This window comes from Rutidosis leptorrhynchoides, chromosome 6 (genome assembly GCF_046630445.1).
Source record: "Rutidosis leptorrhynchoides isolate AG116_Rl617_1_P2 chromosome 6, CSIRO_AGI_Rlap_v1, whole genome shotgun sequence".
NCBI lineage: Eukaryota > Viridiplantae > Streptophyta > Magnoliopsida > Asterales > Asteraceae > Rutidosis > Rutidosis leptorrhynchoides.
The window spans coordinates 174,408,978-174,481,066 of record NC_092338.1 but is presented as its reverse complement, the minus strand read 5'-3'; the positions used below and the strand labels follow the sequence as shown (position 1 = coordinate 174,481,066).

At 33.1% G+C, this 72,089-nt stretch overlaps 2 protein-coding genes, 1 long non-coding RNA gene and 1 other non-coding gene across 5 annotated transcripts in view; 2 read left to right on the top strand and 2 right to left on the bottom strand.

Moving 5' to 3' along the window:
• The window catches only part of LOC139855979 (uncharacterized), a 1,955-nt gene extending 962 nt beyond the window's left edge, over positions 1-993 (top strand). The window contains exons 2-4 of one of the 2 annotated variants that reach the window (XR_011761629.1): positions 225-483; positions 575-660; positions 856-993. This is a non-coding gene — a long non-coding RNA (uncharacterized lncRNA). Of the gene's footprint in view, positions 1-224; positions 484-574 lie in introns of both variants that reach the window. The other variant, XR_011761628.1, reaches the window with a different exon arrangement.
• Positions 994-40,406: 39,413 nt separating this feature from the next.
• Positions 40,407-45,257, bottom strand: LOC139851590 (exportin-2-like). Its single transcript, XM_071840668.1, has 3 exons — positions 45,217-45,257; positions 42,140-45,078; positions 40,407-40,832 (listed from the first exon to the last, which is right to left on the bottom strand). The coding sequence occupies exon 2, from the start codon at positions 45,056-45,058 to the stop codon at positions 42,158-42,160; it is 2,901 nt and encodes a 966-aa protein (XP_071696769.1). The 5' UTR covers positions 45,059-45,078; positions 45,217-45,257; the 3' UTR covers positions 40,407-40,832; positions 42,140-42,157.
• Positions 45,258-51,398: 6,141 nt separating this feature from the next.
• Positions 51,399-51,470, bottom strand: TRNAQ-CUG (transfer RNA glutamine (anticodon CUG)). Its single transcript has one exon. It is a non-coding gene; the product is annotated as a tRNA-Gln (tRNA).
• A 773-nt stretch (positions 51,471-52,243) lies between these two features.
• Positions 52,244-53,885, top strand: LOC139854264 (cytochrome P450 703A2). Its single transcript, XM_071843579.1, has 2 exons — positions 52,244-53,158; positions 53,247-53,885. Exons 1-2 carry the CDS (start codon positions 52,244-52,246, stop codon positions 53,883-53,885), a joined length of 1,554 nt encoding a protein of 517 aa, XP_071699680.1.
• The last annotated feature ends 18,204 nt before the right edge of the window (positions 53,886-72,089 follow it).

Genomic DNA, 72,089 nt, shown 5'->3' with positions numbered 1-72,089 from the left:
GGTGAAAACTAGTAAGTGAATTAGGAAGTAGGCCCAATGATCTTCAAAATAATTTAAGATATGTATGATTTTGTCGAGTCTAAACACGTTTAAATGGATGCCAAAAACTGTGTCTGGAGGCTGTAGTTGCTGTTAAAAAACAGCAGGTAGTAGCAACAGCAGTTCAGCAGCAGCAGTCTGGGAGTCTTTTTGTAATTGTATAACTTTACATCTCCAAATGGCAGGTAGTAGCAACAGCAGAATGCTCCCCTAAAGTTTTCGCATTGGCGTATGTTAATGTGTTGTTAAAGAGGCTAGCTGCAATGAAAATCTACTTCAGTTGAACTCACTTAAACATTTTTTGTATAACCCTGCTGAGTTTATTTACATACCTAATCTTGAATATGTATCCCCTTGAGAATTATTATTCCATCTTCATCACCTTTTACGGGATACACAAAAGTTGGTTGTAACATAAGGCAAACATGCATATATCAATCTCAGGTATGTCTTTCTGTTCTTTTATTAATCTTGATAATGCAGCTTATGTGAAATTGCTGAGTTTACTAAAAGTTATATTGTGTTCATAATGCAGAAATTGAATGGGGAGCATTCTTTAAGAGGGTTCCACTGACCAAGTATGATAGAGAGATGGTTTAACGTATGAATGTGTTAATCGAGGTTACGTTTTCATCTTTTTCGTGTTGCCTATCAAGTAACATTTTAATTTTATTATCTTTATGATAGGTTTAACAACTATAGTTGATAGGTTTAACAACTTTTTCATAATAGATAATTACGCCAAATGAATATTTAGATCAATTAAGATTAATATTTATAACGTGCACCTCTAAGCTTTGTATGATTTATTTGTAGGTGGTATGTGGGTATTGATAAAGATAGATGCTGACTCAAGACTTTATGCGTTCCTTGACCTTGATTTTACATTCTTGTCAAATGTTATTAGAAGTCGTTGGATTATTTATCAATTTTTATGTTTAGTTTTGTTTATGTATTGAGATTACTTTATTGAAATTATGTTTTATTTTGTATTTGTTTTGTAATATATTTTAAATTGTAATGAACAATTAAAATATGCTAATGATGCAAATAAAATTGGATTAAAAAAAACTGTCAAACCCCAAAATCCGGATCCGAATATATTCAATCTGGATCCGATTATCCAAATCGAACCCGAAAGCCTCAACCGAACTCCAATATCCGAACTGGATCCGAATATTCGAACCGAAACTGAATATCCGAACCGGATCCGAGTATTTGAACGGGATCTGGAACTACTATGGCTTGATAGGACTCATTTTGTGGTTTTAAAGACTTTTTTAGTGGTACTAACTTTTAATATCATTATATTATGACCTTTTTATGTGGTACTAAAGTAACATTTGTGTACATTGGGACCTTTTTTTCTTGGTACTAAACAAGAATATCTATACATTAAGACATTTTTTATTGGTACTAATGTAGTATTTTTTGTATAATAGGACTCTTATTTGGGTACTAACATAATAATGGAACTATTTTTGTTAGTCCTTAAGAAATATAAAATTTAAATAGGACCCCTTTGTTGGTACTAACGTATTTTTTTTTTACTATTGGGACCCTTTTGTATGTCTCAATCTAAACAATAGTCACTCGATATGTATTTGTAAGGACTTTTCTGTGTGGTCGTTAATTATATTATAGGACCCGATAATTGGTTTCATAATCTTATTACCTTTTAGGACACTTTTTTGCGTCTATACTTTATACGACCGCCTTAGTTGGTACACACCTCCTGTTGGTCCTATCAGGCCAAAAGGTCCTATAAAGTGACATTATAGGACCAATTTGGGTGTCCTATATGTACACTTTTGTTGTAGTGTATAGAGGTCAAGTACCTCGCGATGTAACCAAATGTAATGTATTCGTCCAGATGGATTTGGACGGGTCGTTAGATAAAAGACTTAAGCAAAATAAAATACCAATTGTTAAGGTTCGATGGAATGCTCGTAGAGGACCCGAGTTCACCTGGGAACATGAAGATCAGATGAAGAAGAAATACCCGCACCTATTTTCAGAAGATGCGTCAACACCTCCAACAGCTTAAAATTTCGGGACGAAATTTATTTAACGGGTAGGTACTGTAGTGACCCGAACTTTTCCATATTTATATATATTAAATGAAATTGATATTTACATGATTAAATGTTTCCAACATGTTAAGCAATCAAACTTGTTAAGACTTGATTAATTAAAATGAGTTTCATGTAGACAATTGACCACCCGAGTTGACCGGCGATTCACGAACGTTAAAACTTGTAAAAACTATATGATGATATATATATGGATATATATATATATATATATATATATATATATATATATATATATATATATATATATATATATATATATATATATATATATATATAGTTAACATGATATTATGATAAGTAAGTATCTCACTAGGTATATTAACAATGAATTATATACATAAAAATGAGATTACTAAGTTAAGAAACTCGAAACGATATATATAACGATTATCGTTATAACAACGCCTTACTAAATACATATGTATCATATTAAGGCATTGTTACACTATATTTAACATGAAAAAATGATAATTATATATATCATTATGTATGTTAACAATGAACTACATATGTAAAGCAAGACTACTAACTTAAGAATTTCGAAACGAGGCATATATGTAACGATTATCGTTGTAACGACATTTTAATGTATATATATCATATTAAGATATATTCATACATCATAATATCATGATAATGTAATAATTTAACATCTCATTAGATATAATAAACAATGAGTTAACTACATTAAATGAGATCGTTAACTTAAAGGTTTCAAAACAATACTTACATGTAACGACTAACGATGACTTAACGACTCGGTTAAAATGTATATACATGTAGTATTTTAAGATGTATTCATACACTTTTGAAATACTTCAAGACACATATCAAAGTACTTCTACTTATCAAAAATGATTACAATTGCATTCTCATTCATTTTCATCAACAATTCTACTCGTATACACCCGTATTCGTACTCGTACAATACACAGCTTCTAAATGTATTTACTATTGGTATATACACTCCAATGATCAGCTCTTAGCAGCCCTTGTGAGTCACCAAGACATGTGGGAACCATCATTTGACAACTAGCATGACTTATGAGCATGAAAACAAAAACTAGTAACCTTATATTGACTAAGCATTAGGCATTTTTTTCAAACAACACACACATCACATTTCTTTGATTTTCTAATTCAAATTCTCTCCATCTTAACTCTCTCTAAGCTTAAGAACGTCTATACTTCAGTAATATTGATCATCTAGGTCAATCTAGCTTCAATTACAATCAAGAAACATCATCATTCAAGAACACATCAAGAACACTTCACAAATACTTTCAAGCTTACTACCTTACTTCTAATCTTGCAAATCCATTTCAAGTGATCATCCAATCTCAAGAAATCTTTGTTATTTACAGTAGGTTATCTTTCTAAATCAAGGTAATACTCATATTCAAACTTTGATTCAATTTCTATAACTATAACAATCTTAATTCGAGTGATAATCTTACTTGAACTTGTTTTCATGTCATGATTCTACTTCAAGAACTTTCAAGCCATCCAAGATCCTTTGAAGCTAGATCAATTTTTGTCACTTCCAGTAGGTTTACCTACTAAACTTGAGGTAGTAATTATGTTCATAACATCATTCGATTCATATATATAAAACTATCTTATTCGAAGATTTGAACTTGTAATCACTAGAACATAGTTTAGTTAATTCTAAACTTGTTCGCAAACAAAGTTAATCCTTCTAAATTAACTTTTAAAATCAACTAAACACATGTTCTATATCTATATGATATGCTAACTTTATGATTTAAAACCTGGAAACACGAAAAACACCGTAAAACCGGACATACGCCGTCGTAGTGAAACCGGGGGCTGTTTTGGGTTAGAAAAATAAAAACTATCTTAATCTTTGAATTGGAAGTTTGTTTTCTGGAAAAATAATATTTCATATAAACATGATACTATATCCAAAATCATGGTTAAACACAAAGTTGAAGTATGTTTTTCAAAATGGTCATCAAGATGTCGTTCTTTCGACGAAAATGACTACCTCTTTAAAAAGTGACTTGTAACCTGTATTTTTGACTATAAACTTATAATTTTTCTATTTAGTTTCATAAATTTCAGTTCATTATGAAACCATAGCAACTTGAATCACTCAAAACGGATTTAAAACGAAGAAGTTATGGGTAAAACAAGATTGGATAATTTTGCTTGTTGTAGCTACGTGAAATTTGTAACAAATCTATACAAATCATAACTTAACTAACTTATATTGTATTATACATGTATTCTAACATATATTATGTAATCTTGGGATACCATAGACACGTATACAATGTTTTGACATATCATATCGACCCATCTATATATATTATTTGGGAACAACCATAGACACTCTATATGCAGTAATGCTCGAGTTAGCTATACAGGGTTGAGGTTGATTCCAAAATAATATATATACTTTGAGTTGTGATCTAGCCTGAGACTTGTATACACTGGGTCATGGATTGATTCGAGATAATATATATTGATTTATTTCTGTACATCTAAATGTGGACAACTAGTTGTAGATTACTAACGTTGGACTGCTAATTTAACAAACTTAAATCGTTAAAACGTAATAAAAAAATGTTGTGAATATATTTCGATCATACTTTGATATATATGTATACATTTTTTATAGGTTCGTGAATCAACCCGTGGCCAAGTCTTACTTCCCGACGAAGTAAAAATCTGTGAAAGTGAGTTATAGTCCCACTTTTAAAATCTAATATCTTTTGGGATGAGAATACATGAAGTTTTATAAATGTTTTACAAAATAGACATAAGTATGTGAAACTACATTCTATGGTTGAATTTATTAAACCGAATATGCCCCTTTTAAGTCTGGTAATCTAAGAATTAGGGAACAAACACCCTAATTGACACGAATCCTAAAGATAGATCTATGGGCACTAACAAGCCTCAGTCAGAGAATTTAAACAGCTTTAGTACTTCGATTTTATCATGTCCGAAGGGAGTCCCAGAATGATGGAGATATTCTATATGCATCTTGTTAATGTCGGTTACCAGGTGTTCACCATATGAATGATTTTTATCTCTATGTATGGGATGATGTTTATGAAAAATGGAAATATGAAATCTTGTGGTCTATTATTATGATTTGATAAATATATAGGTTAAACCTATAACTCACCAACATTTTTTGTTGACGTTTAAAGCATGTTTATTCTCAGGTGATTATTAAGGCTTCCGCTGTTGCATGCTAATTTATGGACATGAGTTGGAGTCAGCATGCTTGTATGATATTGTTTAAAAACTGCATTCGAAGATTTAAATTGATGTGTAATATTATTGTAAACCATTATGTAATAATCGTGTGAAAATGCTATATTTTATATTATAATTATTTGATAATCGTCGTAATATTTTTAAACCTTTATCGATAAAATAAAGGTTATGGTTTGTTTTAAAATCGAATGCAGTCTTTGAAAAACGTCTCATATAGAGGTCAAAACCTCGCAACGAAATCAATTAATATGTAACGTTTATAATCGATATGAACGGGACATTTCATGGATGTAGTGATCTTTTAGAAAGATAACACCTGCTAAAGCTTTACATAGATTCTGATATGTCAAAATCAGAATATGTAATTGAATTTGTATGAAAATGGTTGTTCTTTAGTGAACGGATACATATATCTTGTGAATGTAAGTAGTATAGTTAATGACTGTTGAATCAGAATTGAAGAATGTACAATGTAATATATTAATGTGAGATATAAATATTTCTTGGGTATTACCTACCCGTTAAAATATTTTCACCATTAACAGTTTGTACAAAAGAATTTTATTACAATCATATATATATTTTCTTCAGATGTAATTATGGATTTAATGAGTTAATATCATATTAAACTCATTTGATTTACGGTTGAAACGAGAATAAATAATCTCTAAAACTTTGGGGATTACATAATCGTCACAAATATTTCTCCAATAAAGTTATGAATCAATACTTCATCGTTTATTGTTACTGGTATTCCTTAGTGTTTATGGTGCGTATGAAGTTGATGCTCGTGGTACAAATTGTGATGTTGAGGCTTGTGATGCGGATGTTGTTGTTGGTGGTGGTAATGGTACTGTTGGTGTTGATGCTGGTGATACTGCTGGTGCTCGTAGGTTTTGCACCATATTCTCCAGAGCCACTATTCGAGCGCGAAGCTCATTGACTTCTTCTATTACACCGGGATGATTGGCAGTTCGGACAAGAGGATGAATAAGATCTAGAATTCTAGATAATATATAATCGTTGCGAGCTGTTCTGGAAATGAGGGTGAAAATGGTGTTCCGAACTGGTTCGTCGATAAGTACTTCAGGTTCTTCGCCAATAGGGCAATTTGGTTGGTGGAAGGGATCTCCTTCTTCTCGCCTCCATTGACTAAGTCGGCTACGAACCCATCCCCAATCCATCCATAATTGATGATGACTGATTGGTTCATTCGTTCCGGTTACGCTGTGTGTGGAGCTCGAGGAACTCGAGGAATCAAGTGAGAAATCCATATTATGTGATCGGAATAAGGGTTTCGATATGAGATGAGTTGAACACTGAATGATATATTTGTCTCCTCGAATACGTATATATAGCAAAAAATTTCCGTAATTTACGGAGGAAATTTAGGAAAAGTGTCAGACAAAGTCTACTGGGATTAATATGATAAGATATTACTTGTCTATACTCCATTTATGCAATAATTGCAGTATGACGTGTCGATAAAAAAAAATGATAAGTATGTAATCAGATAATCTTTTGATTAAAGACTTTCAATTCGTAATGGCCTATTCATGTCTAGGGGCTTGAGCTATAGGATCTTTTAAATTGGTAATCCAAACCCTTCCATTCTAGAGTTTCGTAGACGCCACCCATCAAGAAAGTTCAATGATCAAAAATAACGAGAAAACAAAATTTTTAAAAGTAATGAATATGAATAGTGATGACATTATAATGTCTTTGAGTTATCAAAAATCTTTATGACATATTCTGATTCACAAACCAATGCATAAAGGTATAAGGCACATAGGTACGTGATATAACAAGGAGATTATATATGTATGAGTATGAGTAGTAACAAATATAGAAATTTCAAAAATCATGGATGAAATTTCATGTAATACATACGTAATACACAAAACCAGGATAGATGACATAGGAATGTCAAGAATTTCAGAAATCATGAGTTACATCCCTTAGTTTCACCAACCGATGTAATCTTATAAAGATAATGCACATGAGTTATAGAATATTGTGAATCACAATGGGAGTTCCTCCCGGAGTTACAGAGTAAGAGATATGTATATATATGATGTAAGTAATAATATTCTAAAGCTATAAGTCATGCTATAGACTAGACTTTAATGCACCCTATTAATCTAGGTTATCCACATTAAGACTGCCTAGTTCCCTACAACCACCGCTCTGATACCAACTGAAGCAACCCGTCCTAATCCATCTGGACGAAGTCTTCAACTGTTGGTCCCATTGCGAGGTACTGACCTAAATATGCCATGAACGACTCCATGTAATATCTTTAAAATGAGCAAATGCACAGCGGAAGATTTCTTTAATACCTGAGAATAAACATGCTAAAAAGTGTCAACCAAAAGGTTGGTGAGTTCATAGGTTTATCATAAACAATGATTTCAGTAATAGTAATAGACCACAAAATTTCAGTTTCCATAAATATCCTTACACCGCAGTGTAATAAAAAAACATTCTACAACCATGGGCACTCGGTAACAAGCCTTAACAACAATAATAATGAATACCCTGATGTATATAGTGCACCGAATCAAGTGCGATAATAACCTCGAAGTACTAAACATCCGTTGACTGCTAGCGCGACTAGCCCGGATGGGGTTGTCAAACCCGATAGATCTATCAATAGGATTCGCGCCTACCAGTTCATAAACCATTAGATTACGTTACCAAGCTAGGGGAATATTTGTGATTTTAACCCACGTAGAATTAAGTTTAGTACTTGTGTCTATTTTGTAAAACAGTTATAAAACATTGCATGTATTCTCAGCTCAAAAATATAGATTGCAAAAGCAATTAAAAAGGGAGCTATGAAAACTCACGATACGATATTTCATAGTAATTATGAAATGTCCCGTTCTTATTGATTAAAAACGTTCCATATTAATTGATTTCGTTGCGAGGTTTTGACCTCTATATGAGACGTTTTTCAAAGACTGCATTCATTTTTAAACAAACCATAACCTTTATTTCATCAATAAAGGTTTAAAAAGCTTTACGTAGATTATCAAATAATGATAATCTAAAATATCCTGTTTACACACGACCATTACATAATGGTTTACAATACAAATATGTTACAACAAAATAAGTTTCTTGAATGCAGTTTTTACACAATATCATACAAGCATGGACTCCAAATCTTGTCCTTATTTAAGTATGCGACAGCGGAAGCTCTTAATAATCACCTGAGAATAAACATGCTTAAAACGTCAACGAAAATGTTGGTGAGTTATAGGTTTAACCTATATATATCAAATCGTAACAATAGACCACAAGATTTCATATTTCAATACACATCCCATACATAGAGATAAAAATCATTCATATGGTGAACACCTGGTAACCGACATTAACAAGATGCATATATAAGAATATCCCCATCATTCCGGGACACCCTTCGGATATGATATAAATTTCGAAGTACTAAAGCATCCGGTACTTTGGATGGGGTTTGTTAAGCCCAATAGATCTATCTTTAGGATTCGCGTCAATTAGGGTGTCTGTTCCCTAATTCTTAGATTACCAGACTTAATAAAAAGGGGCATATTCGATTTCGATAATTCAACCATAGAATGTAGTTTCACGTACTTGTGTCTATTTTGTAAATCATTTATAAAACCTGCATGTATTCTCATCCCAAAAATATTAGATTTTAAAAGTGGGACTATAACTCACTTTCACAGATTTTTACTTCGTCGGGAAGTAAGACTTGGCCACTGGTTGATTCACGAACCTATAACAATATATACATATATATCAAAGTATGTTCAAAATATATTTACAACACTTTTAATATATTTTGATGTTTTAAGTTTATTAAGTCAGTTGTCCTCGTTAGTAACCTATAACTAGTTGTCCACAGTTAGATATACAGAAATAAATCGATAAATATTATCTTGAATCAATCCACGACCCAGTGTATACGTATCTCAGTATTGATCACAACTCAAACTATACATATTTTGGAATCAACCTCAACCCTGTATAGCTAACTCCAACATTCACATATAGAGTGTCTATGGTTGTTCCGAAATATATATAGATGTGTCGACATGATAGGTCGAAACATTGTATACGTGTCTATGGTATCTCAAGATTACATAATATACAATACAAGTTGATTAAGTTATGGTTGGAATAGATTTGTTACCAATTTTCACGTAGCTAAAATGAGAAAAATTATCCAATCTTGTTTTACCCATAACTTCTTCATTTTAAATCCGTTTTGAGTGAATCAAATTGCTATGGTTTCATATTGAACTCTATTTTATGAATCTTAACAGAAAAGTATAGGTTTATAGTCGGAAAAATAAGTTACAAGTCGTTTTTGTAAAGGTAGTCATTTCAGTCGAAAGAACGACGTCTAGATGACTATTTTAGAAAACATACTTCCACTTTGAGTTTAACCATAATTTTTGGATATAGTTTCATGTTCATAATAAAAATCATTTTCCCAGAATAACAACTTTTAAATCAAAGTTTATCATAGTTTTTAATTAACTAACCCAAAACAGCCCGCGGTGTTACTACGACGGCGTAAATCCGGTTTTGCGGTGTTTTTCGTGTTTCCAGGTTTTAAATCATTAAGTTAGCATATCATATAGATATAGAACATGTGTTTAGTTGATTTTAAAAGTCAAGTTAGAAGGATTAACTTTTATTTGCGAACAAGTTTAGAATTAACTAAACTATGTTCTAGTGATTACAAGTTTAAACCTTCGAATAAGATAGCTTTATATGTATGAATCGAATGATGTTATGAACATCATTACTACCTTAAGTTCCTTGGATAAACCTACTGGAAAATAGAAAAGTGGATCAAGCTTCAATGGATCCTTGGATGGCTCGAAGTTCTTGAAGCAGAATCATGACACGAAAACAAGTTCAAGTAAGATCATCACTTGAAATAAGATTGTTATAGTTATAGAAATTGAACCAAAGTTTGAATATGATTATTACCTTGTATTAGAATGATAACCTACTGTAAGAAACAAAGATTTCTTGAGGTTGGATGATCACCTTACAAGATTGGAAGTGAGCTAGCAAACTTGAAAGTATTCTTGATTTTATGAAACTAGAACTTTTGGAATTTATGAAGAACACTTAGAACTTGAAGATAGAACTTGAGAGAGATCAATTAGATGAAGAAAATTGAAGAATGAAAGTGTTTGTAGGTGTTTTTGGTCGTTGGTGTATGGATTAGATATAAAGGATATGTAATTTTGTTTTCATGTAAATAAGTCATGAATGATTACTCATATTTTTGTAATTTTATGAGATATTTCATGCTAGTTGCCAAATGATGGTTCCCACATGTGTTAGGTGACTCACATGGGCTGCTAAGAGCTGATCATTGGAGTGTATATACCAATAGTACATACATCTAAAAGCTGTGTATTGTACGAGTACGAATACGGGTGCATACGAGTAGAATTGTTGATGAAACTGAACGAGGATGTAATTGTAAGCATTTTTGTTAAGTAGAAGTATTTTGATAAGTGTATTGAAGTCTTTAAAAAGTGTATAAATACATATTAAAACACTTCATGTATATACATTTTAACTGAGTCGTTAAGTCATCGTTAGTCGTTACATGTAAGTGTTGTTTTGAAACTTTTAGGTTAACGATCTTGTTAAATGTTGTTAACCCAATGTTTATAATATCAAATGAGATTTTAAATTATTATATTATCATGATATTATCATGTATGAATATCTCTTAATATGATATATATACATTAAATGTCTTTACAACGATAATCGTTACATATATGTCTCGTTTAAAAATCATTAAGTTAGTAGTCTTGTTTTTACATATGTAGTTCATTGTTAATATACTTAATGATATGTTTACTTATCATAGTATCATGTTAACTATATATATATCCATATATATGTCATCATATAGTTTTTACAAGTTTTAACGTTTGTGAATCACCGGTCAACTTGGGTGGTCAATTGTCTATATGAAACATATTTCAATTAATCAAGTCTTAACAAGTTTGATTGCTTAACATGTTGGAAAAATTTAATCATGTAAATATCAATCTCAATTAATATATATAAACATGGAAAAGTTCGGGTCACTACAGTACCTACCCGTTAAATAAATTTCGTCCCGAAATTTTAAGCTGTTGAAGGTGTTGATGAATCTTCTGGAAATAGATGCGGGTATTTCTTCTTCATCTGATCTTCACGCTCCCAGGTGAACTCGGGTCCTCTACGAGCATTCCATCGAACCTTAACAATTGGTATCTTGTTTTGCTTAAGTCTTTTAACCTCACGATCCATTATTTCGACGGGTTCTTCGATGAATTGAAGTTTTTCGTTGATTTGGATTTCATCTAACGGAATAGTGAGATCTTCTTTAGCAAAACATTTCTTCAAATTCGAGACGTGGAAAGTGTTATGTACAGCCGCGAGTTGTTGAGGTAACTCTAGTCGGTAAGCTACTGGTCCGACATGATCAATAATCTTGAATGGTCCAATATACCTTGGATTTAATTTCCCTCGTTTACCAAATCGAACAACGCCTTTCCAAGGTGCAACTTTAAGCATGACCATCTCTCCAATTTCAAATTCTATATCTTTTCTTTTAATGTCAGCGTAGCTCTTTTGTCGACTTTGGGCGGTTTTCAACCGTTGTTGAATTTGGATGATCTTCTCGGTAGTTTCTTGTATAATCTCCGGACCCGTAATCTGTCTATCCCCCACTTCACTCCAACAAATCGGAGACCTGCACTTTCTACCATAAAGTGCTTCAAACGGAGCCATCTCAATGCTTGAATGGTAGCTGTTGTTGTAGGAAAATTCTGCTAACGGTAGATGTCGATCCCAACTATTTCCGAAATCAATAACACATGCTCGTAGCATGTCTTCAAGCGTTTGTATCGTCCTTTCGCTCTGCCCATCAGTTTGTGGATGATAGGCAGTACTCATGTCTAGACGAGTTCCTAATGCTTGCTGTAATGTCTGCCAGAATCTTGAAATAAATCTACCATCCCTATCAGAGATAATAGAGATTGGTATTCCATGTCTGGAGACGACTTCCTTCAAATACAGTCGTGCTAACTTCTCCATCTTGTCATCTTCTCTTATTGGCAGGAAGTGTGCTGATTTGGTGAGACGATCAACTATTACCCAAATAGTATCAAAACCACTTGCAGTCCTTGGCAATTTAGTGATGAAATCCATGGTAATGTTTTCCCATTTCCATTCCGGGATTTCGGGTTGTTGAAGTAGACCTGATGGTTTCTGATGCTCAGCTTTGACCTTAGAACACGTCAAACATTCTCCTACGTATTTAGCAACATCGGCTTTCATACCCGGCCACCAAAAATGTTTCTTGAGATCCTTGTACATCTTCCCCGTTCCAGGATGTATTGAGTATCTGGTTTTATGAGCTTCTCTAAGTACCATTTCTCTCATATCTCCAAATTTTGGTACCCAAATCCTTTCAGCCCTATACCGGGTTCCGTCTTCCCGAATATTAAGATGCTTCTCCGATCCTTTGGGTATTTCATCCTTTAAATTTCCCTCTTTTAAAACTCCTTGTTGCGCCTCCTTTATTTGAGTAGTAAGGTTATTATGAATCATTATATTCATAGATTTTACTCGAATGGGTTCTCTGTCCTTCCTGCTCAAGGCATCGGCTACCACATTTGCCTTCCCCGGGTGGTAACGAATCTCAAATTCGTAATCATTCAACAATTCAATCCACCTACGCTGCCTCATATTCAGTTGTTTCTGATTAAATATGTGTTGAAGACTTTTGTGGTCGGTATATATAATACTTTTGACCCCATATAAGTAGTGCCTCCAAGTCTTTAATGCAAAAACAACTGCGCCTAATTCCAAATCATGCGTCGTATAATTTTGTTCGTGAATCTTCAATTGTCTAGACGCATAAGCAATCACCTTCGTTCGTTGCATTAATACACAACCGAGACCTTGCTTTGATGCATCACAATAAATCACAAAATCATTATTCCCTTCAGGCAATGACAATATAGGTGCCGTAGTTAGCTTTTTCTTCAATAACTGAAACGCTTTCTCTTGTTCATCATTCCATTCAAATTTCTTCCCTTTATGCATTAATGCAGTCAAGGGTTTTGCTATTCTGGAAAAGTCTTGGATGAACCTTCTGTAGTAACCAGCTAGTCCTAAAAACTGGCTTATGTGTTTCGGAGTTTTCGGGGTTTCCCACTTTTCAACAGTTTCTATCTTTGCCGGATCCACCTTAATACCTTCTTTGTTCACTATGTGACCGAGGAATTGAACTTCTTCCAACCAAAATGCACACTTTGAAAACTTAGCGTACAATTCTTCCTTTCTCAATACTTCTAACACCTTTCTCAAATGTTCACCGTGTTCTTGGTCATTCTTTGAGTAAATAAGTATGTCATCAATGAAAACAATGACAAACTTGTCAAGGTATGGTCCACACACTCGGTTCATAAGGTCCATGAACACAGCTGGTGCATTAGTTAAACCAAACGGCATGACCATAAACTCGTAATGACCATAACGTGTTCTGAAAGCAGTCTTTGGAATATCATCTTCTTTCACCCGCATTTGATGATACCCGGAACGTAAGTCAATCTTTGAATAAACAGACGAGCCTTGTAGTTGATCAAATAAGTCGTCGATTCTCGGTAGTGGGTAGCGGTTCTTGATGGTAAGTTTGTTCAACTCTCGGTAGTCGATACACAACCTGAATGTACCATCTTTCTTCTTGACAAACAAAACAGGAGCTCCCCACGGTGATGTGCTTGGTCGAATGAAACCACGCTCTAAAAGTTCTTGTAATTGGCTTTGCAGTTCTTTCATCTCGCTGGGTGCGAGTCTGTAAGGAGCACGAGCTATTGGTGCAGCTCCTGGTACAAGATCTATTTGAAATTCAACGGATCGATGTGGGGGTAATCCCGGTAATTCTTTCGGAAATACATCGGGAAATTCTTTTGCAATGGGAACATCATTGATGCTCTTTTCTTCAGTTTGTACTTTCTCGACGTGTGCTAGAACAGCATAGCAACCTTTTCTTATTAGTTTTTGTGCCTTCAAATTACTAATAAGATGTAGCTTCGTGTTGCCCTTTTCTCCGTACACCATTAAGGGTTTTCCTTTTTCTCGTATAATGCGAATTGCATTTTTGTAACAAACGATCTCCGCTTTCACTTCTTTCAACCAGTCCATACCGATTATCACATCAAAACTCCCTAACTCTACTGGTATCAAATCAATCTTAAATGTTTCGCTAACCAGTTTAATTTCTCGATTCCGACATATATTATCTGCTGAAATTAATTTACCATTTGCTAATTCGAGTAAAAATTTACTATCCAAAGGCGTCAATGGACAACTTAATTTAGCACAAAAATCTCTACTCATATAGCTTCTATCCGCACCCGAATCAAATAAAACGTAAGCAGATTTATTGTCAATAAGAAACGTACCCGTAACAAGCTCCGGGTCTTCCTGTGCCTCTGCCGCATTAATATTGAAAACTCTTCCACGGCCTTGTCCATTCGTGTTCTCCTGGTTCGGGAAATTTCTAATAATGTGGCCCGGTTTTCCACATTTATAACAAACTACATTGGCATAACTTGCTCCGACACTACTTGCTCCGCCATTACTCGTTCCGACACCATTTGTTCCTTTCGTTCTATTAACCCCTGGTCCGTAGACCTCACACTTCGCCGCGCTATGACCATTTCTTTTACACTTGTTGCAAAATTTGGTGCAGAACCCCGAGTGATTCTTTTCACACCTTTGGCATAGCTGCTTCTGATTGTTGTTGTTGTTGCGGTTATTATTGTTGTTGGGATGATTGTTGTAGTTGCTGTTGTTGTTGTTGTTGGGCCGTTGGTTGTAGTTGCGATTGATGTTGCGATTGTTGGGATAATTGTTGCGATTATTGTTGTAATTGCTGTTGTTGTTGTATTGGTGATTCTTATCACCGTTTTCCTCCCACTTTCTTTTGACTTGCTTCACATTGGCCTCTTCAGCAGTCTGTTCTTTAATTCTTTCTTCAATTTGGTTCACGAGTTTGTGAGCCATTCTACATGCCTGTTGTATGGAGGCGGGCTCGTGTGAACTTATATCTTCTTGGATTCTTTCCGGTAATCCTTTCACAAATGCGTCGATCTTCTCTTCCTCATCTTCGAATGCTCCCGGACACAATAGGCACAATTCTGTGAATCGTCTTTCGTACGTGGTAATATCAAATCCTTGGGTTCGTAACCCTCTAAGTTCTGTCTTGAGCTTATTGACCTCGGTTCTCGGACGGTACTTCTCGTTCATCAAGTGCTTGAATGCTGACCACGGTAGTGCGTACGCATCGTCTTGTCCCACTTGCTCTAGATAGGTATTCCACCATGTTAACGCAGAACCTGTGAAGGTATGCGTAGCGTACTTTACTTTGTCCTCTTCAGTACACTTACTTATGGCAAACACCGATTCGACCTTCTCGGTCCACCGTTTCAATCCGATCGGTCCTTCGGTTCCATCAAATTCCAAAGGTTTACAGGCAGTGAATTCTTTGTAGGTGCATCCTACACGATTTCCTGTACTGCTAGATCCAAGGTTATTGTTGGTATGTAGCGCAGCCTGTACTGCGGCTATGTTTGAAGCTAGAAAAGTACGGAATTCCTCTTCATTCATATTCACGGTATGTCGAGTAGTCGGTGCCATTTCCTTCAAAATAGTCAAATGAAACAAGTTAATCATACAGAATATTAAGAGTAGTTAATAGTATTTCGTAGCATAATATGAACTCATTTATAAAAGCTTTTTCTTCATATTAGCATTTTATAAGTTTAAATTCGGGTAGTACTTACCCGTTAAGTTCATACTTAGTAGCTAATATACAATTCAACTACTACAATTCTATATGAAAAACTGATTATAATAATATTTCGCGTTCAAACTTTTATACAATATTTTACAAACTTACAATACCGCTTATTTTACATAAAGCATGAAATATAGCACACAATAACTTTGATACAAGATAGTTGTGAAGATAATTCTAGCTAGTACACAAGTCGTTCAGCAAAGGCAATAAAGACACGTAATTCATACGTCCAGAAACAAGTCATGCATTCTGGTTTTACTAGGACCACTTCCCATCCTTGGTCTTGTGCAACATAACCGTTATGGCCGTTGATAAGACAGCGTGTTGTAACGTCGTCAAAGGGACGAGGGTTACGTAATGTCCAACAGTCCCGTAATAATCTAAAAACCTCATTTCTTACCCCAATTACCGACTCCGTCACTTGTGGAAACGTTTTGTTTAATAGTTGTTGCCCGATGTTCTTGTTCTCACTTTGGTGAGAAGCGAACATAACTAATCCGTAAGCATAACATGCTTCTTTATGTTGCATGTTAGCTGCTTTTTCTAAATCACGAAGTCCAATATTCGGATATATTGAGTCAAAGTAATTTCTTAACCCGTTGCGTAAAATAGCATTTGGGTTCCCCGCAATATATGCGTCAAAGTAAACACATCGTAACTTATGGGTTTCCCAATGTGATATCCCCCATCTTTCAAACGAAAGTCTCTTATAAACCAAGACATTCTTGGAACGTTCTTCGAATGTCTTACAAACTGATCTCGCCTTAAATAGTTGTGCCGAGGAATTCTGGCCGACTCTAGACAAGATTTCATCAATCATGTCTCCGGGTAGGTCTCTTAAAATATTGGGTTGTCTATCCATTTTGTGTTTTTAAACTGTAAAATAGACAAGAGTTAGATTCATAAAAAAATACTTATTAATACAAGCAATTTTTACATATATCATAAAGCATACGAACACTATATTACATATATTACACCACACGAATACAACTATCTTATTCCGACTCGCTCGTTTCTTCTTCTTCAGTTTTGGTTCGTTTTTCCAAGTTTCTAGGGATATATGATGTTCCCCTAATACGAGCCGTCGTGATCCACATTGGTTTAAAAAAACCTGGTGGTTTAGAGGTTCCCGGGTCATTGTTACAACTTAAGGACTTCGGGGGTTGACGATACATATAAAGTTCATCGGGGTTGGAATTAGATTTCTCTATTTTTATGCCCTTTCCCTTATTATTTTCTTTTGCCTTTTTAAATTCAGTTGGGGTAATTTCTATAACATCATCGGAATTCTCGTCGGAATCCGATTCATCGGAGAATTGGTAATCCTCCCAATATTTTGCTTCCTTGGCGGAAACACCATTGACCATAATTAACCTTGGTCGGTTGGTTGAGGATTTTCTTTTACTTAACCATTTTATTATTTCCCCCACTGGTTCTATTTCTTCATCCGGTTCCGATTCTTCTTCCGGTTCCGATTCTTCTTCCGGTTCCGACTCTTCTTCCTGTTCCTCTTCGGGAACTTGTGAATCAGTCCACGAATCATTCCAATTTACATTTGACTCTTCATTATTATTAGGTGAGTCAATGGGACTTGTTCTAGAGGTAGACATCTATCACATAATATCAAACGCGTTAAGAGATTAATATATCACATAATATTCACATGTTAAAAATATATAGTTTCCAACAAAATTTGTTAAGCAATCATTTTTCAAGTAAACACGGTCGAAGTCCAGACTCACTAATGCATCCTAACAAACTCGATAAGACACACTAATGCAAAATTCTGGTTCTCTAAGACCAACGCTCTGATACCAACTGAAATGTCCCGTTCTTATTGATTAAAAACGTTCCATATTAATTGATTTCGTTGCGAGGTTTTGACCTCTATATGAGACGTTTTTCAAAGACTGCATTCATTTTTAAACAAACCATAACCTTTATTTCATCAATAAAGGTTTAAAAAGCTTTACGTAGATTATCAAATAATGATAATCTAAAATATCCTGTTTACACACGACCATTACATAATGGTTTACAATACAAATATGTTACAACAAAATAAGTTTCTTGAATGCAGTTTTTACATAATATCATACAAGCATGGACTCCAAATCTTGTCCTTATTTAAGTATGCGACAGCGGAAGCTCTTAATAATCACCTGAGAATAAACATGCTTAAAACGTCAACAAAAATGTTGGTGAGTTATAGGTTTAACCTATATATATCAAATCGTAACAATAGACCACAAGATTTCATATTTCAATACACATCCCATACATAGAGATAAAAATCATTCATATGGTGAACACCTGGTAACCGACATTAACAAGATGCATATATAAGAATATCCCCATCATTCCGGGACACCCTTCGGATATGATATAAATTTCGAAGTACTAAAGCATCCGGTACTTTGGATGGGGTTTGTTAAGCCCAATAGATCTATCTTTAGGATTCGCGTCAATTAGGGTGTCTGTTCCCTAATTCTTAGATTACCAGACTTAATAAAAAGGGGCATATTCGATTTCGATAATTCAACCATAGAATGTAGTTTTACGTACTTGTGTCTATTTTGTAAATCATTTATAAAACCTGCATGTATTCTCATCCCAAAAATATTAGATTTTAAAAGTGGGACTATAACTCACTTTCACAGATTTTTACTTCGTCGGGAAGTAAGACTTGGCCACTGGTTGATTCACGAACCTATAACAATATATACATATATATCAAAGTATGTTCAAAATATATTTACAACACTTTTAATATATTTTGATGTTTTAAGTTTATTAAGTCAGTTGTCCTCGTTAGTAACCTATAACTAGTTGTCCACAGTTAGATATACAGAAATAAATCGATAAATATTATCTTGAATCAATCCACGACCCAGTGTATACGTATCTCAGTATTGATCACAACTCAAACTATACATATTTTGGAATCAACCTCAACCCTGTATAGCTAACTCCAACATTCACATATAGAGTGTCTATGGTTGTTCCGAAATATATATAGATGTGTCGACATGATAGGTCGAAACATTGTATACGTGTCTATGGTATCTCAAGATTACATAATATACAATACAAGTTGATTAAGTTATGGTTGGAATAGATTTGTTACCAATTTTCACGTAGCTAAAATGAGAAAAATTATCCAATCTTGTTTTACCCATAACTTCTTCATTTTAAATCCGTTTTGAGTGAATCAAATTGCTATGGTTTCATATTGAACTCTATTTTATGAATCTTAACAGAAAAGTATAGGTTTATAGTCGGAAAAATAAGTTACAAGTCGTTTTTGTAAAGGTAGTCATTTCAGTCGAAAGAACGACGTCTAGATGACTATTTTAGAAAACATACTTCCACTTTGAGTTTAACCATAATTTTTGGATATAGTTTCATGTTCATAATAAAAATTATTTTCCCAGAATAACAACTTTTAAATCAAAGTTTATCATAGTTTTTAATTAACTAACCCAAAACAGCCCGCGGTGTTACTACGACGGCGTAAATCCGGTTTTACGGTGTTTTTCGTGTTTCCAGGTTTTAAATCATTAAGTTAGCATATCATATAGATATAGAACATGAGTTTAGTTGATTTTAAAAGTCAAGTTAGAAGGATTAACTTTTATTTGCGAACAAGTTTAGAATTAACTAAACTATGTTCTAGTGATTACAAGTTTAAACCTTCGAATAAGATAGCTTTATATGTATGAATCGAATGATGTTATGAACATCATTACTACCTTAATTTCCTTGGATAAACCTACTGGAAAAGAGAAAAGTGGATCAAGCTTCAATGGATCCTTGGATGGCTCGAAGTTCTTGAAGCAGAATCATGACACGAAAACAAGTTCAAGTAAGATCATCACTTGAAATAAGATTGTTATAGTTATAGAAATTGAACCAAAGTTTGAATATGATTATTACCTTGTATTAGAATGATAACCTACTATAAGAAACAAAGATTTCTTGAGGTTGGATGATCACCTTACAAGATTGGAAGTGAGCTAGCAAACTTGAAAGTATTCTTGATTTTATGAAACTAGAACTTTTGGAATTTATGAAGAACACTTAGAACTTGAAGATAGAACTTGAGAGAGATCAATTAGATGAATAAAATTGAAGAATGAAAGTGTTTGTAGGTGTTTTTGGTCGTTGGTGTATGGATTAGATATAAAGGATATGTAATTTTGTTTTCATGTAAATAAGTCATGAATGATTACTCATATTTTTGTAATTTTATGAGATATTTCATGCTAGTTGCCAAATGATGGTTCCCACATGTGTTAGATGACTCACATGGTCTGCTAAGAGCTGATCATTGGAGTGTATATACCAATAGTACATACATCTAAAAGCTGTGTATTGTACGAGTACGAATACGGGTGCATACGAGTAGAATTGTTGATGAAACTGAACGAGGATGTAATTGTAAGCATTTTTGTTAAGTAGAAGTATTTTGATAAGTGTATTGAAGTCTTTAAAAAGTGTATAAATACATATTAAAACACTTCATGTATATACATTTTAACTGAGTCGTTAAGTCATCGTTAGTCGTTACATGTAAGTGTTGTTTTGAAACTTTTAGGTTAACGATCTTGTTAAATGTTGTTAACCCAATGTTTATAATATCAAATGAGATTTTAAATTATTATATTATCATGATATTATCATGTATGAATATCTCTTAATATGATATATATACATTAAATGTCTTTACAACGATAATCGTTACATATATGTCTCGTTTAAAAATCATTAAGTTAGTAGTCTTGTTTTTACATATGTAGTTCATTGTTAATATACTTAATGATATGTTTACTTATCATAGTATCATGTTAACTATATATATATCCATATATTTGTCATCATATAGTTTTTACAAGTTTTAACGTTCGTGAATCACCGGTCAACTTGGGTGGTCAATTGTCTATATGAAACATATTTCAATTAATCAAGTCTTAACAAGTTTGATTGCTTAACATGTTGGAAACATTTAATCATGTAAATATCAATCTCAATTAATATATATAAACATGGAAAAGTTCGGGTCACTACAAATTATGCGTATGACGGCACTGAACAAGTACAGAGTTGACCTCGGATTCACGAACCTATATAAATTTCATATATATTAAAAAATATAATAGTAATCGAACAATTTATATATTTATTAGTGATATAATTATTATATTAATAAATTATATTTATATATATATTTTAAATAATTACATTTGTTAATTCATTTTCATCCTTAGTTTATTAATGTAGTAAATCTTTCATTAATATATTTATATGTATAATATTATGTAAATATAATTAATATTATTTAATATATTAAAATATAATAGTAGGTAATATTATGGTATTTGCAATAAATATATTCTTATATAATTAATAGTTTTTGTCATAAATAATAATAATATTAACAATAATATTAACAATGGTAGCAATGATAATAGTGATATAGTTATTATAATACTAATAATGATAATAATAATAATAATAATAAATATGATAATAATAATGTTAAAAATAATGATAATAAAAATAATTTCAATAATAATGATAATACTAATAATAATCTAAATGGTAATACTAATAGAGTTATTAATGATAATATTAGTAATAATATTATTGATAGTAATAATAATTAATAATAATAAAAATAATAGTAATAATGATAATAATAATAATAACAATAATAATAATAAAAATGATACTTTTAGTAATAAAAATGATAATTTTATTAGTAATGATGATACTAATAACTTTAATGATAATACTAACAATATTATTAGTAATAATAGTAGTAATAATAATGGTAATGATAATAATAATCATATTAATGATAATGATAATTATAATATTAAGTTTAGTATTAGCATAATAATAATAATAATAATAATAATAATAATAATAATAATAATAATAATAAGAAATCTACCTTCAAGCTTTTCCTAAAAAAAATGCTTCAAACCGAGCTCGAACCCGAGACCTCTCGCTAACCCGAAACCCTCCTTAACCATTCTGATGTTTCTGTTTATCTGATTTAAATCGTTTCATAATATATAACCCATTTTTTTTTCTTTTCTGTTCTTTCTTCTTCTTCTTCATTCACTCAGTCGACCAGGGCCCAAAAAATCATAACAATGAATTCGTGGTTTCGTTTAAGACTTGTAAACAACAGAAAAACTAGAAATTGGTGTTCGGAAATCGAAAATTTAAAAAAAAATATAGCAGCAGCAGGTATGAAGAACACGATGAACTCAAACTGCAATCTCGATTTTTAGGAAGTTTTAGACAAAGATTACAACACGAATTATGTTTCAAATTACTCCTAGAAACTTTCCAAATGATCAATTTAATTAGAAACATCAAAACAAACTCGAATTTATTGATGAACAATTCAGTTGACTTTTGAAATTTAAACTTTAACTCAAAAATTCGAATTCAATTTGAGAAATTAAAAGTTGAGATTTTGCAGATAGCTTCACTAGAGGATTCCTAACACAAATGCATTTTTAGATTTTTAAGATTGATACGAAATTTGAGATTTTGATTATCACATAATGCGAACAGGGTACAAGGCTGTTTTCTATTTTTCTGTTTTATTTTTCATTTAGCAGCAACTAATAGCAGTATATAAACGATAATGATGATGTTAATAGAACATGTAAAACAGGAAATGTGATTGTTTCTTTAATGATAGTGGTCACAGAATTCTAATCAAGGAGGTGAAAAATATATAAAAAAAATTTAAAAAACAGATTTATATATAACTGATTCCATTACATTGTTTTTGACTTTTTTAATTTAATTTTAATTGATATTATTATTAAATATATTAATAAATATATTAATAACTAATTAATAAATATATTAATAATAATAATTTGATAATATTATTAATAATAATAAAAGTAATAATAATGATAATAATAATAGAAATAATAATAATATTAAATAATTATAATGATAATGATAAATATAAAAATTATAATAATATTATTTATGATAATAATAATAAATTGTATTTTTTATATTAATAGTCATAACTATATTAATTTTTAATGATAATGGTAATTATAATTATAAAAATATAAATAATAATAATATTTGTAATACTGATATTAATGTTAATATTAATTTTTATAATAATAATGAAGGTAATAATAATATGAGTATAACAACTATAATTTAACTTGTAATTAAATATTTTAATATTACAAGCTATTAACTATGTAATATATAATATGTATATATATATATATATATATATATATATATATATATATATATATATATATATATATATATATATATATATATATATATATATATATATATTACATATTTATTTACATCAATTGTTCGTAAATCGTCGGGAATAGTCAAAGGGTAATTGAATTCATGAAAATAGTTCAAAAATTTTGATAGTCGGGATAACAGGCTTTGCTTATCGTCTCAGAATTATTAAATCAGATATAGATTTGGTTCAAAATAGGTCAAAATTTTCCGGGTCATGACATGAAGTCCATTGCAATGCGTCCCCATTTTCACTGGGGAATCTCTGGCTGTGTCAGCAGTCCTGACGGTCTCTGTTGTTCTGCCTTGACTTTAGCACATGTCAAGCATTTACCAACATAGGTAGCAACATCGGCTTTCATATTGGGCCACCAATATAGTGCCTTAAGATCTTGATACATTTTTTTGGATCGAGGGTGAATAGAGTATTTTGACTTTTGTACCTCATCTAGTACTAGTTCCCTTAGTCCGCCAAATTTCGGTACCCAGATTCTATTAGCAAAGTAATAAGTTCCATCATCTCTAATGGCAAACTGCTTATCTAGGCCCTTGAGTGATTCAGTAGCAATATTCTCTTGTGTTAACGCCTCAAGTTGTGCATCGCGTATATTAGAAGTAAGGTTCGTTCGGACAATCATATTCAACGCTCTAACTCGGAGAGGTTTAGCCTTCTCTTTCCTACTCAAGGCATCTGCAACAACATTAGCCTTGCCAGGATGATAGTGGATCTCACAGTCGTAGTCGTTCAGCAGTTCTACCCAACATCTCTGCCTCATGTTGAGCTATTTCTGATCGAAGATATGTTGCAAGCTCTTGTGATCAGTGAAAATCGTAAACTTAGTACCATACAAGTAGTGTCTCCACATCTTCAGTGCAACCAAGTTCCAAATCATGTGTCGTATAATTCTGCTCATGAATCTCCAACTGTCATGATCCATAGGCAATCACTTTCTTCTGTTGCATCAACACGCAACCAAAACCCTATCGTGAAGCATCACAGTAAATCACGAAATCTTCATTCCCTTCGGTTAAAGACAAAATCGGGGCAGTAGTCAATTTCAGTTTTAACAACTGAAATGCAGACTCATGTTGCTCAGTCCATTCATACTTTTTACCCTTGTAAGTCAATGTTGTCAACGGTCGAGCTATAGTAGAAAATCCCTCAATGAATATCCTATAATAACCGGCAAGACCTGAGAATTTCCGAATCTGTGTTGGCGACTTAGGAGTCTCCCATTTCTTGACTGTTTCTATCTTTGCATGATCAACTTGAATACCATTAATACCCACGATATGACCCAAAAATTGAACTTCTTGCAGCCAAAAGTCACATTTCTAAAACTTAGCATACAGCTGCTCTTTCCTGAGCATCTCAAGTATCAAACAGAGATGTTGTTCATGTTCCTTCTCATTCTTAGAATATACCAAAATATCATCAATGAACACAATAAAAAACTTGTCTAGGTATGGCTTACACACACGGTTCATGAGATCCATAAACACTGCCGGTGCGTTTGTCAACCCAAATAGCATTACCGTAAATTCATGATGTCCGTAGCGTGTTCTGAACGCTGTCTTCGATATATCTGTCTCTTTTACTCTCATCTGATGGTAACCTGACCTCAGATTAATCTTAGAGTAACATCCTGATCCTTACAACTGATCAAACAGATCATCGATCCTCGGTAATGGATATCTATTCTTGATAGTCAGCTTATTCAGTTCTCTGTAATCAATACAAAGTCTCATAGATCCATCATTCTTCTTAACATAAACAACTGGAGCTCTATCTCTAAAGTCCTTGGCCATGTAGCCCGCCTTCTTGCACCTTTCACAAAGCAGAGCATTGCGACCCTGATGTTCTTCACTATAGGGAGCACTTCGATGCAGAATAGCATAACATGCTAGTTCCAATAATAAACAAGGCTATAATCAAATATACTAGCAACGAGTAGTGATGCATAGTAAGTAGTAGTAAATCGTAGAGATTTAGTAGTGACAGCAGTGGATAGTAGTGAGTATTGTTAGCTAGTAGTAGTAGTAAACACTAGTATAAGTATCACACCCCCAGTTAGGGCCTGGGTGAAATGTGACTTAATATCAAAATATACCAACATATTATAATAACGAGAACAATACTAAATGAGAAAGTTAAAATTTATGGAGTACGCAGCGGAAAATGAAATGTCGTTACAAAGGAGTAAAGTAAATGTTTAAATGCAATAGTAATAAATGCGATAATCTCTTGATCCTATGTCCAAGTAGCATCACATAAGCAGTAGATAAGTAAGCTTGAATCAAACAGCACCTGAGACAAAACATGCTAAAGTGTCAACCAAAAGGTTGAGTGAAGTTCATAGGTTTAACAAAAGTTTGACCGTTGTTTTAGACCACAAGATTTAGTTTGTAAATTGATCTCCTGCAGGATCAAAAAAACATTATGCCAGTTCGTGATATTTAGACTAAACGTTCAAGTTTGACCCATGACAAGTTGTGTCTGTCCTTGTCGATTTAATTTCATTATCAAGTAATACAAAGACTTAGTCAAATGTATCGGGGACGTTACTCCCGATAGGCCTACCCCCAATAATTAAGCATGCAGCAGCAATTAAAAATATCACTTTAGGGACTTAGTCGGACATAGCCGGGTATAGTATAGTTTAACAGTTTGGTACTTGTGTCTAAATTGTAAAAAGTAAAAACAGCATGTGTCTCACCCCAAGTAAAGTAAGTAAGTTTGCTAGCAATAAAGAGGGGCTATAAATTCACCTTAAATAGCAGTTGAAGTATTCCACGCAAGAAGGAAAGTAAAGCAAGTAAGTGATCTGGATATCAACCTAGAGGTATAACGTTTGATTAGTTAATGTCTAACTGACATAAAGTATGTTTATTAATATAGCAACTATATTGACAGTGACGGTTTTCGAGAAAAGTTCCTATTTCTCAAAAGTTTCTATTTTTGGAAACTTACTATTTATAGAAAGCTTCCACTTATAGTAAGATTCTAGTTTAAAAATGTTCGGGTTATAATTCTTAACAAAGATGTTGTACAATCTCGTTCAAACTTCGTTGCTAACATGCAAGTCACTCGAATGATCTATTGTTACCGAGTGGCCCATGATCTCTTGACCAGAATCTAAGTCTTGGCATTCGAGATCCACAAGCGTCCCATAATGGTAACAAGGATCACCCTAGGTCACAAGTAGCGGTGATGTTTGTAGTCTTTGTACGTTATCTTTAATTATAACCTTCACGTTAGGTGCGTATATACATATATATTCATTAATTCGATTTTAATTTTAATTCCTATATATTAATTCATAAAAATACTTTTATAATTTTTAGTAACATATATTACTAATTATAACATGTTATTTATTTTATTTTTAATTGCATATAATTTATAACATTATTTACATGTTTTGGTAAAAAATAAAATAATAAACCGAAGTAAAAAGTAAAAAGTAAAAAGTAAGAAAAGAATACTTATTAGTAGTAATTCTTCAAAGAGAGAATGAGAAAAATTTTGGTGTGAGTTTGAATGAGAAATGAGGGGTATTTATACTTGAAAAAATTAGGTAAAAAGAATAAAATAATTAAAAGAAAAAGAAATATTTTAATTTTTAATGGGATTTTAAAATTCAAAAGTATTAAATGTTAGGTCATGGGATAATCCACAAAATAAAATAATAAAAGTACTTTTTCTATTATAATTTTTAATTAAAAAGTATTTTATTTATTTAATTTTTTTAAATTCATTTATTTTAAGGATTTTTTTATATAAATAAACAAATTGATTTAGTGCTTTTCCAAGAATATTTGTCAATATTATTTTTTAATTAATAAATACAAATTTTGCATAAAAATAATAAATAATTCGATATTTTATATTTTTAATAATAATTATGATTTTAATTATTAAACTATAGTTTTAGTAAGTTTGTAAATATTATTACATTTATATATAATTGGATTTATTATATAGTTAAATATATAATACATTAACTAAATAATAAAAGTGATACAAAGTTTATATACTTAGTCAAATTATGTCAAATTATATAAATTAATAATATATTATTTATTTAAGCGTACATTGTTGACTAAAAATTACTATTCGGTCAATATTTAATTGTATATAACAACCCTTAATACATATAGTCAGGCAGATAACCCTAGGGTTAATTCAGTAAATTTAGAAGTCGAAAAGTGAGGGTTGTTACAGTACCTCCCTGTTAATAAAAACTTCGTCCCGAAGTTTTAGGTAGACTTCTCGGATGCATCAGCGGTTGAGAAGAGATGGGGATATTTCTGTTTCATTTGGTCTTCACGTTCCCAGGTATACTCGGGGCCACGTCGTGAATTCCAACGGATCTTAACAATAGGTATGGTGCTTTGTTTTAAGCGTTTAGCAGATCGGTCCATGACTTCTACGGGTTCCTCTATGAAGTGCATTTTATCATCAATGCGAATGTCATCTAAAGGAATAACAAGAGTGTCATCAGCAATACACCATTTAAGATTTGAGACATGAAACACATCATGTACTTGACTGAGTTCGGTTGGTAGTTCTAATCGATATGCCACGGGACCAATTCTTTCAGTGATTGTGAAAGGTCAAACATATCGTGGACTGAGTTTACTTCATTTACCGAAACGGACAACACCTTTCTAAGGGGATACTTTCAACATGACTTTATCTCCAAATTGGTATTCGATGTCCTTTCATTTCTTATCGGCATAACTCTTCTGTTGGCTACGGGTAATTTCTAAACGTTGTTTGATTTGAACGATCTTTTCGGTAGTTTCGTGAATAATTTCAGGACCAGTTAAATGTCTGTCCTCAAGTTCATCCCAACACAGAGGGGATCTACACTTTCATCCATATAGAGCTTCAAAAGGTGCAGCTTTAATGCTAGAGTGATAACTGTTGTTATAAGAAAATTCAACCAAAGGCAAGTGTCTATCCCAGCCTTTGCCGAAGTCGATAACACAAGCGTGAAGCATATCTTTCAATGTTTGAATGGTTCGTTCACCTTGACCATCGGTTTGCAGATGATAAGCAGTACTCATGTCGAGTTGAGTTCCAAGAGCAGTTTGTAAGGATTTCCAGAATCTGGAAGTGAATCTACTGTCGCGATCGGATATGATTGATATAGGAACACCATGACGAGAGACAATTTCTTTGATATACAGTTGTGACAATCTCTCCATCTTGTCAGTCTCCTTGATCGGTAAGAAATGAGCAGATTTAGTAAGATGATCTACTATGACCCATATAGTATCATTTCCACTAGAAGTCTTGGGCAATTTAGTAATAAAGTCCATAGCGATACATTCCCACTTCCACTGCGGAATATCAGGTTGTGTCAACAGACCAGAAGGCTTTTGATGTTCAGCCTTGACTTTCAAACAAGTGAGACACTTATAACATAAGTAGCAATGTCGATTTTCATGTTAGGCCACCAGTAGAATTCCTTCACATCGTGGTACATCTTACTGGAACCCGGATGAATAGAATACCTAGTCTTATGCGCTTCATCCAAGACTAGTTCACGGAGATTACCGAAGCGAGGAACCCAAATTCTGTTGCCAAAGTACCGTGTACCATTAGCTTTCACTTGGAGTTGGTTTTCAAAACTAATAGGTCCTTCACCTTCGATAATTGTTGGTTTAATAGTTTCTAATTGAGCTTCACAGATTCGTAAGATAAGATTCGATTTGATTTTCAGATTCAGAGCACGAACACGTTTAACATCGTCTTTTCGACTAAGGCATCGGCAACTACATTCGCCTTGCCAGGATGATATTTCAGTTCACAGTGATAATCGTTCAATAACTCGAGCCATTGGCTTTGCCTCATATTCAGCTGTTTTTGATCAAAGATGTGTCGAAGACTTTTATGGTCAGTGTACACCGTAAACTGGGTACCATATAGATAATGTCTCCATATCTTTAATGCAAATACCACGGCACCTAACTCAAGGTCGTGTGTGGTATAGTTCTCCTCGTGTTTCTTCAACTGTCTAGATGCGTAGGCAATAACCTTTTCACGTTTCATTAAAACACAACCAAAGCCTTGCTTTGAAGCATCGCAGTAAACAACAAAATCGTTAGTACCTTCAGGTAAAGATAGAATCGGGGCTGTGGTCAACTTCTCCTTCAGAATCTTGAAAGCAGATTCCTGTTCTTCGGACTACTCAAATTTCTTCCCTTTTTGTGTTAGCTTCGTAAGAGGTTTAGCAAGAAGTGAAAAATCCTTTATAAATCTCCGATAGTAACCGGCAAGTCCCAAAAATTGGCAAATATGCTTCGCAGTCTTTGGTATCTCCCAGTTCTGAATAGCAGTGATTTTAGCAGGATCAACATGTATTCCTCTTCTATCAACAACATGTCCAAAGAATTGTACAGTTTTTAGCCAAAACTCGCACTTAGAGAATTTAGCGTAAAGTTGTTCCTTTCGTAAGAGTTCAAGAATCATACGCAAATGTTGCTCATGTTCTTTCTCACTCTTGGAATAGATCAAGATGTCATCAATGAATACAATGACGAATTTATTGAGATAGGGTTTGCAAACACGGTTCATAAGATCCATGAACACAGTAGGAGCATTGGTCAAACCAAAAGACATGACACAGAATTCATAGTGCCCATAACGAGTGTGAAAAGCAGTCTTAGGAATATCGGATTCCTTTACTCTAAGTTGGCGATATCCGGACCTCAAATCAATCTTTGAGTAAACACTTGACCCTTGAAGTTGGTCAAATAGATAATCAATACGTGGCAACGGATAACGGTTCTTGATAGTAAGCTTGTTAAGTTCGCGGTAATCAATGCACATCCTTAACGTACCATCCTTCTTTTTAACAAATAGAATAGGAGCTCCCCATGGGGACGAGCTTGAACGAATGAAACCTTTATCCAATAGTTCTTGGAGCTGGTTGGAAAGTTCCTTCATCTCGGAGGGTGCTAAACGATACGGTGCTTTAGCAATAGGAGCAGCACCAGGAGTTAAATCAATTTGAAATTCAACTTGTCGAGGAGGTGGAAGACCAGGAAGATCTTCGAGAAACACATCGGGAAAGTCTTTAACCACTGGTACATCTTCAATACGCTTCTATTTCGATTCAATCATCTTAACGTGAGCTAGAATAGCTGAATAACCTTTCTTAAGGTATTTGCGAGTTTTAATACAGGAGATGATGTTGAGATTGGAACCACTCTTTTCACCTTGAATGATGAGAGTCTCTCCATTTCCCAATGGAACATTAACAGTTTTATCGTAACACATGATATATATAAAACACTTTATATTATTAAGGAACGAGGCATTAAATAAGCCTTTTAGTGCACGATTCGGAAATAGAAATAGTTTTAAGGCATAGCCTTTACATAGATAGAAAATGGAAAAATAACTAAAGAATATTAAGATTGAAGTAGTCTTCATGTCTCTTCTTCTCTTCCTCAAACTACTTCATCACTTTTTCCATGTTATCCTTCACAAGTTTCTCTAGCCTTTCGGTTTGAGATTCGAGAGATTCTTTGATAAACTTATCATATCACTCGTTCTTTCCTTTTTGCTTTTCGTAGAGGTACTCGAGATTGTCGTAAAGGTTGGTAACACGACTGTTAATGGCATTGATGTCGTATTCCCTTAGGGCAAGTTGCTTGTCGACTCGGCTTCTCTCCATTTTCATTCGGAAGTTAACATCCTCCTGGAGATGAGCAAGTGATTGCTTTCCCCAACGAGTGTTGCATTCTTCCTCGTACTTTAGGAGCCTTAATTCTTTTCTTAGTTCAACATTTTCCTCCACCAACTTCTTAATTTCGCGGTCTTTCTCATCCATACAGACCTCCACTCTCGCCATGTGGTGAAGCAAACCCTCATACTTAGTAGCATCATTATAAGAAGAAGATCGGACTCTTTTCCTTGACGGACCAGTTTCCTCAGGACGTTTCCCCTTGTCTTCAGTTTTCGGGGTCGGGTAGTGATCGGGAGAATTAGGTAAAGTATCCGAACTATAGTTTGGTGAACGAAGACCACCAAAGCCATAAGGTGGACTTTGGGCTGGTCTTTCAGTGGAAGACCCTTTAGTATCTTCTTTGGTCGGCTTGAAAAGAGTCATTTTGTTCGTTTGATGAAAATTAGACATCCTAACATTAGGAAAGAGACTTTTATTAGCATTTTAAGCCAAGATTATCAAAGCAAGGTTGTTAAGATTATAAGGTAATCCTAAGTGCTTTAAGTCTAAGGCAGGAAAGGTTATAGTTTCCTAGATTGCTAAGGCACCCTAGCTAACACATAAGGCACACACAAAAATGCAATCCTGGTTGTCTATAACAGTCTGGTTATACTCTGATACCAATCTGTGATAACAGATTGGGGATTTATTCCCAAACAGTGCCGTGTCTAGTGACCACTGAGCGTACCTCAGACTCTGATTTTACAGCCCGCGTCACCGCTGTTATTTGGCCAACTATAAAAAGATCGCGAGGAGTAAGAGCCAATGCTTCGTCACAGGTAACACTGTGAGAACCCCCTCTACGATTAACTCACCCAAAGTCGTTGCCGTTAATCGAACCCGTATCCTGGGAACGTTAACCGATCGTTGCTTTGGACGCAGTTAAACCAGCTCTGATACCAATCTGTGACAACAGATTGGGGATTTATTTCCAAACAGTGCCGTTCCTACGAATAGGGTGACCATTGAGCATACCTCAGAATCTGATTTTACAGCCCGCGTCACCGCTGTTATTTGGCCAACCATAAAAGGATCGCAAGGAGTAAGAGCCAATGCTTCGTCACAGGTAACACTGTGAGAACACCCTCTACGACTAACTCACCCAAAGTCGTTGCCGTTAACCGAACCCGAATGTTGGGAACGTTAACCGGTCGTTGCTTTGGACGCAGTTAAACCAGCTCTGATACCAATCTATCACACCCCCAGTTAGGGCCTGGGCGAAATGTGACTTAATATCCAAATATACCAACATATTATAATAACGAGAACAATACTAAATGAGAAAGTTAAAATTTATGGAATACGCAGCGGAAAATGATGTCATTACAAATGAGTAAAGTAAATGTTTAAATGCAATAGTAATAAATGCGATAATCTCTTGATCCTATGTCCAAGTAGCATCACATAAGCAGTCGATAAGTAAGCTTGAATCAAACAGCACCTGAGACAAAACATGCTAAAGTGTCAACCAAAAGGTTGAGTGAAGTTCATAGGTTTAACAAAAGTTTGACCGTTGTTTTAGACCACAAGATTTAGTTTGTAAAGTTGATCTCCCGCAGGATCAAAAAAAAATTATGCCAGTTCGTGATATTTAGACTAAACGTTCAAGTTTGCCCCATGACAAGTTGTGTCTGTCCTTGTCAGTTTAATTTCATTATCAAGTAATACAAAGACTTAGTCAAATGTATCGGGGACTTTACTCCCGATAGGCCTACCCCCAATAATTAAGCATGCAGCAGCAATTAAAAATATCACTGTAGGGACTTAGTCGGACATAGCCGGGTATAGCATAGTTTAACAGTTTGGTACTTGTGTCTAAATTGTAAAAAGTAAAAACAGCATGTGTCTCACCCCAAGTAAAGTAAGTAAGTTTGCTAGCAATAAAGAGGGGCTATGAATTCACCTTAAATAGCAGTTGAAGTATTCCACGCAAGAAGGAAAGTAAAGCAAGTAAGTGATCTGGATATCAACCTAGAGGTATAACGTTTGATTAGTTAATGTCTAACTGGCATAAAGTATGTTTATTAATATAGCAACTATATTGACAGTGACGGTTTTCGAGAAAAGTTCCTATTTCTCAAAAGTTTCTATTTTTGGAAACTTACTATTTATGGAAAGCTTCCACTTATAGTAAGCTTCTAGTTTAAAAATGTTCGGGTTATAATTCTTAACAAAGATGTTGTACAATCTCGCCCAAACTTCGTTGCTAACATGCAAGTCACTCGAATGATCTATTGTTACCGAGTGGCCCAGGATCTCTTGACCAGAATCTAAGTCTTGGCATTCGAGATTCACAAGCGTCCCATAATGGTAACAAGGATCACCCTAGGCCACAAGTAGCGGTGATATTTGTAGTCTTTGTACGCTATCTTTAATTATAACCTTCACGTTAGGTGCGTATATACATATATATTCATTAATTCGATTTTAATTTTAATTCCTATGTATTAATTCATAAAAATACTTTTATAATTTTTAGTAACATATATTACTAATTATAACATGTTATTTATTTTATTTTTAATTGCATATAATTTATAACATTATTTACATGTTTTGGTAAAAAATAAAATAATAAACCGAAGTAAAAAGTAAAAAGTAAAAAGTAAGAAAAGAATACTTACTAGTAGTAATTCTTCAAAGAGAGAATGAGAGAAATTTTGGTGTGAGTTTGAATGAGAATTGAGGGGTATTTATACTTGAAAAATTAGGTAAAAAGAATAAAATAATTAAAAGAAAAAAAAATATTTTAATTTTTAATGGGATTTTAAAATTCAAAAGTATTAAATGTTAGGTCATGGGATAATGCACAAAATAAAATAATAAAATTAGTTTTTTCATTATAATTTTTAATTAAAGAGTATTTTATTTATTTATTTATTTTAAAATTCATTTATTTTAAGGATTTTTTTATATAAATAAACAAATTGATTTAGTGCTTTTCCAAGAATATTTGTCAATATTTTTTTAATTAATAAATACAAATTTTGCATAAAAATAATAAATAATTCGGTATTTTGTATTTTTAATAATAATTATGATTTTAATTATTAAACTATAGTTTTAGTAAGTTTGTAAATATTATTACATTTATATATAATTGGATTTATTATATAGTTAAATATATAATACATTAACTAAATAATAAAAGTGATACAAAGTTTATATACTTAGTCAAATTATGTCAAATTATATAAATTAATAATATATTATTTATTTAAGCGTACATTGTTGACTAAAAATTACTATTCGATCAATATTTAATTGTATATAACAACCCTTAATACATATAGTCAGGCAGATAACCCTAGGGTTAATTCAGTAAATTTAGAAGTCGAAAAGTGAGGGTTGTTACAATAAGTATATATGATAACACTTTAAGCAGTAGATTATCATGCATCATAACAACGTATAAATATATTACCACACAATACATAACATAAACAAGGTATACGTAGTAGTGTAGTAATTCACAATAATTCTAGGTACGGGTCGTTGTCTAGACTCGTTTAGGTGTCTTAAAGACTCATACAGACACTCTAATGCAAATCCTAGTTCCCTACAACCATCAGCTCTGATACCAAATGTAACACCCCATCAGAAAACACTAACGGAATATTTACTTTTGGTCCCAAAGTTAACGGTCACGCCCTCTATATGAGACGTTTTCCGAAAACTAATCGCATTTATTTCAAAAGCATTATCATTAAAGTAAAATAATCCGAAACATTTAATGTAATGCCAATAGTAAATAATCGATAAACATTATTTAATAAGAAACAGTTTTTAAGTGCGATTGATATAGTTCTTGACATAAAGATCCATGCTGGACTCCAATTCAGTGTATGCACCACGTAAGCACATATTTCATCAAAGCAATGTGGAAGCTAAGTACCTTTGAGAACCTGAGGTAAAATATGAAAACGATCAAAAAAAATGTTGAGTGAATCTACAGGTTTAAGTAAATCAGTTTATCTTGTTAGACCACGAGATTTAGTCCAAAGCAGTAAAAATTATACAACAGTTATGAGCACTTGAATATAATAATGCTTTAACCCGCGGATAGCTTAAATGTGCTACACGTCTTCCTTTACCCCATATTGCAAACGCTGATCAAGCATTCGGTTATAAAGTTATAAGCACCCAGTTCGTTGAGTGAGGTTTGTCAAACCTACGGTACTGTTCTTATAGTTCGAGCCTTACAAAGTAATAAAATATTCAAGCTAGAGGCTTTTGGATCAAAATCATTGTGTATATTCAGTTTTGTACTCGTGTCTAATGCGTAAAATAGTTTAAAACAGCATGTTATCTCATCCCAAAAAGTAAAAGTGTATGGGACTGTAGACTCACTTGTGATTTGAAGAGGGTAAATAACAAGATTTTTCAATAAGTTGAAAAATAAGACTTGGCCTTCGACAGGATTCACGAACATATAACGATTATATATATATATATATATATATATATATATATATATATATATATATATATATATATATATATATCAAAATATAATACAATTATATTCATATAATATTTTCAATCACATGTGATTATTTAAGTTGTCAAGTTAGTAGTCCAATGTTAGTAGTCCAAATATAGTCCAATAGTCCAATATATAATCTTAGAATTTAATCAAGACGTATTGTATACATATTGTTTAAGACTCAATCACGACCCATTGTACACGTGTTGTCTTAGAATTAACCCAGGCGTATTGTGTACATGGTGTCTTTATGATTTATCCGAACGTATTGCATACATGTTGTCTTAACTAATCCAGACTATATTATATTGTCTTGAAATTAACCAGGACTAGTATATTATAAGGAAATAGTCATGACATGTTTAAATACATGTAGGATATAGGAAAAGTTAGCTAAGATATGGTTAGTATAGATTTTGTTAAATTAGAACCGTAGCTAATTTAGCTTGTTTCTAACCAATATTGTTTTGCCCATAATTTTTCTTCGTTACAAATCGGTTTTGAGTGAATCAAATTGCTATGGTTTCATATTAAACTAAATTTTCCAAAACTAAACTGAAATAGTATAGGTTTATAGTCGGAGTTACAGGTTACATATCAATTTAGATGAAGGTGGTCATATCCGTCGTAAGAACGACATCTTGATGACTATTTTGGTAAACATATATCCACTTTGAGTTTAACCATGATTTTTGGATGTGTTATCATGTCCATGTGAAATAACATTTTCCCAGAATATGAACTTCCAATTCAAAGTTTAAGACAGGTTTTAAATATCCAACCCAAAACAGTCCCCGATTTCTCTACGACGGCGTATGTTCAGTTTTAAGGTGTTCTTCATATATTCAAGTTATATATCCTTATGTTATTTTTATATACTGTCATAATACATATATGTAAGTGTTTTAAAATTCAAGTTAGAAGGATTAACTTAGTTTTCAAACAAGCTTGGTGTTCACCAAAACAAGTTCTAGTTTTTACAAGTTTTATAAGCATAATAAGATAGCAAATATATAAGGAATTGAATAAGGATTTTGAGAAGTAATTTACCTTGATTATGAAGGGGGAAGTTGCTAAAATTGAAGTATGATATGAGAGCATTCAAGTGTGTGCTTTAGTTTAATAAAATGTGAAGTAAAAATGAGTTAAAAATGGTGCTTATTTATAAGCTTATAAATTTAGTTTTTAGTGAAAATATCTAGTATAAGTTAAAATGTATTAAGTCATGCATGACATATTATGTATTAAGTCATGCATGACATATTATTCCATTAATGCATATTTCTATTAGTATAATACAGGTACGAAGACCATATGAATACGAGTAGAATTCTTGAGGAAATCGAATGCGAATACGAGTAAAGCTATCTTAGTTAAGTATGTTAATATATGTATTTAATTCTTTCAAAAGTGTATTAATACTTCTTAATACAATACATATATATCCATTTTAACTTAGGAGTTATTATGTTGTTAAACGTTACATTTATATATCGTTTCGAAATCATTAAGTTAGTAGTCTCAATTTATATATATAACCCATTGTTAATATACTTAATGAGATACTTATTTATCATATTTTCAAGTTATATATATATATATATATATATATATATATATATATATATATATACACACACACACACACACACACACACAATTAAACAATTAAAACAAGTTATGACGTTCGTGAATCATCGGACAAACTGGTGGTCAACGTTTATGTAAAAACCTTTTTCAAATATACAAGACTTAACAAGTTTGATTTTCTTATTTTATAATATATGATTTAGTCCTTGAACGTTGTAAGTTTATTTATTTAATTAGTTTGATGATGATGTCCAAGATTAAAAGTTTTGGTAATTTCAATTACCCGACAGTCTCGTGAGACCTCTGTTGCAGTTTTCAAAACCGTGTTGTTTTCTCAGTATTTCAAAATATGAAATAAGTTTTTCGGCTAATATAATTATATATTAAATATGTTAGTTCATCATGAACTCAAGTATGCATTTAATTCAATTAAATACACGAATCGAAGGTAAACACCGTTAAATACTTAACGGACAGTTAACAAAGCTTAACGAAAATAGCTTGTTTATTTTATGCTAGAATGCTATATCTTCTGATGTTGCAGTTCATATAGTTGTAAACTTCCATGATTTAGTTTAAGACTTATATTTATTTAACCAAAATGTAGTTGTAAAATACTTTGCAAGTTGGTGTATAATTGATTCCCCGTTCTTTTCCTTAGCTATTGTTTCTTTTTTATTTTTAGTTTTTTAATCATTTTTTGTTTAATATATGTTTTTGTTGTTGGTTTTACGGTTAAACTCTACTGTATTTGATGTTTTGTTACTTGAAATAAGTTGTAACATTCTTGGTGGTGTTTACTTGAAATAAGTTGGTTTCTTGATGGTTCGATTATTGTTGATTTATTTCAGTTATTGTTTAATTATTACTCGAAAACGGTTTATTTTTTTGTTTACCAGTTCAAAGTTGTGCGAGCTGCTTCTTTTGACATTAGTTAACCTTCTGGTCGTTATTTGCTGTATAATATCAGGTGTGTTTCTAGCTTTTTGTTTTAGAATTTTCTTAGTAACTTATAGTTTTCAATGGTTTTTTTTCTGAATCTTTTATAATTGTTGTGTTTTACAAAATTTTTCGGGACAAAAGTTGGATCGGACCGGTAGCTCTAAATGAGGTTCAAGTGAAATCCTTCGAATGGATCTCGCTCCGCCTCCATGGAAGATCGATAGATTGGTTAACTTGGCTAAATAGTCCTAGTGTCTATTTATCGTAAACTCGTGTTAACTATTTTCGTGTCTGTAATCATGGGTATGGGTTTGGTTCCTCACAAACCCAATTGCACCTTTTAATTTTATTCATGAATGAAATCCTAGCTTTTCGAAAAAAAGAAAAAAAAAAAAAAATAATTGTTGTGTTTTATAAATGCTGCTGGTCATCTGTTACTTTATTATTGTTGCTTCTTGAATGCATTACGTATTTGTTCGGATTTTGGCGTTGAATACATTATGTTGCTGGCCATTAGTGTCGATTAATATAATGTCGTATAGGAAAAAACAGATAGAGATAGAGGTAGTTGTAGTGTCACTACTCCTGAGTCCTGACCCTTCTGATATTGTTGGTACAGGTTTATCTTTCAGTCTTCTTTACCGAGTGAGTTATCGAATTGATAGTTTCCAGAATCTGAAAATTAGTTGTCTTCTTTTGGTATATCAACCGTTGGTTTTAACCCTTTAACTGCTGCTAATGCTTTTGCTAAATCGTGTTATTTTCGGTTATTGTTAGTATTGATTTATGTTTGTGTTTTCTTCTTAACTTGATTTGGTTGTTAATGTTACAAATATTGTTACGATTGATAAGTTGGTTGCTCCATTGGTAGTTCTCTATTGTATGCAGTGCCCGTTCTGAAATTCGTGGTATGCTCTCAATTAGGCATGTTTCTTATTCATGATAGCTTCAATGCGGTTCTGTTTCCTTTTCATTTATTCCTAAGTTTTATGCTTGCTTGGTAGCTTGAGGCAATTGTGCATTTATTTAATATTTTTTGGGTATTGAACATCTCTGACAATTTGTAGGCTATGTCGGAGAAGATGTTGAGTCAATTTTGTACAAGTTAGGGTATGTCCCTTACACCTGCTACTAAATAGATTTGTCTTTGTTAAGGGTTATACTTCACATTTGATGAATTACATCAAATTATATGCTCCAGGTTACTGAGTATAACGTAGCAACCGCTTAGCAGGGCATTGTGTATATAGATGACGAACAAGATTTACTTAAATATATTCAGGTAAATTGCACCGTTAATTCACCTTTGAAACATTATAAGTAGTTCATTAACCAAAGACAACTTTGATTTTCAGAGGTAAATAAAGGACTTGCTGTGCATGGATATAAAAGGAGCACATATCCACATGTGTAAGTTTTTAGGTTGCTTTGTTCCACCATTTATCTTCGGGTTAATTATGAAGCTAGGGATCTACGCCATAGACTTCAGCTGCTGTGTTTAACAAACCAATGCACGGGTTTGTGATGTTTCATCCATCGGTACATATCGATAGCATATCATCGGCTAAGTGTTGTAAATATTTTTTTTCAGTCATTATTTTCAAGGAAAATTGTTGGATCCTATTGGCTATACTCCATGTAGGGATTTTTTCTCGCCAACGATCTGACTCGACCATCAACCATTAACCAAAAAGAATATTTGCCAAAAACCATGAATAAAGCACGTTGGTGCTGGTTTGCTTCTTGGGTGGACATTCAGATCATAATAGCCATATTTACAACAACTGTAATACCTAATGGGCTAATGTACAAAGTTTTATTTCACATTGTTAGCACCAGTGTATAGTTCTGTAACGAGTTTGTAATTTAACTTGTATGTTCACTATGCGTGACATTTTATAGATCGAAAATCATGTTATCTTGCATAAATCAATTTACAAATTTTGTAGTACTAGTCATGTCCCACAATGAAATGAAATTAATTCAACTGAGAATGACATGTACGGTGTATTGATTTTGCACAGTTTATCTATAAGAAGTATAGTATGGTGATATATTTTAGAACTGTCATAGATTTTCCTTGCATAAAATAATGTGTTGACAGATAAAATGGAGAGATTAATTTTCGTCACAACCGACTCCTCATATAATGTAAAGACTGAAAACTTAGTATCCAATATATCTCAATGAATTCGATTAAAAACAACACACACTTGCTGCACACAACACAACGAAGACCATCTTGTCAAAATGTGGAGTTACCAACTGATGAGATACATAAATCTTGAAAGAATATCACCTCGACACGTCGGTAGCCATCCAAATTTAAAACTGTATGAAATCCCAACTGCCAAAAGAGCCAACATGTGCTGTCTAAACTAAAGAGCAAAACCCAACACCCTTGACTCGACTCGACTTGACTCCACTGATGCAACCGACACAAACGTCTTAGATCCTTGTATTGTAGACTCGTACACATCCTGAAAAAGATTTGCCGTTATTCAAGTAAGAAAAAAAGAATTATGTCAGAAACAAATAGACGGTGTATGTGAAAATGTGCATGTTTGAAGCATGTCAACATAGTCAGAGCATCCGTTTGAAGCATGGCAACAAAGTTACTTAAGAAATATTCCGTACATAGTTTAATGATAATGGCATAGATATTTAGTTATAAGCATCACAATGTAAAACTTTGGGGAGTACTTCAGAACACAGAATGTGTACAAGTCTACAATACAAGGATCTAATCCTAAGGTGTTTGTGTAGAAAAACGACTTCCCTTGTACCCTAGGGTAGATGAAGAATCTAGTACCTTTAAATGCTGCGTTACAATGATGAAGGATCTGCAATCTGTATTTTATTTCATAACTTATTGTTAAAGACAGAAACTGTTTATAACAATAGTATTAGTTGATCAAGAGCTTGCAGACTGCTACGGTGCTACCATACCCATCCCCTAATATTTCACAGCCAACCGTTTCTAACGAAGCTAAATTTTAATTTTCATAAACTCAAATGCGTGTTACTATGTTAGCTGTACGTTAATGAAAAACCTGAAGCATTTTATAGGTATAAGCGAACCTTAGAGATAAATAAAGAAATTGTAGGTTCCAACGTTGGGTCCATTAAACTCTCTATTTATCATGTATGGTTGCATTTCCATGATGTAAACATGAACCCACATCATATTCCCAAAATGGAAATGACCAAATGAAGATGAATAGGTTCAAAAATATTGAATAAGATAGTTGTAAAGAGTACTTTCAAGTACCTAAGTTAGCATGAAGATCTTTACTAGTTATTTATTACATCAGAACAAAGGAAATGAAACAGGGGAACTATAATACAAAAGGTAACATGACGATCATGGCCTAAAAGCATATGCGCGGTGAGCCTAAAGTGAATTCCTATCCTAAATCAGTTTTATTAGCTGCTCAAACATTTACAAATAGAATGAGAAAGAAGAAATCAGCAGTTCGCATAATTGAAATTGATCAGATGAAGCAGAAACTTCATTCTATTTATAAGTTAAAAAATAATCTACACAAACTTGTACTGATAACCAGATATTAGTTTCATCCATCAAAAAATCAAGAGAGATCAGACAAAAAAACACACAAACAAAAGAAAGTCAACACATATTCTCCGGGGTACCGTCCCCTTTTTCCAAAAAAAAAAAAGAAAGTCAACACATACCAATATATCTGTTAGGGCTTTTAACTACAACATGCAAATTAATCCATTAATCCAACATAAATTATAACAAAACGTAATATAAGAATATTACCTCGACAAAATGGTTGTTTCAAACTATGGCAAGATTGTAGGAGTTGCAGAGCTGAAGAAGTGCAGCTTGATTAGCTTGAGAAAGATATTTAGTTATAACCGGAGGAAATCGACCACGAAACTGAGAAGACAAATTTGCCAATAAAGCAACCGAATAGTGTTTCGGATCCTGGATATCCTTTAACGGATCCTCCTCTTTTTTACCCGCATTCTGAAGACGAACAAAAGTGGCTTGATAACCAGTTGTCTCCCCAAAATCTGGAACTTCAGGTTCATCTTCAATTCTTTGTTCCTCAGGTTGTGAAAAAAGTGTAACAATTCCATCCAACAATTTGCCCCAAAGCTCCTCAGCGGCAGGGTCCAGCAGTGCTTGTGATTCACAAAGTAGTTTACTTGATGCAACTGCACTCAGCTTAACCTCTATGTTGCCAGTTATGGTTTTTAGATTGGGTATCCAAAACTGACCCAATATTGCTTGAAACAAGTTCGCCTGAACAGAGTTTATCGAGTCCACGAGAGTTTGTATACCATGTTTGACCAGAAAAAGTGACATGAATATGATGAGACACCTAACGAGTCTTGGGGTTTTACTGTTTTGGAGACGAGTAAACAAAGAAGCCCAGATATGATTCATGTATTCAGACATAACATTGTACCCAAGATTCTCAATAAGTGGGTTAAGAATATGAAACCCTTGTTCTTCTGTGCTCGGTGAGGAAACAAGTTGGTTGAATATCCCAAGAACTTGGACTAATCGTCCTTCAGTTTTAAGCTCGTTTGATGCTTGTCGAAGGAACGATTGAAGCAAACGTACAAGGGCTGGGACATTTGCACTCTTTTTCCACAAATCGGGCGTTAATAAGATGTCAAATATCTGCATGTAGTGCGGGGGAACTGGAGGTCTGTTTAAGTCCACAAGTTGAGCTAACAATTGGAAGGCATATGGGAAAAATTCAGTTACTTCTTTAGCTAATATCATCTGAAGACTAGGTAAAAGGCATGTTTCAAAAGCTGGTACAAGACTAGGGTTTCTTTCACATGCTCTTCGAACAATTGCAGCAACAGCCTCAAATAAACAATGGTTAAAAACAGGGTTTTTAGGGTTTTCACAAACCCTGTTTAGAACTGTTGTCAGCCCAGTAATACTAGGTGAAGCCACCTCAGGTGATATATCAGCAATTTGAAGCACACGCATGATGCACTTCATAATATACTGATTCTCTTCAGATTCAGGTTTTTCCAATGCACCAAAAAGATTTGTCATTAATGTTGGCAGAATTGGGCCAATGTCTTGTGCAGTATATCTTGCTTGTACACCATTGTCCTTGACTAGCAAAAGCTTTTCGATACAACTAGCAGCATACGAATGAACAACGTTAATATCTGAGCCAAGGAAACGGACCACATCACCAAAAAGAGCCATAGCAATAGGTTTAGGAATCAAAACCCTAAATGTTGTGAAGAACTTTAATGCACCAGCCTTCAACATAGGATATGCATTGACATCCTGGCCCTGTAACTCTGGAACAATAACTGATCTGAAAAAACTTTCAACGTCTACAAGATCAGTCGAGACAGAAGCACCACCAGCCTTTTTTGTTGCAAGAGAGACAACCAAGTAAATGGCACAATCTTTATACTTCCAATTTGCAGCAGGGTTTTCAGCAAACATTGCCAAACAGCTGTTAATCTGCGCTGAGACCCTTTCAGTAATCTTTTCTTTGTAATTTCCTGCAATGCCCTTGAGAAGTTCACATGCAATTCTTCGTCTTGTATCAATATCACTTCCTTCCATATCTCTTCTAATAAACTCAACATAATTCATTTCAAACAGCTCCTCATCTTCATCCCTTAACATTACATTAGGAATTACAATACTCTGTGTAATCTGCTGCAATATCTCATCCCCGGAAAACAACGCATGGTGGACACTCGTACTGACAATAGTCAAAAACTTAATAGCAGTCACAGTCAAACGTTCCCGGCTTGGAGAAGCAGACACAACTACAAGAAGACTCCAAACAGCCTCCACAAAACCACTCAAATACTTTTGAAACACCTCTTCTTCATGTTCCATGTAATGACTTATATTATCACAAACAGCCGCACGCAAACCATCAACAAGTGCAACACCATCAGCACCACTATCTTCGACAGCCGGATACCTAACAGTGAGATAATTCTTAAACTCATTCATCCATCTATCAGCATTATCCTCAAAAAACTCAGGCAAATCCATTTTATTCAAAGAGTAAAATATCCTACAACAAAGCCTCTGCGCTTCAATCATCTGACGAAGCGTTGCAGGAGCCCCTGCAGCAGCATTAATCCTCGCCGAAATAGTCTCAACAGTACTCAACAATGGTGCAGCAAAATTATCCAAACAGTATTTCAAATCAAGCAAAATAGGATCACTCTTATACAAATACCTAAATTTCTTAAACAATGAGTTAACAGTAGCAAGAATACCATTAACAGAAGCAAAATCATTACCATTGATAGCAGCTTCAAGACTAACCCTAAGTTCAGGAAGCAAAGCAGGCCATAACTTAGGAAAATCATGGTTTCCGATCACAGCTAGGGCTTCGCTAAGTTGCGCCTGAATTCGTGGCGTAGCAGATAACATCAAAGGAACAATCAACTGTTTAATTTGTTCTTTTTCAGCATCGGAAATAGGCGTGACGGAGGCTGGCATCCACCGTGATTTGAGGTGATTTTTGAAGTTAACGGCAGCACATTGACGGATCTGTTCATCAACGGCAGGTTCGGCAACTAGTCGGAGAACGGCGAGGCCGTAGTTAGGGTTATCGGCGGCATCGGAAAGGTTTTTTTCGGCACGGCGGCGAGGTTCAGGTTGAGGTGAAAGAGTATCGAGGAAAGATTGGGAGAGAAACTGTAGGGTTTGTGGATTCCATTCCATAGCTATAGCTAGGGTTTTAACTGGAGATTAAAAAATTAAGATGTACGTATTTATTTATATTATATTATATGATGAAAATATAATATATAGGTATGTAGATTTGAGAATGGATAATAGTTGTTATGATTTCTAGGGTTTTAGAAGTGGAGAAAACGTACCTGAGTTTGAAAGAGAGAATAATTTGAAGCACGGAGAACGATGAACAAATGAGAGGGTTGTGGGAGGAGCCTGTCTGAGTGAGAATTTAAATTGTGAGTCAATGAGGGGGATCAAACTAGTATTGGGCTGAAAGCCCATTCGAAAATTGCTAAAAGGTCTAAAAGAAATTTTTTGTATAATTTTGGACTTGAAAGTTTTTTGAAATTTTGATGAGCTTCTTGTCTAGTTTTTATGACTAAACTAAATTTCATCTGAAAAGAGCTTGAAACTTTTAAACGGAGGAAAAAAATATTAAAAGTTAATAAAAGTAGCGTTTGAGAAAAAACTTATATTTTTTTTCTTCATTTTATTCTTTATTTTACTCCCCCCATTTCAGATTTATTGTCCATTACTTTTTTTTAGATGTTCCAAATTAATTGTTCACTTCCATAAATGAAATAAATAACGTGATAAATTTCTTTTTTGCCCCTACTTTATACATGTAAGACAAAAAATTGGTAAAAAGTAAAGGGTAAAACTATAAAGTTATTAGAAAAAAATATGTGTCATGTACTATTTCTTAAACTGTGTATTTTTTGTCTGGGAACAATAGATTTTGAACTAGGGATGGCAATGGGTTAGAAAATACCCGTGACCCGCGGGTACCCGATCCGCAATGGACGGGTAAAATCATTAAATCTTACCCGCGGGCACGGGTACGGGTAAAAATTTATACCCGCCGACGGGTCGCGGGTATATACTACCCGTCGCGGGTAAAACCCGACCCGTGAATACATGAGACTTTTCTTAATTTAATCACGAATTAATACTTACAATTATTAAATTTAAAAGCTATTTTACTAGTATTTGAATAATAATTAAAAATATAACATTATATACAAGTAAAAAACTTAATTTTCACGTCATTATACATATAGCTTGTACATATGGTTTTATAATTAATAAAATTATTTGGATTTTCTAGTAAAAAGTTGTATATTATTATTACCCGCGGGTCACGGGCATGAGCGAAAAGTTTTTACCCGTGGGCGGGTAACGGGTCTCAACGTGCAAAAAAGAAACCCGATGGGCGGGCCGCGGGTATGTAGAACCCGTGCCTGCTACCCGCGGGCGTCATCCCTATTTTGAACGGAAGGAGTAACAATTCTAGTTACTCTGTCAAACACCTAAATACATATAAAAAGCTAACACATATCAGCTAACAGCTAAAAATTACCAATTAACAACTAAAAGATACCGGCTATTAGCTATAAATTACCTGGTACTAGCTAGTTTTGTCAAACATACCCAAAATAAATATCATTATCATTATTGGGACTAACAACAAAAACAACCAGTCATGACTCTTTTATTACTGATTCGATTTCGAATTTGCATGCTTAGCTACCGACTCTTTCTTCTCGTTTACAATATGGTTTTAATTGCTCGTCGTGCATCGGTAAAGATTGTGAGGCAGAGTGTGATAAAGTTAGAAAGAACATCGAGTCGCAATTCGAAGCTAGGACGTCTGTTGGTGTGCTTTCTGAGGATGTGCTTGGTGTTGATTTAGTTAATTCTTTCGAGCACAAGTCGAATGGTAAAGATAAGATTAATGTTGAAGGAAAATTGTTTGTTTGCACATTAGATATGGGACTGTCTTCTTCTTCATTCGATTTTTCGATTCCGTAATGAGGGATTTCGATATGTACTAAGCTGAAAGAAAGTTGATCAACTCTACGCCTAAATCTATGTTAAAATATCCAAAGAAGGTTCATGGGGCGTAGTTGAAGAATTTCAATGTTGATGGTATTTAATAGTATGTGATTTCTCGCGATTTGTTTGGAAGTTCTATTTTTTGACGTCTTCCTCTTTCTTTAGTTCTATTTTCGTGTGTGTTTCTCGTTCTTTGTTGTTTCTTTCGAGTTTACGGTCCTTGCTTTTCCTTTCTCGTTTAGTTTGGTTTAACTTTAGTTGTTTTTTTAGTTTTGTAGGTTAGTTTGTTTAGTTTTATGGTTAATTGTTTAATTTGTACATGTTTTGGGCCTTCCTTGTTTCGATGAATGGTTCATATTGTCATGTCAAGTTTTGTTTTTTTTAGCTAAAAAACCACAAGCGCAACATATTTAACAATCACATACGCAACAATTCGAAAAAAGAAACACAAGAAAACACAAACAAATGTATATTTTATTTTTTATATATGTGCAATTTTCATACTTTCAATAAATGTATATATGTTTATATTTTTATATGTATCATACTTGGATGTTTTTATATTATTATGTATATATATATATATATATATATATATATATATATATATATATATATATATATATATATATATATATATATATATAGGTATGGACAAAGTATATATAGAAGAGAAAATTATTTGAAAATATATTGAATTTTCACATAGTTTCTATTGTACGTATCTAACTTTCAAATCTCCTATTGTATGCATTCAACTATTTAAATTGTGCTATTGTATGTATTTAACCTGATATAACAAGTAACCTTCCGGGGCATCTCAATTTCATTTCTAGACATTTACATCATTGGTCTCTCATGTTTGTAAACCTTAATTTCAATGATCCCCTCATATTTGTAAAACCTAATTTTCTTTAACATGTTACTTTCAAATCTGTTAATTTCATTAGCTTCACATATATCTATTTACTTTCGTCTTCATCTTCTCAAATTTTACACATAATTTTATCATCGTTATTCACTTTCATCATCAGAAATCTAAACACAACTTTTTGTGCTTTCTTATTCACATAACTTCACGAAATCTTGAATCGCCAAAGCTCAAAAACATCATCAAACACCTCAACTCAGGTATGAAAATTTTAATATGGCGTTCTTCATTTTTTCACAAAATATCAACAAAATTTGCTTCGTGAGTCGATTCAAGCTTGGATTGAAGAATGCAAAAGTGATGAAACATCATATTCAGTAATGTGAAGCTTCGTGAACCTTGAGTCGGATCAAAATAAACAAAATATTCCATATATGAAGTTTATGTCTTAAACCTAAAACTTTGATAATTTTCAAATCAACTTCATTTGTTGATTTGTGGTAATGAAAGCTTTTGTCGAGTGTTAGGATTCAAGTACTAAACAACTCGATCAAAAATGCAACAATTTGAAGAACATCGAATCCGTCATTTTCACTATTGGTATAATAATGTTGATTTCTGGTAATCAAACTAATTACAGTAAATAGGTTCTTATTGAAGAACATTTAACAAAAGGGTTTAGTTCTTGTTTACAGTCGGCGATTAGTATGACCTACGGTAGCAATTTTGTCAGCGTCAATTCATTGTGTCGCATACTCGTATAGTTTCAAGTCTTGTTTTTTGCATCTCTATTCTTCAATAGTTGTTGACAACGAATATTGTCTATTATATATGGCATGTGATTTTAGTCTTACTAATGTAATAAGTAGTTTACTTATTATTTTATTAGTTAGTTTTACCATGGTAAATGATATTTACCACCCTTGTAACTAAAGAGAGGTTGCTAGTATAAAAGCAACCTCACTACTCACATTGTAAGTTAGTTGAGTTAATCTAATATTGCAAGTGTTTCACACATATTCTCTCTACCTTCTCTCTAGTTCATCCTAAACCCCGAGCCACAACGCCCATTATCCATCTTGTAAGTCTCCGTACCCATAACGTCATCCCCTATACTTAAGCTTCGTACCCGTTTTCGACCACGAAAACCTTGCGAATCTAAAGCCGCTTGAACCTTATCAACAGAAAAAGTAATCGAGGGAGACCAATCCAAACCCACACCTGTAATCACCCTAGATCCAGACCCAAATTCAAAAGTACCAAAAACATCATCGCCATCACCACGATCACAATCCTCAGATTGCATCACAGGGCTCGGCGGTACAACCGATCCACCCATGAGAGGTCACCACCACCAAATGCAGAGGATCTAAAAGGAATACCCAAATCACCCGTACCTTATTCAAAACAGCCTCGTTAAACATTCTGCACAAAGTCACAAGAAAACGAAAGTACCTGCAGTCTCTCCACAACCGCCACATCGGGGATTTCGTTAATCCAAATATGTCCTTTAGCCATTGCATCAAAAATTAACTCCACCAGAACGAGCTCATGAAGATGCTTAGCACAATTAGTTTCAATAAACGCAAACGCAGACCCTAAGCTTGATAAATCATATGAGGGTTGAGCCACATTCACCATCGTGCCCACACAACTAGCAATTTTCTTTATATTCTCATCGAAGACAAACTTTGCCGGAAAACCACGTAATTCAATCCATACAAATCTGAAAAACGCCTCTGCCTTAGAAGAAAAAGGAACCACCATCTCAAAACCAAAATTCGAACCTAACACAAGAAACTTGGAATAAGACTCCAAATCGACGCTTTCAACAACCCCTTTCTGAAATTCGACAACTTTCCTTTACAGTGAAGAATGAATTCTTTAACCTTGATTTCCAAAAGAGGAACGGAATCGACGATTAGCACACAACGGTCCAATTTATCAACATCTTGATTTGGAGAAACTGAGATAGAAGAGTGTGAGCGAACACCACGACTAGCAACCCCACCACCCCGTCTACATGGCCTTCCTACAAAATTAGATTTTCCAAATACCACCGAACCATTCATATCTTGAATTGCCGCAGAAGCATGAACATAGATAATAACTTATTGTACATAAATAATAACTTATTGTACATAGATAATAATGAGATTAACTTTGTTTACTAATATTTTTTGGTCCAGTGTATGTTCATAGTATGAACATGTATATGTATTAATCAAGGTTTTTGATACCCATCGATTCCATGTTTTTTTACACTTGTGAAGTTTATGTTTATATTCAATGTGTGTGTATCGGTATTGCTTATTTGCACTAGTAATTTATATGATAAAAAATATTTGGTTGGAACTGGATATGGAACAAAACTCCAAATCAAACTCTTAAACAAATGTGATTTGAAAAGCAAATATGAAAATCAACCTTTTTTTTTTTGTGTGAAGAACTTTGAGCTATAACAATATCAAAAATCAGAATCGATCAAAATTTAGATGAAGGTATTCTTGAATCAAGGTGAAATGAAGATGAATCAATGATGAAGATGAAGATGATGAATCGATGACGATGAATGGAAGAAGATGAAAATGTTTTGTCTAACACATGGACCAATGAAATTAGGGTTTAACATGAGGGACCAATAATGTAAATGTCCAGAAATGAAATTGAGATGACCTAAAAGATTAGTTGTTATATCAGGTTAAATACATACAATAGAACAATTTAAGTAGTTGAATGCATATACTATGAGATTTGAAAAGTTGATGCATGCAATAGGAATTTGGTAAAAATTCAATACATTTTCAAACATTTTTTCCTAAATAAAAAAGAAGGTAACTACATCAGCGGATTAAAAAGAAGCTTGCTTGGGAGCATAAGCGAAGCCAGAATTTACGGATAAAGGTTGCCTTTCTCGCAAATTAAATATTAATTTAAAAATTAGGGGATGTTAGAATTTATTGTTTAGGGATGTGGCCATTAATTTACAATTTTAATTACACTGTAATAGACTTATTTAAAGAGTTGGAATGTGGCAAAACATCTGCATGTATCCCTCTGTGTTCGCTTTTGAGAAGTGTTAGATGTCTTATAGTTATACACGAATACGTCTCATATTGAGAACATGAAAGATACAAAACACATTGGAAAGTTAAAATAAAACAATGTTAAACCTACTAAAAATACCTACTCTCCACATAAAAGCTCATCAAAAAGTGACACTACCAGACAATCATTTGACCTCAAAATGCTCCCTATATCGCCGTCACGGTAATAAGTAATCTAAATTATCAAAAGTTGATAAACGATGTCAAAATTCTTCAAAGCTATAGTTGTATAAAGATCGTTACAATTTTTAGCCGATATAAAATCTAGAAAATATAGGAAGATAGTTCTTAACTTGATCATGAGAGGTGGGACTAAGTACTTTTGTTATCTGGCTTTATACTTATGTATTCATTTATTTTATTTGCTTTATAAAAAGCCCCCAAAAATGTTTATACGCAAGATTAAGATAACAAAGAAAATGGTTTGGGACTTTGGGTTTTCTTATGTTCTCCGATCTATAGTCGAGGATAACATGTACTCCGTAAATTTTTAAATGAATAATAAAAAGAAAGGTCCTACCGAGAATTGAACTCGGGTTACTGGATTCAGAGTCCAATGTCCTAACCGCTAGACCATAGGACCACATGTTGCTTCACTTATACAGATATCAATATATTTAATGGTTCGGCTATATACCATGTAGTTATTTAAAAATTTCCGATTCGAAATGAAGTCAAGCGCTTACTTCTTTTTTCATATGCCAAGTAATTAAAACGTTTCTTAATTTGGATAGATAGTAATTATTAACTAGAGTAAGTTAGAACCTTTCGTAAAATAACAATAGTTATGATTTTATGAGTCTAATTATAAAAAGGTTGGCCAATATAGACATATAGTGTTACTAAAATAAAATTTTTGAGTACTTTCGTTTAAGAACTGTTTATGGTAGTTGATGCTTTGTAAACTCATATTAATATGGATAATTCAAAATTCATATTACATCTGTATTTTATAGGCTTCGAATCGCATCATATGTTTAGATTATACAACCTAGTTAATTTCTATTCAGATTTATTGTTAATTAGATTATTACGATACCATCAGGTTTTCACACTTGACTGTTAAAAATCATACAAAAGACCGTTAGTAAGTAGTTATCAGTAATAATTAGCTTAAACCATAAACGATATTGTTGGTTGGCATGAATTGTGTGTCACAACTCACAATAGACATCTAACTACACATTACTATTAGCAGTTAAGTATTCAAAAGATGTGGTTTAACCAATCGAAACCTAGAAGCAAACCAATAATTTCAACATGCAAGTTTTGTGTAAGAAATGTCACTTTAAATCGTTCAATATAATCAAATGAGCCACTTACCAATCTCTTTATCATTTATCAACCCGATAAGTGATGGAATTGCATTCTTTGACATGTTTCTTTGTCATTGTGGTTTTAGTATCAAGAATATTGTCGTTATGTCTCACTAAATATTATCAAAAACCGGTGAGTAGGCTTCCACCTGGCCCACCGAGGTGGCCCATAGTTGGTAACCTTCTCCAACTAGGGCCATTACCTCATAGAGATTTCGCTTCATTTTGCGAACAATATGGACCTTTGGTTTATCTTCGTTTAGGGAAAGTTGATGCAATCACCACCAACGACCCCGACATTATCCGTGAGATACTTGTGCAGCAAGACGACGTTTTTGCATCTCGGCCTCAAACCCTAGCCGCATATCACCTAGCCTACAAATGCGGTGACGTTGCGCTAGCACCTTTTGGGCCTAGGTGGAAATGGATGAGAAGGATTTGTATGGAGCAACTTCTTACAATAAAAAGGCTTGAATCCTTTTTAAACCAACGTGCATCCGAAGCCCAACATCTGGTACAAGATGTATGGGCTTTGTCTCTCGAGGGTGGCCCAATTAACCTAAGAGAAGTTTTAGGTGCTTTTTCTATGAACAATGTGACCCGAATGTTGCTAGGGAAGCAATACTTCGGGTCAGGCTCAGCTGGCCCAAAAGAGGCCTTAGAGTTTATGCACATAACCCATGAGTTGTTTTGGCTACTAGGCTTGATCTATTTGGGTGATTATCTACCATTTTGGAGATGGATCGACCCGTATGGTTGTGAGAAGAAAATGAGAGAAGTGGAGAAACGAGTGGACGATTTTCATTCTAAAATTATCGAAGAACATAGGGGAAGAAAGAAGCATGGAGAACAAAAAGACGAAGGAGTTATGGATTTTGTTGATGTGTTATTGTCGTTACCTGGTGAAAATGGCAAAGAGCATATGGATGATACACAAATCAAAGCCCTCGTTCAGGTACATTTTACATTGACGTTTTACATTTTATTTCTTTTAAGCAAAACAATGGACAAAAATAGTTGTTTGATGTATGATTTATTTTCAGGATATGATAGCTGCAGCAACAGACACATCTGCAGTAACAAACGAATGGGCGATGGCTGAAGTAATCAAACACCCTAACGTCCTTCGAAAGATCCAAGAAGAGCTCGACAATGTTGTGGGCCCAGATCGAATGGTTAACGAGTCAGACTTATCAAGTCTCAAATACCTAAAAAGCGTAGTACGAGAAACCTTCCGGATGCATCCAGCTGGTCCGTTCCTCATTCCTCACGAATCAATACGTGCAACAGAGATCAATGGCTATTACATCCCTGCAAAGACACGTGTCTTCATCAACACTCATGGGTTGGGTCGAAACAAAGTGATATGGGATGATATTAATGTTTTTCGCCCTGAACGACATATGACTAGTGATGCAGGCCGAGTTGAGATTAGTCACGGGGACGATTTTAAAATATTGCCGTTTAGTGCTGGAAAAAGAAAGTGTCCTGGTGCACCACTTGGCGTAACCTTTGTTTTAATGGCGTTGGCTCGACTTTTTCATTGCTTCGATTGGAGCCCGCCTGATGGAATGAGGTGTGAGGATATTGATACGGAAGAAGTGTATGGTATGACGATGCCTAAAGCGAAACCGTTGATGGCCGTTGCAAAGCCTCGTTTAGCAACTCATATGTATCATTAATCAATAATCAATAGAAAGCAAAAACAACAGAAGAAATTATGAGTGTAGTTTGTTTAAAATGAAATGAAATGAAATGCTTGGAACAACAAATGCACTAGAAGTTAAATGAGTGAACTTTTTGGTTTTTATTCTTTATATTTTTTAACAACATTCTAAATATTGAATGATGGTTACAACAGCTTTTTGGGAAAATAATCTGAATGATTAATCATTTATTTTATCATCTAATCATAAGGAAAGAAATAAGCTTGTTAATGGGCTGGGAAATAGTTGGAACTGGTCTTAGGAGAAATGATGAGAGTTCAAAATTCAAATATCCAATAGGAGCAGGAATTATTGCTTGGGCAAAAAGATCATCTTTCAATTTCACAGGTTGTGTTTGACAAAGGAGTTTACAAGAGTTTATTACATAGGGGTGTAATTATTGGTTTCAAACCGGATACTTTAAAAGACATAATTTCATTCCTCGTCTCTGAACTTTACATTAACTTTGAGTCCTTGTCCTTTTTCTTTTTTATGTGCATCCCTCGTCCCTAATGTATCACAATTATACATCCCTCGTCCTCCCGTCTATTTTTTGTTAAATGAAGTCATGTGCTAAGTAGGTGAGGGTATTTTAGTCTTATTCTCTTTTTCCACTTCACCCCTTTATCTATATATAATACATATAATACACATATTAATATAATACAGATCCAAAAATTCAATTGATGAACTCAGGCATCAAAAACACTTGAATCTTCTTCATAAAGCATCGAATAACACATTTGATGAAGCAATATCGATCAAACAGCAGCACAGACCTCGAATTTGATCATGAACAATTTGGTTGACTTTTTACTCGAAGTTTGACCTTCAAATTCGAACTCGAATCTTCGAGTTGAGATCTATATTTTTGCATACACCATCACGAGATGAATTACAACGATTCTACATTTTTTACATTTCTCGATTTCGTTCCGAATTGAACCGGAGGCCAAAACGGTTATCGTTTTCGGTTTGAAACGAATTCGATCCGATTTGATATGATGTTGTTGTTGTAAAGCTATTACAACTGATTGTTGTTGTTGTTGTTGTGACTGATTCAGCCCGTACTTCTTTGAAATATGTATCTGGTGGTGCCACTAGCTTGCAGCCCTCTGCCAGGCATTGCTTTGCTTTACTTTATAAGATCCAACCGATGAGAAGATCTTTATGGAATACTGCATCAGAGAGGTTAGTAAACTTCTAGATCTGTGGCAATTTTATTCCTTTTACTTGTAAATGGGTCAATTTGGATTATGCCCAACTCCAACAGATAACTAGATAAGATAGGCTGATGGCTAATATGAAATGCTTTTAACAGGTTGAAGGTGACCCAACGTGTTACTCAAATATTTTAAACCTTTCAGATATTTTTTATCCAAAACAATTTTGTATGTAACATTAAAAGTGTTGGAGTGGTGAATTATAAGCTGGTGGTTGAAGATGGTGGTGGTGGTGGTGGTGGTGGGGGTTGAGATAGGTTTGGTCTTGATTATATAGAAGTATAAAATTAGGATTTTTAATTTGGGGATGATTAGTATGAGATGATAAGGATGAGGGTGAAAAGATAAGTTAAATAATATATAAAAAAAGACTAAAATACCCTCACATGCTTAGCACATGACTTCATTTAACGGAAAAATAGACAGAAAATAGACAGGAGGACGAGAAATGTATAATTGTGATACATTAGGGACGAGGGATGCACAAAAAAAAGAAAAAGGACGAGGACTCAAAGTTGATGTAAAGTTCAGGGACGAGAAATGAAATTTTGTCACTTTAAAAATCTAATCGAATGAAAATCGAAAAAAATCATACTGAAATCAAAGACAAAATTACACGGATAGTCCCTGTAGTTTGCTCAAAAATACACGGATAGTCCAAACTTGATTTTTTCAACTAGATAGTCCTTTAGTTTGGACTTATTCCATGGATAGTCCAAATCCGTCAAATCCTTTATCTTTCCTCTCTCTGTTAAGACATGACATTATGTGCCCAGGGTATTTATATCATTTACGTACCTCCTCCTATTCCTTGTTCCCTTCATCAAGTTATTGCCCTGATTAGTTTATGAAAGACGTGTTCTTCCCCAAATTAAATTAAATTAAACTAAAATCAAGAACCACCACCTTCAAAATCATGAACCGCCACCACCAAAAACGGAGTTGAAGATCTGAATGAGTTCATATTTGAAGATATACACACGCAAACAAAATCCCAATTTGATTACCTTCAAGTTCAGATCTGAACTTGTGTTTCATTTTCTGGTTTTCAGATCTAACAATTACAAAACAAATACCTTTCACATGATTTTTTGATTCCAAACAAGAATCAGTTCTGATTGCATTTCACCGGAGCACAACAAATTACGGCCAGATCTAAAATTGATTAGATACCGGCAAGTACAGATCCGAATCGAAGATTCAAGGTTTTTGTTCAAGATCTCATATGGTAGGTAACCCAGACAAAAACTTATTTTTGTTCAAGATTTTTGTACTCCGATTGAACAATCGACGAAGTCATTTTTGTGGGGGTCTTAATTAAAGACTCTTTCCCTGAGTAGTAGTACACGAACACAACGGTTAGTTTAGTGCATTTTGTATGTTGAATGGCGAATGATGTAGTTGTATTGTTAGGTTTGCTCAAATTAAGAATCATGGCAATTGAAACGAGATGTACACTTGAAAAGAGAGATGATATACAAGATTTAATTGTGGCAGCGATGGCGGTGGAGACTGTGGTGGTGGCTAGGTTTAGGGTTCTTGCAGATGATGAAATTATAAAGGGTTTTTGGGGTTGTGATTGTGCAGGCAGATTTTTTTTATATAATTTGTGATTTTATTTTTTATTTAAGCTGACTGAAGAAGAAAAGTATATGCTTTTATTGATTTGGAGAGTAACAATACATCAGAGTGCACACGACGCTTATTTGTTTAGTGGATAAGTTCATATCCATATCCATATGGTGATTGTATAATTATATTTGGGTTTTGGTTTTGTGTTAATATTTTGTGTTTTGTTTAGTTATTTAACCTGATATATTTGGTGGAAGAAGATAAGGACGAAGATGAAGAAATGTGTAAAATGAAGATTGTTGGTTGAATGTTGGTTAATGAACTAACCGACAAAGTTAAGTATGATGCTTAACTAAAAGAATATGTTTTGATGATGATACATACATACGCATAAGTGATGATCGACATCTTAACATAAAACACGCAAGGTCACTAATCCATACTTGATCTTGCAAATGACCAAGTCAAACAAAACTTTAAGAATGAAAATAAAGATCAGCAAAGTACATGGTCAAAGTACGATCGACAGTACACTTAACCGTAGAAGCCCAGACTGAATCTGCAACACAGTTTTGTGAAAACAAGTTGCACGGCTGCCACCACGGTCAACCGTAGTGCGAACGCAGAATCTTCTGTCACCACTTTTGATCAAATTTAGTTTAACCACTTTCCGACATCTATAATTCATGAAACCTTTTTCAACATGCTTAGAATAGATGTCCTTTCCATACTCAATTGAGTCTTGGTCATAAAAACACTAATCTCTTTTCTCTTTTAAACATTATAAGAGGAGCATTATCTCTCTTAATTAAAGTAGCTTAGCCCTTTATGACCATAGGATTATTTCAAACTTTTGATCTCAACCATCCATTTATCCTATTAGTTAACAAAAAAACTAGATTAGCTAATCATTCATTAAAAAGACTAAAATACCCTCTAATTACATCAAAAACTATAGCAGCTACCATTATATTATATTATACCTATATCTAAAAGAGAGTGGGCTAATGAATAGTGCTCAAGGGCATTTTCGACTTTTCATTTTTTTAAATTAATTAAATTTCATTTGCACAACAAAACTCCCCACACTTTCTCCAAAAAAACAAATCGACCCTTCATACAGGGGGTAAAGTGTCAAATTACCATTTTCATAAAAAATCTTAAATAAACTCCACCCAAATATTCAACGGGTCATATCTTCTCGCTCGCAACGAGTCAAATTTTTCCGACACCATCGTTAAACTCGAAATAATTTTATGAACACAAAGTCACTAGCTATACGCAAACCGGACGCTTTCTAAAAAATGCTAAATATTTGGGGTACTTTTCATACATTTTGATTTTGCGTTAAATTTTTAAAAGTCGACAATTCCATAGCGAAACGCGGAGATGCACATATATTGTTAATTTAAAATAACATTTAAATCTTTCACGGGTTATACCTTTTAGTTCGACTCGAGTTGCGCTTCAACGACATCATCGTTAGCCACGAAATAATTTTACAAACTAAACGCAATAAAATACATTGAAAACCGAACCCCCAGCGCTAAGCGAGGGTTTGTACACTAGTTTAATCTAAAATACCTAACCAGTACTCAATGTTCATGTTTCTCTCCCGATCTAGAGGCTATACACAACTAATACATCCAAAAACCATATGACGATCAAACTCAGGCGATCTTCCATGTAATTAATCAATTTTAGAACAATCATCATCTACAACAGGTATCATACGATTATAGGCTGAGCGATAATCAACAACTTTTCCATCGTCTACTACAAAAGCTATAATTTCAAACATGTTAAACCCTAAACCCAGTGATAATTATAATACCGATCGATCAGCATCCTCATACGAAAAAACGTTATCGTATAATGAATACGCACAGATTTAATCTATTGCAGAAGGTCGGCATAAGTCTCACTATTATATGTTATGTGTCGAAAAGTGTCCTGAGCTTCGAATTGTCCTGCGTATAGGTTCTTCAGGTATATCGTATATGTGATTTGTATTTCTATATCTATTGTATAAGCTAGCATATGTGATATTTGTATTTCTATATCTATTCTGTATCATAGTGTCTACACCATGCTTACATCAATTTTTTTATTATCTGGTTTCAACTTTTATGATTTAACTTAATATTTGTTTGCGAGGATCACTTCTTCATAATTGATATCTCTTTAGTTTTCAATCCAGATATTTATTCTTCAAAATGGATGTACACTTTTATTAAGGTGGGTTCAAAGTGCATTTTTTGTGTGGATACAGAGATGTTGGTAGAGGGGTGAACTACAGGACCGACAACATACCTGTAAGTTACATTATTTTTTTTAAAGGCAAGAATATATTAACAAAAACACAAATTACTGTAAGTTACATTATTCTTTTAACTCAAAAGTAGTTTATGTTCTTGATGCCAGCCTTGATTCGAGGTAGTTCTTTAGTACTCCGTATTAGTATACGAATGATAACACTTAAGTTTGACATATATATTTTTTCTAACATCAAATCTCAGAATGGCTATATGCACATCCAGTACCATATTCTTCATGATACTATGTTATCTCAAGTTATGTTCAGTCTCACTTTGAGGAAATAAAATCTACTAAGTATATGATTTGGAAATCTACCCAAGTGATTGTCCTTTATCTTGAAACCGACAATAATCAAAAGAAAAAGCAGAATTTTTTCCTACGTTCTTATCTATCTCCAGTTTTAGATGTAACATAGTGGAAGCAATGACATACGGTTACACATGATCAGGCCGAATGAATGGTCAAAAAAGATGCGGATTATTACTGTTACAGGTAAAAGCATTTCATGGGATTAGTTTTCTATTACTCTTTTCTTAGATTTAACATAACATAATGGATGCTATAATATAAGGTGGGAAATGGGCGGGTTGTATGAAGGGTAAAAAAGGTATTAGTGTTGCATGTTGAAACAGTTAAGGTGAAATTAGTTTCCTTTCTCTCATATCTTACTTACCGGCAATTCCCTTTACACCAGGTTTGATGGTGTCTCATTTGTTATTGTATTATGAAATTGATTTTCTAGAGATATATGCGCCAGTGAGTAAATTCTGGACAATAGTTATGCAATACTTTCCTTACCTTTCAATAAATGTTACTTTTAATGAGGTACATTCTTTATCAGAGGTGTTTAATTATTCGTCATTTACTTGAAGGTGCATTGTATATAAAATGTGTTTTTGTCATTTATTTCTAATCTCATATGAGTCATGTGGGCTAAATACAAAATTTTGATAAAATGAGAAAAAAGTAACATGTAACAAATGGTACAGAATGACGAATATACTATTATGTCTTATGTTGATCAGCTTGAATTGTCTTTCAAGCAAAAGTTATGGATATTTGATGATCTTGAGGCAGCCCCCGTTGCCACGGTTCACATTTTTTCAAGCAACAAGTGGTACACATTGTGAATTTGGTATGATGATCTTCTTATTTTTTTTTATTAGGATATATGTAACTGTACATTTCTTTGTTGATGTATATGGTACTAATTGTGGATTTGTATTATTGTTTTTATTTTTAATCACGATTATCAGAAGCTGGAATGGAATGGACAATATAGCATGAATTAGTACTTTGAATTTTTTATGAATCAATTTAATTATTTTAATTTATGTTGAATATTTGTAATCTCAAGAAATATGGCTTTATAGTCACCTAACATGAATTTAGAGGGAATGAATCTTTTTTGCATTGTCCATTCATCTTATTTCTTATTTTGTAACCACGACACTCCTTTTGTAACTACTCCGTACAAGTTAATGAATATGCTCTTAGTATTAAATGCGGAAATGCCATCAGCTGCATTGAAAAAGTGGACATGGAAATGGGCCTGTATGCAAAATCTGGTACTCCATTTTACTTTAATTTCTAATGATCAATTTTTGTTGGTTATATATAAGAGATTATTAGTGTCTTATCTAAGGAAGGCTCTTCAAGAGAAGGTTGGTTGTTACCCTCAAATTAGTGTAATTTGACCTACATCTTTATTTGTGATAATCTTTCATCTTTACAACAGAACATCAATGTTTTTGGTGTCAGGAAATGAAGCTTGACCTTGTTCGTATTCAACTTCAGGTTGATACTTCTTCGACTTGATGTACCATTCGGGTAGTTTCTAGCTCGCAGGATACAAAAGAACCGATTCATATTTACAATATAGACGCGGCGATCAGACCTTTGATTCATTAACATCTCTTTTTTGTTGACTTCCTCCTCTTTTTATCCGCAGGAGGGTCAATTCAGGTTGTTGTTCAAATGAGAGAAGTTATTTCTATCCCTCATTCTTAAGTTTAGATTGCCATGCATCTAAAACCCACTCATATTCCCACCACTTAAACTGAGTAACATGTTCATATATAAAACTGACTAACATGTTAGATTTATTGACATCCAATTCATCATATGATAAATTGACACGTTCATTATAAAGGAAATGTTGAATTCATATGTGACCCACTCATATTGACATCCAATTCATTATGTCGCTTTCAATCATATTTTAATTTAATGTCATTAATGTCTAGATCGTTACTCGTGGGCTGTGTTAGTTTAATATCTAGACTATGATTATGCTCCATTCAAATATATGTTGTAGTTGATGTGTTGAGTTCCATGGTTGAAACGTGAAGTGCTGTTAAAATAGAGATCACAAATTCTATCATTTGGGCAATGAGATAGGAGCTGGGACAATTATAAGTTAATGCATAACAACAACAACAAATTCAATACCACATGAGTGGTGTATGAGGGAAGTGAGATGTAGACAATCATTCCCCTATCCGCGAATAGAAACAAGTCATTTCTCTACCCAGAGTTAATGCATAAAATATGCTAAATTATTAAAAGCGACATCAAGTATTACTTCAATATATTATTGTGGTTAAACAAAACAAACCCACTAATTGTTAATAAATTTATAAATAAAAGCTCTTTGCGGGTTAATTTAATCTAGCCTGGGCAACTACACATGTGCTATGAATGACCTGTTTGAACCAAAATCCAGTACGTAACAACATATTTTTTTATAAGATGTTGAATACTGAAGTGATAGATAAATCCGATAATGATGGAAAGGCAAATCGGAGTTAAAGATTGTATTAAATTTGTATCAATATATGGGTGAGAACAGATAGTTGGTCATATATATGCTACGAAGTCAACAGTAGAAGTAGGCATCTTGCAAGGTTATTTAACCATAATTAACTCTTACATATGCATACAATTTTTTTTTGATAATTTATTTATGTTGTCATATTTATTTTTTCACATGCTTGCAGGTAGTGTTGTTGCTATTCTATATGCTTCAAATGAGCAGTTAAATTTCCCCGTCGTCTATTTTGATCTACAGATAGGTTTTTAACACATCCAAAATGATTTTAAGGTATTTATCTATTAGGTAAGTTCCAAAATATATTACCGTTTATTACCGTTTTACTCATTAATGAAAGTAAATGTTGTTAGAAGATTCATCAAATAAATCTTTAACAATGAATATTTTGCATTTGTAGGTAATTCAATTGCTATAACTAAATTGCTAAATAGATTGGAAGTGGTATGTATTGTGTTTATAATCTACCATATATGTGACCATTGTGTTTATAATCTTCCATATATGTGAGGCTAATACATGTATTATTTAGTTTGACTAATACATGTATTATTTGGTTCAAACTGTAGCTATCTGCATATTAAATTATTTTTAAGCTAACATAATTGTTATTTTGTTTTTCGGTCACATATCATGTTGGCTTTATATGGTTTACACATAAGCTAACAAATAAGAGCTCTATAATTGATTACATGTGTTCGCACATCTTATGTGCAATAGATCTAGCGAGCTTCAATAGTGGTTTCATACCTTAAGTGCTCTAAAGATGATCAAAAGAGTTATTATCAAGATGGTATTAAATTGCTTAATGATATTGGTGTAATGTTTTAGTGACCCAAAATGTACGGGGTTTGGTTGTGAAACATGTATGGGTTCAAATATGTCATCTCTTAGTACATCAGGAATGTGTGTTGTTGACATGACGTCTTTACCTATTTCATACATAAAGTATTTACAATGGTTTACACAACTTTAACAATTTCTCTTCCGTAACCCCGCGAATTCGCGGGTCTTAAACTAGTCTTGGTTAATTACATCTTAATAACAAATTAACCATGATTAGACATAACACATAAGTGTTAATCAATAACTTGTGATCTTAAAATTTGTCTAGACATTCTTATGATGATCACAAAGTACCAACACACATAGGCTAATGTCACTAGAACACTAATTATAATTAAAGATTACTTTGTGATAAATTAAGGCTAAATGAAGAACAATGCTTTTAAGTAAAGACTTGTAATCTTAAAATACACTTAGATACATTTAGGATGGTCGCCAAGTCCCAACTAGAGATTGCTCTTTCCTTGTGCATATGTTTGGACATTAATATGTGCTTACACATTAATCATGCAATATATTATATTGCAAGTAAGCTTGCTAAAGCTTAAACCATAGTGTTGTACAAATATCTATATGGTTGATTTTAGAATAACTATCTCTTGCTATGTGTGAGTATTACTTGCTAATATGTTTGATACTCATCAATTTTCCAACTTGATTACTTTGCTTGCTATGTGTTTACTAGTTAGAATACTAGAATTCAAGTAACTAGTTTACTCCAATAAATTAAGTATAAAATGGTTCATAAAGGAATAATGGCCAATTGTCTATTTGGTCTTGTCTAAGTAACACATTGTGATTACATGTCCAAGTATGACTTAACATTGATGTCTTTACATGCTTAATGTTTATTTTAGAAAGACATCATTCAATTAATCTCTACTTAATCTTAAAATGAACATGACTTGTGATTAATTGAACCTAGGAAGTTCATGACATGTTGACTAGTCTTTAGGATTGAACCAAATGTATTAATGTGGCTAACTAAGTCTTGACCAAACTGAGATTACCTAAAATATCAATCAAGACACTTCTCCAAGAATGTTGGGTTTACCACTTTTGGAGTATTATGTCATTTTCACTCAATAAGACCAAATCCCACACACTTAATGCATATAGTACTTGTATAGGATGTTGAGTTTCTTTTGCAGGTGCTAGATGGAGTAAAGGTTCCAAAATGTGATGTTCAAATCTGAGTCAAACGGCTATACAACGGATACATAATTTTGGACTAGAGCATGCACGATCGAACCACGGTCGACCGTGTCTGCAACCGTGTGACAATGGCTAGTTTTTGAATCTCACTATAAAAGGCAAGCATTGAAGAGCATTTGAAGCTGAACCTCTTGCATATTTCAAAGGCTTATTTCCAGAGATCACAAATGCTTTAATTACTACTCAAATGTGATCAAGCAAGAGAAGATTCTATGATCTTATAGATATAGAATTGGTTATTGTAAACTTACTAATCAAAATTACTTATCTTGTGAGTTTACTTGATGTAATGTATGTCCTAATATTGTCTTAGGATCATCATTGCAAAATGTATGAGTCTTGTAACTTCAATTAGTATAAGCATAGGCTAGCTCAGTGATCTACTTTCTTAAATGGACTTAGGAAGTTGATTAATCTCATTTGGAGATTAATACTTGTCCAAGGTGAAGACACGTTGATCTAGGTTGGAGTTGGTCTTTCAAAGGGATAGAAAGATTAAGTTTGTTGTCTACCAAAGAAGTTGAAGACTTGTAAATCGGATCTCTACCGGGTTTGGAGAAGAGTGCTTAGTGAAGTAAGAAATCCCAATTAGTGTAATCGAGGAGTGGATTAAGGTGGATTAATTAATATCCACCCGAACCACTATAAATCCTTGTGTCTATGTTCTTTACATTACATTACTTATGATTTTAAACATAAACCCCACACACATCAAGTTTGAGTTGAATTGGTTGATCATAGTTAATCGAATTTGGTGATTAATCGAAAAATTGTTAAAAACGTATTAAGTAACTATTCACCCCCCTCTAGGTACTTACAATTTGTAGTGACCCGAACTTTTCCATGATTATATATTAATTGAAAACTATATTTGCATGATTAAATGTTTCCAACATGTTAAGAAATCAAACTGGTTAAGACTTGATTATTTGAAATGAGTTTCATGTAGACAATTGAACACCCAAGTTGACCGGCGATTCACGAACGTTAAAACTTGTAAAAACTATATGATGACATATATATATATATATATATATATATATATATATATATATATATATATATATATATATATAGTTATCATGATATTATGATAAGTATGTGTAGTGACCCGGACTTTTCCATGTTTATATATATATATTAAATAAAATTGTTATTTACATGATTAAGTGTTTCCAACATGTTAAGCAATCAAACTTGTTAAGACTTGATTAATTGAAATAGGTTTCATATAGACAATTGACCACCCAAGTTGACCGGTGATTCACGAACGTTAAAACTTGTAAAAACTATATGATGACATATATATGGATATATATATATTTAACATGATATTATGATAAGTAAACATATCATTAAGTATATTAACAATGAACTACATATGTAAAAGAAAGACTACTAACTTAATGATTTTGAAACGAGACATATATGTAACGATTATCGTTGTAACGACATTTAATGTATATATATCATATTAAGAGATATTCATACATCATATTATCATGATAATATAATAATTTAAAATCTCATTTGATATTATAAACATTGGGTTAACAACATTTAACAAGATCGTTAACCTAAAGGTTTCAAAACAACACTTACATGTAACGACTAACGATGACTTAACGACTCAGTTAAAATGTATATACATGTAGTGTTTTAATACGTATTCATACACTTTTGAAAGACTTCAAGACACTTATCAAAATACTTCTACTTAACAAAAATGCTTACAATTACATCCTCGTTCAGTTTCATCAACAATTCTACTCGTATGCACCTGTATTCGTACTCGTACAATACACAGCTTTTAGATGTATGTACTATTGGTATATACACTCCAATGATCAGCTCTTAGCGGCCCACGTGAGTCACCTAACACATGTGAGAACCATCATTTGTCAACTAGCATGAAATATCTCATAAAATTACAAAAATATGAGTAATCATTCATGACTTATTTACATGAAAACAAAATTACATATCCTTTATATCTAATCCATACACCAACGACCAAAAACACCTACAAACACTTTCATTCTTCAATTTTCTTCATCTAATTGATCTCTCTCAAGTTCTATCTTCAAGTTCTAAGTGTTCTTCATAAATTCTACAAGTTCTAGTTTCATAAAATCAAGAATACTTCCAAGTTTGCTAGCTTACTTCCAATCTTGTAGAGTGATCATCTAACCTCAAGAAATCTTTCTTATTTACAGTAAGATATCTTTCTAATACAAGGTAATACTCATATTCAAACTTTGATTCAATTTCTATAACTATAACAATCTTATTTCGAGTGGAAATCTTACTTGAACTTGTTTTTCGTGTCATGATTCTGCTTCAAGAACTTTCAAGCCATCCAAGGATCCTTTGAAGCTAGATCCATTTTTCTCATTTCCAGTAGCTTTATCCAGAAAACTTGAGTTAGTAATGATGTTCATTACATCATTCGATTCATACATATAAAGCTGTCTTATTCGAAGGTTTAAACTTGTAATCACTAGAACATAGTTTAGTTAATTCTAAACTTGTTCGCAAACAAAAGTTAATCCTTCTAACTTGACTTTTAAAATCAACTAAACACATGTTCTATATCTATATGATATGCTAACTTAATGATTTAAAACCTGGAAACACGAAGAACACTGTAAACCGGACATACGCCGTCGTAGTAACACCGCGGGCTGTTTTGGGTTAGTTAATTAAAAACTATGATAAACTTTGATTTAAAAGTTGTTCTTCTGGGAAAATGATTTTTCTTATGAACATGAAACTATATCCAAAAATCATGGTTAAACTCAAAGTGGAAGTATGTTTTCTAAAATGGTCATCTAGACGTCGTTCTTTCGACTGAAATGACTACCTTTACAAAAACGACTTGTAACTTATATTTCTGACTATAAACCTATACTTTTTCTATTTAGATTCATAAAATAGAGTTCAATATGAAACCATAGCAATTTGATTCACTCAAAACGGATTTAAAATGAAGAAGTTATGGGTAAAACAAGATTGGATAATTTTTCTTGTTGTAGCAACGTGAAAATTGGTAACAAATCTATATTAATCATATCCTAGCTAACTTATATTGTATTATACATGTATTCTAATATATTATGTAATCTTGGGATACCATAGACACGTATGCAAATGTTTTGACATATCATATCGACCCATGTGTATATATTATTTGGAACAACCATAGACACTCTATATGCAGTAATGAGGGAGTTAGCTATACAGGGTTGAGATTGATTCCAAAAATATATATACTTTGAGTTGTGATCTAGCCTGAGACATGTATACACTGGGTCGTGGATTGATTCAAGATAATATATATCAATTTTTTTTTCTGTACATCTAACGTTGGACAACTAGTTGTAGGTTACTAACGAGGACAGCTGACTTAATAAACTTAAAACATCAAAATGTATTAAAAGTGTTGTAAATATATTTTGAATATACTTTGATATATATGTACATATTTGTTATAGGTTCGTGAATCGACCAGTGGCCAAGTCTTACTTCTCGACGAAGTAAAAATCTGTGAAAGTGAGTTATAGTCCCACTTTTAAAATCTAATATTTTTGGGATGAGAATATATGCAGGTTTTATAAATGATTTACAAAATAGACACAAGTACGTGAAACTATGATAAAATAAACGTCTCATTATGGCTGTTTTGCGTTAGTTAATTAAAAACTATGATAAACTTTGATTTAAAAGTTGTTCTTCTAGGAAAATTATTTTTATTATGAACATGAAACTATATCCAAAAATCATGGTTAAACTCAAAGTGGAAGTATGTTTTCCAAAATGGTCATCTAGACGTCGTTCTTTCTACTGAAATGACTACCTTTACAAAAAATGACTTGTAACTTGTATTTCCGACTATAAACTTATACTTTGTCTGTTTAGATTTATAAACTTAAGTTCAATATGAAACCATAGCAACTTGAATCACTCAAAACGGATTTAAAACGAAGAAGTTATGGGTAAAACAAGATTGGATATTTTTGCTTGTTGTAACTACGTGAAAATTGGTAACAAATCTATATTAATCATATCCTAGCTAACTCATATTGTATTATACATGTATTCTAATATATTATGTAATCTTGGGATACCATAGACACGTATGCAAATTTTTTGACATATCATATCGACCCATGTATATATATTATTTGGAACAACCATAGACACTCTATATGCAGTAATGTTGGAGTTAGCTATACAGGGTTGAGGTTGATTCCAAAAATATATATATATACTTTGAGTTGTGATCTAGCCTGTGACGTGTATACACTGGGTCGTGGATTGATTCAAGATAATATATATCGATTTATTTCTGTACATCTAACTGTGGACAACTAGTTGTAGGTTACTAACGAGGACAACTGACTTAATAAACTTAAAACAGTAAAACGTATTAAAAATATTGTAAATATATTTTGAACATACTTTGATATATATGTACATATTTGTTATAGGTTCGTGAATCGACCAGTGGCCAAGTCTTACTTCCCGACGAAGTAAAAATCTGTGAAAGTGAGTTATAGTCCCACTTTTAAAATCTATTATTTTTGAGATGAGAATACATGCAGTTTTATAAATGTTTTACAAAATAGACACAAGTGATCAAAATTACATTCTATGTTGAATTATCAAACCGAATATGCCCCTTTTTAGCTTGGTAGCCTAAGAATTGGTGTTTATTATAATTGCCACCAATTGATACGAATCCTAAAGATAGATCTATTTGGCCCAACAAGCCTCATCCGAGTTACAGATGCTTTAGTACTTCGATTTATCATGTCCGATGAGAGTCCCGGAATGATGGGGATATTCTATATGCATCCTGTTAAGGTCGGTTACCAGGTGTTCATCATATGAATGATTTTTATGCAGATTGCATGTTGTTTATGAGAAATGGAAATATGAAATCTTGTGGTCTATTATTACGATTTGATAAATATGTAGGTTAAACCTATAACTCACCAACATTTTTGTTGACGTTTAAAGTAGGGGTGGGCATAATATCCGAATCCGTAATCCGAATTATCCGAAAATCCGATCCGAAAATATTCGAAAATTCGGATATCCGGATTTTCGAATTCGGATTTTGGATAGATTTTTCAATTTTTTCGGATATTTGGATAATCCAATATCCGAATTAAAATAAACTTATTATTTATATATTTATATTTATTTATAGTTTAGTGGCCCGGTTATAGCTTTTGGGCCTTATAACTTTTAAGTAACCCTAACCTTTTTCTATATAAACATGTATTCACTAATAGATTGCCGTACGTAACAAATTTCTCTACGTGAAAAATTAGGTTAGCTATGTCGTCAAGTAAGAAGCGTGATTCTACTCTTCACGATTTGAATGAAAGTCAAAATAGCAGGAAACAATCTGTAAGTAAATTTATTCTCTTTTATATGTTTGTATATATTATATATATATATATATATATATATATATATATATATATATATATATATATATATATATATATATATATATATATCGTTATATTTATTTATATTTTAGATATCTAAGCCTACTATACTGATTTGTAAACTAGTAATATTCTCCGAATGATCATCTTTCTACTCTTGTTTGTTGATGCCTAAGGAAATCATGAATAGTTTTAGTTTTTGATCTTGTGTTCACCAATTGTTTGAACCAAGTAAAGACTGAAAAGATCATAATTAACGTGTAGGTATATTGCATGTATTTGAAAGATGCGTTTGATATGATAACAGTACCTTAGAGGCTTAGATACATTAACAAAATTGTGTATTGTTCAAAAATGATGGTTAGCATTATGATTTGAATTGTATTGATTATTTATGTACTTGTTAATATTCCTCGGATTGCTACAAATTATTAGAGCTTTATATGTTTTTGTTTTTAGTTTCGGTATCAAACGAGTATAGTACCTACTTTTACCGTACGGGTACCAAACCGATTATATCAGTACGGTTCGGTACTCACTTTAGGGTAAAAAAAGAACGCGGTACCAATTGGTTAAGTACGGTTATATGCCGGTATAGTACCATGTTCACCCCTAATGACTGGTATCATAGTGATAGTACGGAGTAATATTATGGTACAGAGCAATAATAAATTTCTTTGATTTTGTACATTACACTTGAAATTGATTCTAGTTTGTAACTTTTGTATATTCTGATACTGAGAACAAATAGTACTATACGTGCATAGTACTATATAATGGTATCATACTGATACATGTTTTGGATATTCTTATAACTTTTTTTTAACTTTGTTTACAACAGATGGATAAAGTTACTGAGGATTTCATTGAGGAATATAATGATGAAATTAATATCGAATTCGTGTCTGAAAATGGGGTGGATGCGGCTAGTGAAGTTGTGAGTAAAGCAAAAAATACCCGAACTCGAAAGAAGAAGGTTGATAGAAAACCACCGCGTGCACCTAAGGAATCCACTGTAAGTGAAGATATAATTTTTGGAAACAAGAAAAAGAGATCTAAATGGTGGTTGCATTATGAAGAAAGCGATAAAACTGATTTTGCTAACTGTCGTTATTGTCATAGAAGTATTAGGTGTGGAAGTGATATTGGGACTACTCCTTTAAAAAATCATATCAATATTTGCAAAAAATATCCAGCTAACATGGATAAGAAACAAAAGATACTTGATCTTGAGTCTAAAACTCGTCTAAGTGATGATGGTTCTGTTGAAACTGTAACAGTCCCCGGCTTGTGGGAGTTTAATCCCGATGCTATTAGGAAAGCCCTTGTTAGAATGTTACTGATTGATGAGTTACCATTTTCTTTTGTTGAGCGTGAGGGCTTTAGAGCGTTTATCAAAGTGATTAATCCTCATTTTCATGTTATTTCACGTAAGACTGTAACTAGAGATTGTTATGCTCTTTTTATAGCTGAACGAAAATTTTTTTTTGATGTTTTTCAGAATCTGTCTTCTAGAGTATGCCTCACTACAGATACATGGACTTCGCTTCAAAATATCAATTATATGTGCTTGACTGCTCACTTTATTGACGATAATTGGTGTTTACAAAAGAGAATTATAAATTTTTGTCCTACAGTCGATCATTCGGGGGTGCTAATTGGAAGAGCAGTTGAAAAATGTATGGTTGAATGGGGGTTGAAAAACATCTTAACTATTACGGTAGATAATGCGAGCTCTAATGATGTAGCAATTCGACACTTAAAGAAGATACTTAACCATTGGGAGTGTGGTGTGTTGAAAGGGGAGTTTTTGCATATGAGATGTGCAACACATGTTTTAAATTTAGTTGTTAAAAATGGGTTGAATGATGTCAGTTGTTCTATTAAAAAGGTACGTGCTCTTGTCAAATATGTAAAGTCATCTCCCGCTAGGCTTGCTAAGTTTAAATGTTGTGTTGAAGAGGAAAAGATAGACAACAAAAGTCTAGTATCCATGGATGTAGAAACAAGATGGAACTCAACTTTCTTGATGCTCGAAAGTGCCGTGAAGTTTAGGAAAGCATTCTCTCGTTTAATCTTGAAAGATTCTGCATGTGAAAAAGAACTTAAAAGATGTGAGGGTGGTTTGATTAATGATGCGGATTGGATCAATGTATCTAGTTTGTTGCCATTCTTAAAAATATTTTATGATGCTACATTAAGGTTTTCAGGTTCTCGTTATGTGACTTGTAATGCTTATATGCATGAGATAATTGGGATTGGTAATGTGATAAAAGCTTTTACTAAGCATACTGATAAATTAATTAAAAACATGGCACTTAAAATGCATAGCAAGTATAAGAAGTATTGGGGGAAAATGATAAGCTTAATCAGTTTTTGTTCATTGCGGTAGTTCTTGACCCGAGACGCAAGTGGGAATATATTGAGTGGGTTTTGAAGGAAAGATTTGATCCAACAAGTGCCGATCGATTTCTTATAACCTTAGAGGATAATATGCATGCTTTATTTAATCTCTACAATTCTGGTATTCCTAAAAAAATGAAAGAAGAGGAAGTCCCATCCAAAATGTCAAGCAATAGTACATCTGTGTGGGGACTTGAGGTGGAGATGGATATTGAAAAACACATGACTCGTCGCTTTAAAATGGCTATGGGAAATTCAGAAACCATTGTTAAAAAGAGCGAGTTAGATAAATACATGAAGGAAGATCGTG

What these genes read in the sequence shown, in the direction of transcription:
- LOC139851590 (XM_071840668.1), bottom strand. Translation starts at nt 45,058, where the DNA reads ATGGAATGGAATCCACAAACCCTACAGTTTCTCTCCCAATCTTTCCTC.
- LOC139854264 (XM_071843579.1), top strand. Translation starts at nt 52,244, where the DNA reads ATGGAATTGCATTCTTTGACATGTTTCTTTGTCATTGTGGTTTTAGTA. An exon ending in AAATCAAAGCCCTCGTTCAG is followed by an intron (nt 53,159 to 53,246) that starts GTACATTTTACA and finishes ATTTATTTTCAG; the next exon opens with GATATGATAGCTGCAGCAAC.